Below are 72,089 nucleotides of genomic sequence, written 5' to 3'. Positions count from 1 at the left end.
GTTACTTCCCCTACATGCAAGCGTCTGTTCACAGGGACATACAATGATTAATATCCGCGTCATGGTGAATGGGGGAATTTTCATTGGTTGAACTATATAGAGAGTATGTAACAAATTAAGAGTTATGCCTCACCTACATGTTTACATACATGACATTGACCTTCATTGCCAATATCGAAAAATGACAGAACTGAGAAGTGAAACTGAAAGTAGACAACTGGGTGAAATGACCAAGTATTTATTTATTACAATGATGGTGTATTTACTTTTTGATGAATGCCGAAGCAAACGTGTTGATAAAATTTTACGAAATGGATTCATTTGTATTTTTGTTCAATTCCATATAAGTATGACTATTTGGTAATTGGAATAAATTAAAAATATTAATATATTCATTCCATTCTCTCTATGAGTCTGAAAGTCATAATTTTTAATTGGCAACAGATTTTGTATCCAATTTAAAAGGAAAGAGGAAGATAAGCCCATTAAATTGTCTCTGAATTTTTTAAGGACTTGTTATTAAATCAAACAATTGACTATTTCAAAGAGTTAATTTCAAGGGATTAAACAATGTAAGATGTCAATGGAGTCAGTGCATATTATGTTATAAATACCAATGTTATTCATTACAGTATTATATAAATTATATCCTTTGTAATTAGTTATGAAGAATTTCCCAATCTTGCCAAAATTGACGCGAAAATTCCCAATCTCACGGGTATAGATCATATTCCCAAATTACCAAAAAAAAACCTGTATATAAAATTCAGAATTTTAACAAGCCTGGAAGACATTTTACCAGTGCAGGGCTTGTGTTAATTTCAACCACTGTTGTTTTTGAAGGTACTTGATACTGTTTAGGTGAATTAAAGTATATATATATATATATATATATATATATATATATATATATATATATATATATATATATATATATATATATATATATGTAGACAATAAAAAGGCATGGTCTTAGTGATACATATGGCAATTGTCTCTGACAATGTGTGTACGGAGATTCATTTTGAAATTTCTTCAACAGTTTTTGAGTTATGGCCTTGGTTAAAAGTGTTTGGACTACAACCACACCAAGGCAATGACAATGCCTCAACTTTTTCTTCAAAAAGCGGACAAGTTAACAAGGATACTTTTTAACAATGTCTAGACAACAGTTTCTTAAGTAAAGAATCAGTCAAGAAAATAGGAATTCAGGGATGCCAATTTTCCTCTTTTCAGAAGATTTCCTCTTTTTTTGCAAATTTGCGTTGGCATCCCTATAGGAAACAATCCAAATGTTCAGAAGTGATCCCAGATGTTTAGGACCTACTTTTTATAAAGAAGAGTATATCCTATTTTACTATAGATAGCATGCTGTTATTCTCCTCAAAATATGATTAAAATTATTGCCCTTGTGAAGTTTACTACATAATGTATTAATTATTTCCAAGTCAATGTCAGTCTGATCTTAAAATTCATATTTTGAAATGAAATCAGACGTTACCCAATTTTTCTCACCATTTTACCCCTGCCTATAATATACTTGTACCCTAGGATATTATCTATCGTAAAATTTAGTTATCATGACTTCATCATTCTGTGCTACTTGTCCAGGACACACCAGGTAGCAGTGGATGTAGGACCAGCCCTGCACCCAGCAATGAACTGCTACGTCACCAGCTCTTCTCATCCGCAGCAAGGTCACAGGTATGGTAGATGATTAGTTGTAGACATTTTCTTGGCACATCAAAGATCTCAGGCTGTATTCCACATAGGATTTTACCATAAATAACCAAGTTTATCCAAATTCAATAATAAAGGCTATCGGTCTCAATTTTTAGCTCTACTGGCCAAAGGCCAGAAGAGCTTATGCGATGGTAATGTGTACGTAGTATGTGCATCCATGCGTTCATGCGTCTGTAAACATTTGCTTGTGAACACGATACAGTCTTCAGTTTTGATTGTATCTCAATGAAACTTGTACAGTATCTAGATATCCATTAGAGCTCGGTTCCGAAAACCACCCAGATCCGCCCATGAATGCCTAGATTATGGGCCATGAAAATTTTAAAGAAATGCTTTCTATTTTTAGCCAGGTCTGCATGAGCGAATTCTATTTTTAGCCAAGTTTACATGTACATGTAAATTCAAGTCTAGAGTTAAGGGAGACAATTTGCAAGTCTAGGATTTTGAGAGACAATTTGCTTTTTGCTTCTGCAGTTGATTTTGTGAATTACTCTGCCTTGTTCTTGTTGAAAGCCCAAAGGCCATTTTTTAGCTTTAAGTTCTGTGGTTTGTGCATTCATCTTAACAAAATTGGTTGTGAATGTTTAAGTTATGCACCTGGTGTCATTACTGGCCACACCCAGGGTTCACAGGTTTGGTAAACATAAATCTGGAAAGGTTTGAAAATCTATTTGTGTGTTTGTGCATCCATCTCAGCACAATTGATTGTGAACGTTTGTTCAAATTGATCAATGTTGTCCTAGGATGCCCTTGACTTTGATCTTTTGACCAACTTTTTTTAACTTTTAAAACTACAGAAATTTTTACTATGAGTACAGTTTTGAAAGCATTTTTTTTTTTGGTTAGATGACTTTTACTTGGCACATATTGAAATAGTTCATGCAACTAATCTGCTTACAATACTTTCTGGGCTCAGATGTTGAACGTGCTACGTTTTCAGGTAATCCAAACACAAAACATAAACTATATGTCTGTTGCCTTTAACCCATACATACATGCTCTGGATTGAGATGACCACAAAAGCCATGCCAGTAGAGCATAGGCCCTTTTGGGCCTCTTGTTTAAAGCAAAGACCAGCTGCAAGACATTCTGTGTTTTAATTGAAATTTCAGACCCCTGTGGACCCAAACAGTTCCTCTACCTCACACAGTGGTCCTCTGCCAGGCCCGGATACAGTTGCTAAGGACAAAACCTGATCTCTCTGTGAGGCACCATAGGGGTTCTGTGATGTCTCAGTGGCTTACTAGTGGTCTTTAACTGAATGCTCCTTTTTTGTGAAGATTATAAATTGTAATTGTATATAAATGAAATAATTCAATGTCTTTCATTGTCTTGCTTTTTTTCCCATAATTAGTCGCATAGTTATGACTGAGAAACAAAGTATTGCTATTCAATCTATATTATTCATCATTGGGCTACATAGATAGTGACCTTGACCTTTGAAATGAGAGCGAACTTGACGCATGGCACAATATGATGGTACTCTACTACAATAGTTTTTTGAAAAGTTGGATATTGAAATCCCATTAATGGTTACAAAGTCAAGGCTTTGACATAAAATATTGCTATAAATTATAAATAAGACAAATGTGACCTTGACCTTTGACATAAAGCATTAATTTTATGTGTGACACATCTTCCAATTGTGATTTACCATTTAAGGAATGAATTGCGGGGTTTATGTCATTATCGGGGTATGAACGCAAAATTTTGGGCTGGTCAAAGTGTGTGGAGTCCAATCATATCCCCGATAATGACATCAACCACTCAATTCATTACTTATATTTACACTATTAGTTCATTATTTCAATTAATAATTGTTAAAAAAATACTTCATTTCATTTAAGAAAAAGTTTCAGTAATCCTTTCTTACCCATTCGGTAAATAGAACGACCTGACTGTAACCTGAAACATTTTTTCAAATGACGTCACAACAACGCGGGAAAAGATCAACCACTTTATATCACTTTTAAATGTAAAATTGAAACACTTATGTCAACAATACAAACAATAAAAAGATAAATAGTTTTCATGTATATTGTTAAGCAATGAATTGCGTTCCTAACATATCCGAAGATGTTGCGTTCATCGATTGATAAATGCAATTGCCTAAAGGCAGTTCATTTAAGGAGTGGAAGTTGAGGTGTAAATATACTGTGATAAGTTCTGGCTGAGACAGCCATATTTACTATGAACTCTCCGACTCATATCAGACTCAATTTCCCACCAAGTTTGATCTTCATCTATGTGCAACACACCTTCTGCTGGTCTACAGTTCTGTGAAGTTTGATTCAAGTAACAAAGTTTAGACAGAGACACTGATGAGACAGATATTGTGACTTGTATTTGCCTTCAATTGGGGTCATGAATATATAAACGTTCTTTGACTTTAATGTCTAAAGAAAATAAAGGCAATGAAATATTCTTGATTGCCGGAGTTTGATAAGGAGATTAGTTTCATCAAACACTTCGACAAACCTGTTTCCAAAATACAGTTTTGACAGTGCTCAGACGGCCATATTTTGAAAAGGTTTGTTGAAGTGTTTTAAGAAACTAAACTCTCAATCAAACTCTGGTAAAAGACTTGAGGTGGAGCCCCGTAAGGGGCATAGACTGCGCTATGTTTCATTAAAAATGTAAAGAAATAGTGGTTATCTTTGTTTAAAGTCTTCATTTGAAACAAAATGTTGCCTTCCGCAGTTGCATTTATGAAGCAATTGATCACGTGGTATACTCACACTGGGGAAATATGGAATGGATTGTGAATGATTTGTTGATGAAGTGAACTTGGAAAACTATCTCCACCATGCTTGTCTTAATCTGTTCCACAACATTTTATAACGTTGGGAGACATGGAATGGATTGTGAATGTTTGTTGATGAAGTGAACATTGGGCACAAGTGTTATGAAAATCATTGAAGGCTCTTAACAGAAACACTAATAGATCTGAAAGTGAACTTTATGGATTTAGGAGATTTAGAGCAGGCATCGAGTGTGTGACAGAGAGATGGAGATCTGCGCTATAATCAATTTTGCATCGGAAGAGACACTTAATGGTATATATTTGACAGTAACTCGAGAACCATGTAAATGGGAAGGAAAATTGGAAATTGGAAACCAGTTTATGTCAATGTTAGTGTTGTATCTGTTTCCAATTCAGTATTTCCAAATGTCTACTAACTAACACACTTTTTTTTTTATTATTGCGTTTACATTTTTAATGTCCAAAAATTGCCAAATTTTGGCTGAAAAAGCCCTGGGGCAGTGATTACGAACAGTTTTGAGTCTGAGTTCAGACTCAATACTCATTATTTCAAAACTTCATTTCATTGTTATATTCCTTTTTTTCAGAGCATTGATGGTAAAACTTACTGAAACATATTGCTATTTGAATATTTTACTAATATATACCTCCGTTTTGTAAAAGAAATGAAATAAATATGATTTTTTCTTCCTTGATGAAAATGCTTTTTCTGAGTCTGAGTCTAGGCTTGGACTTGAGACTGTTTGTAATCACAGCCCCTTGGTCTATACTGACTTCCTGTGAGTCACCATTTCAGACTCAAAAATTGAATTCTTAAGTTTCAAAATATCTACCGTACATCAAAACTGATATTGACAAAAGTATGTGGCAGATTGTAGAGCAGATTATGTGTAAAATATACATCATTTTTCATCATCTTGACTCCATTTTTAAAGCATTTTACAACAATATTAAAAAAAGTCTCAAATTCAGAGTCAGTACGTGAGAGAATAATGGTCCAGGTGTACCGGATGAACAAAAGCTCTTGGATTTCAATTTAGTAAAATTCTATTATTCACTTAAACTTTCAACCCCAACTTCTCAAAATATCTTGAGCATAACAGGTTTAAGTATCATTAAGTCAAAGGAATTGTTTTCATTTTATAAACCAATTCATAGTTCATTATGTTTATCTTTTAAGGGACTTGATCACATTTGAAAAATGCATTTTTTATGATGAAATAAAGTGTGGCAAATCATTAAGAGTGTTGAAACTCAAGTTAGACAACAGCTACCTCCAGCCGGCCAATCATAGGCCTGCAAAAGTGTTTGATAAATCTCACACACAACTGTTTTTCTGTCGGATATTTCAACTGGTAAATCTCGTGCAAATCGTGCACCTACTTATGTTACAAGGACGTTCTTTATACTACAGAAATGTTTGTATCGTGTGCTTTCTTGACATTTTTCTCATACAAATGTATGGTATCGGACTGAGAAACAAGCAATACACTTTCTGTTGTCTAAGTGGGATAGATCATGAGTAGCCGTTTGATATGGAATTATCAACTCGCTATGCTTGCTCATAAATTCCATATCAAACGGCTACTCGTGATCTATCCTATACATACTGGCGGGTGGAACCCTTCAACAAAGGTTGATAAAATTATGCTCAAATATTATCTTTGTAGTCCACCATTTTGAATAGAGTTAGTAATGCTGTTCAAAAAGAGGCTTAAAGGTTAAATTATCTCCCAGTTTATGTAAGAGTCCTTGTGGGAGAGCAGTTTCGTTGTCAGTTATCTGTTTTTTTCTTGACTGTACGGGCGTGGGTTCACTCCCCACTAAAACCAGGTTTTTTTTTATAATTTAATTGTATTTTTTTCTACAATTTTGGTATTGAAGAGTAAAATAGTTATACCCCCGGTAATATAAGTGTTTTCAGATGCATTACGGTGAGAAAAAAATGGTCCCAAAAGATGGTACGAGTCACATCAAAATATATCCTTTGAAAGTCTCAAAACACTTTAAAAGGAGAAATTGCCCTGGTACACAATTTATACTGAAACACTGTAGTGATCTTAGCTTCAGCCTGTTAGAAGGTAATAAAAAATTTTTTTTGGAAATTTGAGCTTGCTTGCTTTGGTGCAAGTTACATTGCCTAATATGGGCTGAAATTAGAAGAACATATTTTACCCGTTTTCTTGCTTTATTTCTTAATTCACGATATTAATTTCTGGAAATAACTTATGAATGTAACACAATTACATGACAAATTAACAAATTAACAATACTTTCAAACAAGTAAAGGTAACAATCCATGTTTCTGAACAATGTAAGGGTAGTAACTCTGTTACCAAAATTATAATTTAATAGTCCAATGTCTAACTACGGGAAATAAAGTATAACAGTACCTTTACCCAATTCCCATGGGCTTTTTAAAAAAGATTAAAAAAACAAGGAACAAGAACATGGTTTGGATAAACAAGCTATCCCTTTAAGGTAACTTACCTTTTAAGTGCACCAATTGTATGAATTAATCTCGCCATGAACATTTCTATGAGCTCGTACCGATTCTTATGAGCTCTAACAATTCTAATGAGCTCATACAATTCTTGTGAGCTCTTATGAGCTCTAACAATTCTTATGTATTCTTAGAAATCTAATGTGCTCCAACAATTCTTATGAGCGCCAACGATTCTTGGAAGCTCTAACAATTTGAATGAGCTCTAATGTTCTTATGAGCTCTAACAAATCTTATGTGCTCTAACAAATCTTATGTGCTCTAACAAATCTTATCTAACAAATCTTATGTGTTCTAACAAATCTTATGAGCTCTTACAATTATCATGTATTCTTACAACTCTTATGAGCTCTTACTAATCTTATGAGCTCTTACAATTCTTATGTATTTCAACAAATCTATGAGCTCTTACAATTTGTATGTATTCTTATTATATTATTATTTCTAACAATACTTAGAGCTCTAACAATTCTTATAAATTCTTACATTACTTTGAGACAGATGGACGGCTCCATGATTATGCTCAAAATAAAATAGTGAATAATAATTTTTTTCATAATTTTATACACATCAACTCCTTTTTAGTGCAATATCAAATTTGCAAAGCTGATATGTCAAGAACTTAAAAAAGTATATTCTGAAAGCTGTAGAATGTTTAAACAATTATTCAAATCATGGCAAAAAGGTCATGCTCGTTTTTCAAAATGTCTATAATAATCACACAATATAATATTATGAAGTGTAGTAATGTGTAGTTATGTGATCACAGTTACCGTAATATAAATATGAACATGTATCCAAATATTGTTAATCCTAAACCCGTAAATATTTTATTACTATTACACGGCAGACAAGCGGCTATAGAAAACTAAATATATTGGACAAAAACAAATGAGTAAAACAATAAAATATGAGTCCGTTTCTTTATGCTTTGAGGTGAAATATCTTGTTATTTTCACTGCAGTGAAAATTATATCATGACATTTTGTTTGTCATACGATTTTCCAAATAACAAATGAAATTGGCATTTTTCTTTAAAGCTGTACTTTCACAGATTGAACATTTTTACAATTTTTTTATGTTTTGTCTTTAGACAAGCCATTTTTTTGAAAAATGCATAAAGAGCAGTGATGTTCTGCTGACAAAAATCAGATTGGAGGTTTCATATTTTGGTTCACAAATGATGATTTATGCATTTTTTCTGAAGCAATTATAAGTACCGCTGTTAGCCATACATCCATTTTCGAATGTAAATATGAAAAACTGTGCTGTGATATTTTGTCAGCAGTCATATATCACTGGTTATCAGATATTTACGCAAAATATGGCTCATTCAAAGACCAAAAAAAAAGTTGTCAAAATGGTAAATCTGTAAGACTGCAGCTTTAAATTAAGTGGAAAAGAAACTTTGTCGTAATATAATGTATGATATAATTGATTGAAATTATTACACTTATCAATGTTCTTTGTAACTAAATATGAATCGGACATGTACAAAAATAATGAGCATATTATAAGAAATCAGGGGTGTCAATCTTTTCCTTTGTTTTTTATTAGTCTATGAACCTAATGATTTATTTTTGTTAAACTTAAAATTTGGGAATTTATTTTTTAACACTGAACAAGTAGAAGAGATAAATTTTGATACAATTTTTAGTTTTTAAAATTCTTTAAATATGGGAGTGTTACCCCCCAGTGAAGTTTAGGGATTTTGCTTAAAGCATTTCTCACCCCTAAAGAAATGCACATTAAAGCTGCACTCTCACAGATTGACCGTTTTGACAACTTTTTTTCTTGAAATGAGCCAGATTTTTGTGTAAATGTCTGAAAACCTGTCATATAAGACTGCTGATAAAAGACCAGATCGCAGTTAGAAATATTCATGTTCGAAATTTTTTGTTTTATAACTAAACCCATTACTAACTCTTTAAGGAAAAAAGCCAAGAAATTGAGACTTGTTCTATTGTGAGCTAGCCGTTATATGACTAAATTGATAGCATTGATGCCAAAATCAGCTGATACTGAGATTATACATAATTACCGGATGGTTATAATAAAAAAAGTTGTAACATCAGTCAATCTGTAAGAGTGCAGCTTTAAACAAAGATGGACACACAATGTTATTGCAACTGATTAGTGAACTGAGCAAGAACTAAAACTGAATACTGGTGACATCTAAAACAAAATAAAACAAGAGCACCGCGAAACGGAGCATTATACGCCCGAAGAAGATTCGGCTTGAGGTCCTTTTAATGTAGTGATGATTTGTATAAAGTTATTTGAAAATCGCTTTATTAGTTACCAAGTTATGGCCCGGACACGGAATTGCTGACGGACGAGTAACAAAGATGTGGCCCGGAAACAGAATTGCTAACGCCCCCCCATGGTGATTCTAGTCTTTGAGGTATGGACCTGGAAATTGCGCGCGACACATCCTTTTAATGTAGTGATGATTTGTATAAAGTTATTTGAAAATCGCTTTATTAGTTACCAAGTTATGGCCCGGACACGGAATTGCTAACGGACGAGTAACAAAGATGTGGCCCGGACACAGAATTGCTAACGCCCCCCATTGGTGATTCTAGTCTTTGAGTTATGGCCTGGACATGGAATTGCTAACGTCCCCCCCCCCATGGTGATTCTAGACTTTGAGGTATGGACTGGAAATTCCATGTGACACATCCTTTTAATGTAGTGATGATTTGTATAAAGTTATTTGAAAATCACTTTATTAGTAACAAAGATGTGGCCCGGAAACAGAATTGCTAACGCCCCCCCATGGTGATTCTAGTGTTTGAGGTATGGACCTGGAAATTGCGCGCGACACATCCTTTTAATGTAATGATGCTTTGTATAAAGTTATTTGAAAATGACTTTATTAGTGACCAAGTTGTGGCCTGGACACGGATTTGCTAACGCACCCCCATGGTGATTCTAGTCTTTGAGGTATGGACCTGGAAATTGCGCGCGACACTTCCTTTTAATGTAGTGATGATTTGTCTAAAGTTATTTGAAAATCGCTTTATTAGTTACCAAGTTATGGCCCGGAAACAGAATTGCTAATGCCTCCCCATGGTGATTCTAGTCTTTGAGGTATGGACCTGGATATTGCGCGCGACACATCCTTTTAATGTAATGATGCTTTGTATAAAGTTATTTGAAAATGACTTTATTAGTGACAAAGTTGTAACGCCCCCCCATGGTGATTCTAGTTTTTGAGGTATGGACCTGGAAATTGTGCGTGACACATCCTTTTAATGTAATGATGCTTTGTATAAAGTTATTTGAAAATGACTTTTATTAGTGACAATGGTGATTCTAGTCTTTGAGGTATGGACCTGGAAATTGCGCGCGACACATCCTTTTAATGTAGTGATGATTTGTATAAAGTTATTTGAAAATCGCTTTATTAGTTACCAAGTTATGGCCCGGACACGGAATTGCTAACAGACGGACAGACAGACGATAGAGGCCATAACATAATACGACCCTTCGGGCGTATAAAAACAATTACTGGTGACATCTAAAACAAAATCAAGCAATCACAGATTGACATTTTGACACCTTTTTTATTTTTTGTCTTTGAACGAGCAGATTTTTGCAGAAAAGCATGGACACCAGTAATATGAGACTGCTGACAAAAAATTGGATAGCAGATTTTCAAATTCAAGTTAAAAAATTGATGTTTTATGCAATTTTTTTTAAACCGGCTCATTCCAAGACAAACAAGAGGGCCAAATGGCCCTGAATCGCTCACCTGTCATATATTGCACATTCTTCCATTATATACAAATATTGAAAACCTAAGCCTATGAACACGGGGCGTGGCCAATTTTGACCCCAGGGCTAAAGTTTGAACAATCTTAATAGTGGTCCGATAAACGATGCTTCATACCAAATATCTAAGGCCTTCGCCTTTTGGTTTCGGAGAAGAAGATTACTTAAGTTTTCATCATATACATATATAAGGAAACCCATGACCGCCCGGGTGGGGCCATTTTTTGACCCCAGAGCCAAAGATTGAACAATATTGGTACAAGTCAACTAGATGGTATATCATACCAAATATCTAAGCTCTTGTCACTACTTGATTTTACGTGTGTATCTATATATGTATATTTGTAATTAATTGTTGTATGTGGCCCATATTGAAAATTGGTATGTGTACTAAATATGTTATCCAGTTTAAATTAAGACGTTATTTGTCTTTGTGAGTTCGGAGAAGATTTTTTAAGTTTTCACTATAACCCATATAGAGAAAAACCATCAGCCCCGGGGTATGGCCAATGTTGACCCCAGGGCCATAATTTGAACAAACTTTGTAGAGGTCCACTAGACGATGAATCATGCCAAATATCTAAGCTCTAAGCCACGTAAGTTCAGAGGAGATGATTTTTGAAGTTTTCACTATAAACATATAGAGAAAACCCATGACCCCCCAAGGGGGCGGGGCCAATTTTGACCCCAAGGCCATAATTTGAACAATCTTTGTAGAGGTCCACTAGATGATGAATCATGCCAAATATCTAAGCTCTAGTCCAAGTAAGTTCAGAGGAGAAGATTTTTGAAGTTTTAACTATAAACATATAGAGAAAACCCATGACCCCCCGGGGCAGGGCCAATTTTGAACAATCTTTGTAGAGGTCCACTAGACGATGAATCATGCCAAATATCTAAGCTCTAAGCAACGTAAGTTCAGAAGAGATTTTTGATTTTATTTACTATAAACATATAGAGAAAACCCATGACCCCCCGGGGCGGGGCCAATTTTGACCCAAAGGCCATAATTTGAACAATCTTTGTAGAGGTCCACTAGACGATGAATCATGCCAAATATCTAAGCTCTAGTCCAAGTAAGTTAAGAGGAGAAGATTTTTGAAGTTTTAACTATAAACATATCAAGTATACCCATGACCCCCCAGGGCGGGGTCAATTTTGACCCCAAGGCCATAATTTGAACAATCTTTGTAGAGGTCAACTAGACGATGAACCATGCCAAATATCTAAGCTCTAGTCCAAGTAAGTTCAAAGGAGAAGATTTTTGAAGTTTTCACTATAAACATATAGAGAAAACCCATTACCCCCGGGGCGGGGCCAATTTTGAATCCAAGGCCATAATTTGAACAATCTTTGTAAAGGTCCACTAGACGATGAATCATGCCAAATATCTAAGCTCTAGTCCAAGTAAGTTCAGAGGAGAAGATTTTTGAAGTTTTAACTATAAACATATAGAGAATACCCATGACCCCCGGGGCGGGGCCAATTTTGACCCCAGGGCCATAATTTGAACAAACTTTGTAGAGGTCCACTAGACGATGAATCATGCCAAATATCTAAGCTCTAGGCCAAGTAAGTTCAGAGGAGAAGATTTTTTAAGTTTTCACTATAAACATATAGAGAAAATCCATGACCCCCGGGGCGGGGCCAATTTTGACCCAAGGGCCATAATTTGAACAAACTTTGTAGAGGTCCAGACGATGAATCATGCCAAATATCTAAGCTCTAGGCCAATTAAGTTCAGAGGAGAAGATTTTTTAAGGTTTTCACTATAAACATATAGAGAAAACCCATGACCCCTCGGGGCAGCGCCAATTTTGACCCAAAGGCCAAAATTTGAACAAACTTTGTAGAGGTCCACTAGACGATGAATCATGCCAAATATCTAAGCTCTAGTCCAAGTAAGTTAAGAGGAGAAGATTTTTGAAGTTTTAACTATAAACATATCAAGTATACCCATGACCCCCGGGGCGGGGCCAATTTTGACCCAAAGGCCATAATTTGAACAATCTTTGTAAAGGTCCACCAGACGATGAACCATGCCAAATATCTAAGCTCTAGTCCAAGTAAGTTCAGAGGAGAAGATTTTTGAAGTTTTAACTATAAACTTATAGAGAATACCCATGACCCCCCGGGGCGGGGCCAATTTTGACCCCAGGGCCATAATTTGAACAAACTTTGTAGAGGTCCACTAGACGATGAATCATGCCAAATATCTAAGCTCTAGGCCAAGTAAGTTAAGAGGAGAAGATTTTTGAAGTTTTAACTATAAACATATAGAGAAAACCCATGACCCCCCGGGACGGGGCCAACTTTGACCCCAGGGCCATAATTTGAACAAACTTTGTAGAGGTCCACTAGACGATGAACCATGCCAAATATCTAAGCTCTAGGCCAAGTAAGTTCAGAGGAGAAGATTTTTTAAGGTTTTCACTATAAACATATAGAGAAAACCCATGACCCCCCGGGTCGGGGCCAATTTTGACCCCAGGGCCATAATTTGAACAAACTTTGTAGAGGTCCACTAGACGATGAACCATGCCAAATATCTAAGCTCTAGGCCAAGTAAGTTCAGAGGAGAAGATTTTTTAAGTTTTCACTATAAACATATAGAGAAAACCCATGACCCCCCGGGGCGGGGCCAATTTTGACCCCAGGGCCATAATTTGAACAAACTTTGTAGAGGTCCACCAGACGATGAATCATGCCAAATATCTAAGCTCTAGGCCAAGTAAGTTCAGAGGAGAAGATTTTTTAAGTTTTCACTATAAACATATAGAGAAAACCCATGACCCCCGGGACGTGGCCAATTTTGACCCCAGGGCCATAATTTGAACAATCTTGGTAGAGGACCATTTGGTGATCCTACCTACCATATATCAACGGCCTAAGCCTTGTGGTTTGGGAGAAGAAGATTTTTAAAGTTTTTCCTTTTGGTTGCCATGGCAACCAGAGTTCTGTATGGAATTGAATTCTTTGAACAACTTTGATAGAAGACAACCCAAGGAACCTATGAAGTTTTATTAATATTGGCCTAGCGGTTAAGGAGGAGATGTCTTTTAAGTAAATTGTTGACGGACGACGCACGCCGCACGACGGACAAAAGGCGATCACAAAAGCTCACCATGTCACAAAGTGACAGGTGAGCTAAAAAGGCAATTTCATAAAAAAAAATCTAAAAAGATATTATTATAAATTGGAAATAAAATTTAGTAGAATTACGTATGGTTATGTAAATCAATAATAAATCCAAAAATATTTATATAATGTGATTGTAAGTCTTAATAAGAACAATTAATATCTGCCATAAATAGAATGATACAAGAAAATCCAAATAGACATTATTTAAGAGTCGGTAGTTGCACTTGCAAAATGATAATCATATTTATCAGAAATATGAAACAGCTGAAAGTTCTCAAACATAGACATTTATGTTCAAATATCACCGGTAAATAAAAATAATTGACCTAGTGACCTAGTTTTTGACCTGGGTTGACCCAATATGGAACTTGACCTAGCTTATGTTAAGATGATCATTCTGACCAAGTTTCATTAAGATAAGGCTAAAATTGTGACCTCTATTTTGTTCACAAGGTTTTTCTAATAATTGACCTAGTGACCTAGTTATTGACTGCGTATGACCCAATATCGATCTTGACCCAGATTTTATAGAGATGATCATTCTGACCAAGTTGCATTAAGATTAGCCTAAAATTGTGACCTCTATTGTGTTCACAAGGTTTTTGTACTAATTGACCTAGTGACCTAGTTATTGACCGCGGATGACCCAATATCGAACTTGACCTAGATTTTATAGAGATGATCATTCTGACCAAGTTGCATTGAGATTAGGCTAAAATTGTGACCTCTATTGTGTTCACAAGGTTTTTGTACTAATTGACCTAGTGACCTAGTTATTGACCGTGAATGACCCAATATCAAACTTGACCTACATTTTACAGCGATGATCATTCTGACCAATTTGCATTGAGATTAGGCTAAAATTGTGACCTCTATTGTGTTCACAAGGTTTTTCTACTTATTGACCTAGTGACCTAGTTATTGACCGCGGATGACCCAATATCGAACTTGACCTAGATTTTATAGAGATGATCATTCTGACCAAGTTGCATTGAGATTAGGCTAAAATTGTGACCTCTAATGTGTTCAAAAGGTATTTCTACTAATTGACCTACTGACCTAGTTTTTGACCCCATATGACCCAATATCGAACTTGACCTAGATTTCATAGAGATGATCAGTCTGACCAAGTTTCATAAATATTAGGTCAAAATTGTGACCTCTGTTGTGTTCACAAGGTTTTTCTAATAATTGACCTAGTGACCTAGTTATTGACTGCGGATGACCCAATATCGAACTTGACCTAGATTTTATAGAGATGATTATTCTGACCAAGTTGCATTGAGATTAGGCTAAAATTGTGACCTCTATTGTGTTCACAAGGTTTTTGTACTAATTGACCTAGTGACCTAGTTGTTGACCGCGGATGACCCAATATCGAACTTGACCTACATTTTATAGAGATGATCATTCTGACCAAGTTGCATTGAGATTAGGCTAAAATTGTGACCTCTATTGTGTTCACAAGGTTTTTCTACTAATTGACCTAGTGACCTAATTATTGACCGCGGATGACCCAATATCGAACTTGACCTAGATTTTATAGAGATGACCATTCTGACCAAGTTGCATTGAGATTAGGCTAAAATTGTGACCTCTATTGTGTTCTCAAGGTTTTTCTACTAATTGACCTAGTGACCTAGTTTTTTACCCCAGATGACCCAATATCGAACTTGACCTAGATTTAATAAAGATGATCAGTCTGACCAAGTTTCATAAAGATTAGGTCAAAATTGTGACCTCTATTGTGTTCACAAGCAATTGTGAACGGACGGACGGACGGACGGACGGACGACGGACGAAGAGTGATCACAAAAGCTCACCTTGTCACTACGTGACAGGTGAGCTAAAACTAAAAAAAGTTGTCAAAACGGTATATCTGTGAGAGTGCAACTTTATAACATCTAAGTATCATTACAATATATTCGATGCTTAGCAAATTTTATTTAAGTATTTGGATATATTTTCATTTGAAAAAGAAAATTTTATCCACTGTATACAACTATATATAACTTGATATTTATAAATTTGAACAAACAGCGCAACATTCTGCAACATTTACAAATCAAGCTAGCAAGCATTTTAGACTACATTCACCAGTCCTATAATTAGCACAAACAAATATAAAAAAGAATTTGTTCAAGCGGAAATGGGGAAGTACATGAATTGTAGATCTATACAGGTAGGTATATTTATAACAGGTCTGGAAAAATCAAACACAAAAAACATTCCTAATGGACTGACACTGAATCCATAATACTTTTGTTCGATCCATGAAAAAAAACTACCGTGTACTTGTAAATTACCATATTAAAGGTATAAAAAATAAATGCATGTTGATTGTTGTTAATCGTTTGTGTGTAAAAAAATCTATGATTATAATAACAGTTGCAGTTATTTCCCTAAATTTCTGCTTTCAACATTAAAATGTCATTTCTGACATGTTTTATTGAACTATAACTATTTTCTTAAAATGTTCAGCAGGGATTTATTTTAACCTCATGCTGGGCAAGAAAAAAAGGAGGTCTTTGGTCATAATATGGGTCCAAACACTTGATTTTCAATCAATGAATGTTTATTTTTGGGGTCCCATGTCAAGTTCAAAATGTGAGTCGAAAGGTTGAAAAAAGAATTCGGGACCCAGGTTTTCTGTGTCAGGGAAAACCCTGTTACTAACATTTATCTCAATCTGAGTCATGATATTCATTTAGAGATTTTTTGCACTTTTACAAGTTTCCTTAAACACAGCGATAGATATTTCCAAAATATTGTTTTATTTAATAAAATATCATAACGGCAGAGAAAAACAAATATTACACTACATGTAAACATCACTTTACAAAGTCATATCATTAAACATCCTTAAAGCATACATAGTCTATTGGTGTTGTCAGCACATAAAGGTGAAAATCTATGGTTTAAATCGGCTGTCAATCGTTGATGGACAACTGAGCGAAGCCTATCAAAGACTTATCACATGGCGCTTCGTTTGGGGCACAACCAGAATTCTGAAAGGAAAAGCAAAGACTTAATCTTAGGCAATACATTCCTGTTTTATTAAAACATGTTGATTTCATGGTTTTCGGTGGTTTATTGAAAAACTAGAAATTGTTTTCTAAGGAAAGCATACATGTTCCGCCCAGCAGAACATGCCGATCTTAATGCACACCTACTACTAAGCTCAGTACTTATCATTTATGTGTAGACTTGTCAAAACCTATTCAACAGATTGGAAATTTATTGCGTACAAACTAATCTTTGTAAGCACTAAAAAATCAAAGGGCCATAACTCTTTGAAAAATTACCCGAGCAGAACATGCAAATATAAATGAACGGCTTGGTATTTACCATTCCTGTGAAATTTCATCAAAATCCCACATGCAGTTTCAGAGAATACGCACAAACCAACTTTGTGGCATCCATACAGACAGATGGCCAACGACAGTATGTGGGGATTGGGGAGGGGGAGACATTATGACAGTGGATTATATCATAATGTCATTTGGCGTTATTTTCCAATTGAGATTGATTTTTATGAATTATAAGCATGAATTTAAATGAAAAATGTTTGTTTCAGTGTAAGATTGCAATATATTTAACATCATGATCTCAAAAATTGGATTATTTCTAATGCATAATGTCATTTTTCGTGATTTTCCTATTTAGATTGATTTTTATGAATTATAATAACATTATTGAAGTAAAAATGAATTTTTTTTGTTTCAGTGTAAGATCGCAATATATTTAACCTTGTTAACACAAAAGGTAGATAACTGCTGATGCTCATTTGGTGAATTTTTTATATAGTGCTTTTTTACACTTAAATTTACAATTACCCTTGACACGTAGTAGCACAAATAATTCCAATTGTGCATGACAATTGGAGAAGATTTGAACTTTGAGATTTTAATCAACTTCAATGAAATAATAAATAGCCATACTTTGTCATACATATACTATAGTACATAATTTATTACTTGAAATGCTTAAATCTCAATCTCATTAGATAGATTTATCTCAAGGTTTTTGGGTTACCTTAAATATTAGGCATCATATACACAATGGAATGAACTGTAACATATAAGTATATATCAATTGAATTTAGCTTGATTGTAACGACAACAGTTAGCTGACATGAAAAACTCTTAAGTCAATTTTTCAGGGTAAAAACCAATACTTTGTCCTTTTTTAGAGGTTAAAGCAGCTGCTGCACTCTCACAGACTGAACATTTTGACAACTGTATTATTTATTGTCTTCAAACAAGACATTTTTTGCGAAAATGCATGGAAACCAGTTATATAAGACTGCTGACAAAAAATTAGATCGCAAATTTTTATATATAAGTTCAAAATTTGATTTTTATGCATTTTTCTTAAACTGTCAGTAATGGTTTAAGCCATAAAACATTAATTTTTAAACGGAAATATGAAAATCTGCCATCTGATCTTTAGTCAGCAATCTTTTATCATTAGTTTGCAGATATTTACGCAAAAATTTGCTCTTTCCAAGACAAAAAATAAAAAAGTCGTAAAAATGGTAAATCTGTGAGATTGCAGCTTAAAGAGAATGTTTCCCTACTAAGGGTCGAATCTACAACATCTTTGGCGAAAGATAGACACCATTACCTCGACACCACTCTCACCTTCAAACACAAATTGCCGTATATCACGCCTTCAACATGAATGACGCAACACAATTGGTCCATGATTGGTCATGTTGTGACCCATATTCTTTCTTTTTATGTCATAACCTAAATGGCGTCTATTTTCCTGATTCCAATGAATAGTTAATACTAGTGATAAAACAATTATCGAGTACAATCGATAAATCGTCGCTGACAATGCTATGTCGGCGACAATCGACAGTGGTTGTCCAAAATCTATGTCGCTAATGTTACTTTCGGTAACTACGTATTTTTTTGTTTTGTGGTAAAAGTTGAGTAAATGTAAACATTTTTTTCAGGTAAATTCTCGAGTTCTTTTAAACAAGGGAGATGTAGTGGGTCCGGTCTTAATCTGTCTCTATGGTGTTGTGCCCCGGTCTTACCTGCAAATACCCGGGATCCCGGCTCAATGCATTCTGTTTTTGAAACCGTTTTGGTTTCGTTTGTAATTAACCAATTTTTGTTGTTGAAAGTTTTATGAAATTAAGATGTTCTACTGAAATGTTAAATTAAACAGGTTAACAAATATTTAAAATGCTTTTACATGGATAAAATGCTAAGATAACTTTACATGATCCAGTGTGCATCATTCTGCAATTAATGTGCAATTATTAAGTATGTGTTGTGTTGAAATGTTTTTTTCGTTTAGTTGTTAAAAGACAGAAAGGGGTTATGGAAATTTACTTTCTGTTGCAAAAAGCATGTCTATAGCATCACACATGCTGAATCCTGGTTAAACCTTTTAAATACTCATGATACTATGTATAAATTATGTATTCCTTACTGGTATTATTGTCCGATAGTATATCGAAATGCTTGGTCCGATTCAATTTGATTATCGATAGCAAATGGAGTCCGATTTTCAAACACTAGTTAATACATATTTCTTTTAGCTCGATAGTGAAGAAAGCTGAAGCTTATAGAATCACTCTCGACTCTGTTTCCTGGGTAGAGACCAGTACAGGGGCGGTGTTCATAAAACTTCTAAAGTTATTTCCTAAGTAAAGTCACTTTCCTAATTTTTGTATCTCTTTAGTCATGTGAAATAAAAAATCAAAAAGTTTCCAAATACATTATTTTCATTGACCTTATTGAAAAAAAATCATTCTTTAATGTTAAAAACACTAATATCAATTTCTTATAATTTGACTATGATAATTTTAAGAAATGAAGTTAATGGTTAAGAAAGAAATAAAATGCTTTATGAACACGATCCCTAGGGTCCATTTTGAGTGGCCTTGAGAAAGTACCCCTGGTGGGGATCGAACCCACAGCGTCTTGGGCGAGAGGCGGAGAGCTACACCACTAGATCACTCCCTTTCGATGAATAAATAAAACATTTCCCAGATAGTGATGAAGTAAAGGTTGTCAATGTGATATATACATTACAGAGTTAGAAGATGACCGGATATGGGATATACGGTGCGCTGGAAACCATACATGATTTATGATATATCCCATATCGGGTCACTACTGACACTCTTACTTATAATATTTACTATTTTGTATGTAAGTAATGACAACTGTTTACTCACCAAACCAAAAGTTAGACTTTTCACCATCCTGTTGTCCAAGATCTTCTGAAGATTAGCTGCCACTGAAATGAAACCACATCAAACTTGGGCTTAACATTAAAATGCATGTGTTTGTGCAATTTCTATTTATTTCAGCTGAAAAAAAGGATTTCAGAGAAGTTACCCACCCGATACTGCTTAACATAGGAATGTAATTGTTTAGTACATAAATAACAATAGAATCTATAACTAGGGTTTGAGATGGGTGATACACTCTGTCTTTTTTGTTGGCACTCTCCTGCCTTCATTGAGATCAGCATCGGCACTCTTCCGCCTTAAAATAATTCAATGCTTAAGACTGTCAAAAAATTATTTTTTTGATTGAAATTCATAATATGACCATAAATTAATACCCACTTTACATATTTGGCAGTGAAAACCTAATATTACTTCAATTAAACACAATTCCTAACATTTTCTGTCAAGTTATACACTGCCGTATACACTGTGCCCTTTCCTACCCGAGCACTGACCCTATTCCTTTTCTGCAGCACCATGTCCCTTTTTAAAACCTGGGTAAATCCCTACTACAACAATCACTTTTCAGTCAACATGCCATGTTTCTTGTAGGCTTCCCAGAGGACTTTCAGGGGCGTAGCCAGGCTTTACTGAATGTTGTGCACGAAAGGGTGAGGGTGTGGGAGTGGAATATCCCTGTAGCCGTAGGGGGGGGGGGGGGGGGACATGCGTAAGTGCGTAACGCTGGCTACGCTCCTGACTTTGCTCAGAAAACCATAGCTTTTGCACTCAACTAAGGGGATTTTTTTTTTATAGATTGCTATAAATACCTCCAGTATGGCTATCTTTTACTTAATGAATCATTTTACTTAAAATGGCATCTTTTTTAAACTCACAAAATGTATTGTACATTATAAGTCAGGGGCTCTGATGTAAGAGAGGGTGTAACCTTTTGAATTGCGCGCCTTCCCAATGACCATAATTTAATCAGTTTAAAGTGTTGGAAGGAGGGTTTGGGGTTTCCCCAATTCAAATTATAGTCTGAAATCAGGTGCAATTTGTTCTCCTATATAGAAATATAAAGTCAACTTTTAAATTTAAGGGGGGGGGGGGGGGGGGGGGGGGGGGGGGCTGCCGGGTGCGCCCTCCCAGGATCCGCTAGTGAAAGTGATCTTGCCTACACACACTTACATGGCATGTCTGATTCAATACAGGTCACAAAACACTCTTATCAACTCCCATATAATTTGTTAGACACATCTGTCTGCATTACAAGTGACCTTGTTTGTTATTCGGCTTAAAGGGGCACCTTACAGTTTGATGCAATTTTTTGTTCTAACGCATTATAATGTTTAACTCATTTGACATTAAAGATCAAAACATAAAAAGCATATAATTTGAGTACCATTAAAAAAAGATCATTCAAGTAAAATAAGTTAATCATCATAAGTTAAGAATGCATTAAAATTAAAAACAACAACTATTTTTGCATCAACCTATATTGTGTCCCTTTAGGCCTAAAAAAAATAATTGTTTGGTTAGGGTTACATCCTTCTCAAAAATAGGTAGGGCAGGTAGGCTTTTTTTTTTTTTTTTGTTTATTTATTAGGCTTTATTTAAGATATATCATTTTCATCATTGGAGAATGGTGTTAAAGCTATCTTCTGTATAAGCATTTAAGGTTTAAACTACATATTGAAAATCAATTTTTTTTTTTTTAGTTTTTCAATTTTTTTTTCAAACTGACTATAAAAACAGTCGGCGCCTATTCCGTAGGTAGGGTCGGGTAACCCGAACCAAATGTAATTTTTTTTAGGCCTTATCTTACCCTTTCCTTTTATAAATTACTGACAACCAACTAGACTTGGATTGTTTTCATGTAGGAATTACATGTTACACTAGACGATCAGCTGCTGATAGTATGGTTATTCTACACGTACCAACAATCATGTCTTTTCCATCCACCAGTCCCGCTTCCACCAACTCACGAGATACACTGTCAGATGAATCTGGAATAGTGAAATACAGAAATCTTTATATGTCTGTTCATTAGGGCTATTCCATTTAAACATATAACCCCTGGGGGGAAGGCACTTTTAAAAATATACCACCTCCCCTTTCATGGTCCAAATTAGCAAAAAAAAGACACCCACCCATATAATATTTAAATAATTGCCTTCCCCCAATGGGTTATATGTTTTACTGGAATAGCCCTTAGGAAAAGACACAGAAATAATGATATTTTTGTTCATTGGGTTTAAACAGTTCTAAGAATCATTTTATTTTTGTTTATACAGTAAAAACTGGTTTTCATATTTAAAATTTTAATATCGGAAAATCTGGGGTTAGTTCATCTAAAGTTATAAATCACAGTAAAATGCTACCTACAAATTCATGTTTAAAAAATGTTGCTGTCATTTTTCTTTCAAAACTGACAGAATTTTTTTTTTGTCGAATTCCTTCTTAATTAACTTATTTTTCGTTACACAACCGAAATTTAGGGAAACAAGATAAAACAAGAATTTAACTACCGGTAAATAAGATTTTAGTCACTTTAACAATAATTTCCATCATTAAATATTCAAAAAATGTCGAAACAATCGGGCCGTTGTCAATAACATGTAATGCTAATCTCAGAGAGTGAGAGTGGGGTTAGAGTGGTCTAGTGGTATAGGTGTCCGCCTCTCACCCAAGAGGTCGTGGGTTCGATCCCTTCTAGGGGTACTTTCTCATGACCGCTACAAAAGGGACACAGTACTGGTTTCTGCCCAGGAAACTGACTCGAGAGTGATTCTATAAGCTATCAGTTTTCGTCACAATCAAGCTTAAATAAATTAGTATAATCTCACCTGAGCCGGGGGTGAAGTCAAACTTGATATCGTTCAGCTCTCTCTTCTCATTCCTGCAAAATCAAAAACAGTTACAGCAAGGGTCAAAACTAACTAAATTTCCCAGAGATCCCGAAGGGACTACAAAAGTTGGAATCAAGACAGTATCCCTTTCTGAAATCATGAGTCCATTTAACCACCTGTGCTAAAAATCCATAAATAGAATAGTTTGTTTGTTTTAAATTATTTTCTGCTTCAATTTAACATATATTTTGGGTTCCTTATTAACTTTCTGCAATAAAAAGATGGGCTCCTAAAGGGACGCCTGACGTGGCCACCTGACTTGGGAGATTCTAGAGGCCCTACATGATATGTGGTGTCCTTGGGAACCCAGGACACTGTTAGTGTCGAACGCTGGTTACAGGAACATGTTTCAGAATGTTTGCACAGGAAAATGACTGTCCATCCTCATGCATGGAAGTAATATTGATTATCATGCAACAAGTAAGAAATAAACTTAATTTTGCCAATGCATGTCAGACGTAATAATGGTTATTATTAGTTCAAACTGCACATATCTTACCTCAGTCTCAGCACCAGATTAATTTGAACGGGGTTATCCACAGACGAGCCGCCTTCTGATTGTTCTTCAGCAGGTTGGCTGACAGGTAGGCCCTGGTCTGTGGTTGGGGGTGGGTCGGGGCCTGTAGACCCCAGGGGAAGCTTTGTGATGTCCTCTGCTAGGTTCTTCACAGCCTCATCATCTTCATCTTCCCCGGGCCGAACACGGGGCGACTGGAACACGAAATAATTATTTTTCGTTTTGTCATTCAGTTTTCAACAAAGAATGCTTAGTACATACTCATGTTCAATGATAACCTACATTACTTGATAATGTCATAAAAAAATACAATGCCATCTTTTTATACATAAAGTATATCTACACTCACACATTTACACTTTATTTTTATGGAAAATTGAGACAAAAACAACTCTTTGGCTTTGAGAACTATTATTAGGCCAAAAAAATACATTTGGTTTGGGTTACCCAACGCTACCTACAAAATAGGCGCCGACCCTACCATTTTTATAGTTGTATTTTTTTTTTATAAAAACCTACTTACCCTACCTGTTTTATAAAAGGATGTAACCCTAACCAACCATTTTTTTTTGGCCTTACTAAAAAAGTCTATCTAATGCAGCATTGGTTTGATTATATCTGTTATTTTGTTAATGCTCTTTTCTTATTTATTTTTTAATTTGACAGTGCTTCTCAATATCAATACCGTGTAATTTCGTGTCAAACTAAAAGTATGTTAATGAAAATCTTGATTGAAAACGTACAAGACTTAGCAGACAATTAACACACAATAAGTAACAGAAATAATACATTCTCATTACATTTACTGATATCTTATCAAAATTAGTTGGGTATTTTTGTCCTAAGAAAATCTTGTACATATTTGGAGCTTTCCTTTTAAAGCTGCACTTTCACAGATTGAAATTTGACAACATTTTTAGTTTTTGTCTCAGAATCAGCTGATATAGGCAGCAATGCTTTCAATTCAGTCATATAAGGTACTCCCAATAGAACAGATCTCAATTGTTTGGAAAACTGTCAAAAAAAATATTTTTCTGAGAGCGTTTGTAATGCTTTTAGCCATAAAATATATTTTTTCAAACATAAATATTAAAAATTGCCATCTGATCTTTAATTAGCAGTCTTATATCACAGGTTTTCAGACATTAACGCTTAATTTGGCTAATTCCAAGACAAACAAGAGGGCCATGATGGCCCTAAACGCTCACATAAGCAAAGGGCCACAACTCTGTGATAAAGCATTAATAAAAATGTTGTAATTTAAACATACCTTTGCTGATGATACTGCCTTGTTTTATATTTGTAAAGGGTCATGCAATGAAGCTACCTGTAAAGTTTCATTGAATTGGGCCATGTAGTTTCAGAGATTTTTTTTAAAGCAAATTAGTAAGTCAGCCATTTTGGTAGTTTCAGAGGAGATGTTTTTTAAAGCAAAACAGGAAGTTGGCCAGATTGTTGTTGTTGTTGATCAATCGTGACCCCTCATATTTTTTGTAGAAGGCTACCTAAGGAAGCTTCCTGTGAAGTTTCATTGAATCTTGGCCTGATCACAATAGCTCACCATGAGCACTTTGTGCTCTGGTGAGCTAAAAATTAAAAAGTTGTCAAAACAGTCAATCAGTGAAAGTGCAGCTTTAAGTATACATTTCAGTTTTATTATATATATATACTTTTAAGTGTATCAATGAAGCAATAAGTTAAAAAGGAAAAGAGTAAAAAAAGAAAAGCTATCAGTCCATAAGAGAGGTCAGAGTAACTAAATGTACAAAAGCCACATCCATAAAATAGCTGAAAATATTGAAATTAAATAAATATGATACACCATTCAACTAAATAATAAAAAAAACTAAGATGAATAGAAGATATCAGGCTTATAACTTCCTATTGGCTTATTTTTAGTTTGGCTGTTTTGTCATAGCTTTGTTGTGTAGTGAGAAAAACATTAACCTCAACCATAACTCATAAGCCATTCAAGATATTGAAATGAAACTTGGAACACTTGGGAGACGTGCCAGTCTCACAACATGCACAATGTCATTTGCAGCAAGGCCAATAAATCTGCTTCCTAAATAATTATTGATTATTTTTGTCCCTCTCTTTACTAAAAAAGAACAACAACAGACAGACATCGGTATCCATAATACTGAACTATTTTTCTTATGTAGTAATTACATGACATGAAGTAAATTCTTAATGATTAAGAATGGGTGGAGTGAGCATAGCAAACGAGGCCTTCTTAATCATTAAAATATTACTTCAGGTCATATTACTGACTTAAAATAAAACTTTATTGGCTGATACATTGTGAACGCTGAAAATGTAGGTTGTATTCTTACTCTTTATGGTTATTTTGTTACAGTATCAACCAAACCAGAATAGATTATTAGTGCTTATAACAGAAGCAAGAAAAGTACATGCAAGCATTTATTAAAAGTGACTTTTCTTTAAAACTATTTGAAACCTTACCCCATTAAGGTTTACAATTTTAATCCTAGCAAACTTGATAGATGCAAGTCTGAATCATGAAAATATCCAAAGGCATCAATATAATACCCCAATTTTAAAAATGAAGAATGAAGTATGGTTCTTGAATTTATCTTTACACATAACGAAACAGACAATAATTCTTATGTTAGATAAATCTATTAACAACAGACTACCTTAACAAGTGTGTGGGGGGCATACACTACCGGCAGGTAAGTTAAACACATAACAAAATAGCATATCACTATTGTCCTTTCGGATAACTCATTCATCTACCCTTGAAATACACTTCAACTGGGAGATTTAGTCCCCAGAAGCAGAAAATTTATATTCAAAATGCCATGCTTTAATTTTGGCTTGTTTGGGTGTTGCCAGAGTTTCTTGTATAATTGTTTGTATTTTAATAAAGAAGTATGCAAGGAACATATTAAGCTAAAACCAAACAAGCCAAAAAATTTAAGCATGGCATTTGAAATGTAACTTTTCTGCTTTCAGGGAACTAAATCTCCTGTATGAAGTGTATTTCAAGGGCAGATGAATGTGTTATCGGACAGGACAATATCAGGGATGTGATTGACCGGGAAGTTGAATTTCTAGGGCCGAAACCATTTTGGCGATAGTTTGGTCAGCGCTTTAGGCCCCCAATGGGATTACAAGGGGTTGAAGCACCCTTCAGCAGAAGCAAAACTGGCCTTTTAGAAACCATTTTAAGGGCTCTCTCACTGACTTTAAATTTGAATAAACTTGAAAAGTCAATACTAACATCAAATAAAGTAACAAACAAAAGGCAACCAGTCATTTTTTTAAATCTTTATATTAAAAAAACCCATTGGGAGTCAGCATTAGGAGTCAGAGTCAGAGTCGCTAGAGCCATGCGATACGTGAAAATCTGCGAATCTGAGGTCAAATCACATCGCTGTATATGAAGCTACTTACGGATACACGTTACATGCATATGATGGGTGGAGCATACACTACCTCGGAATCTTCCGCGATGTCCCCGAGCTCGCCGTGAGGTAGTCTCTAAAACAGGCATGCAAACACAGTAGAGTAACACACTCACAAATGCATAATGAAGCCAGCTGTCTTCATGATATACTTTGGTGATTTATGAATTTTCATACCCAAACAATTGTATACAAAACTTAATGAATGTACGTTATTTTATGAAGTTTTCCGAGCCATATGCCTGTTCAATTAATATTTGGGTCAATTTTAGTAGTAATTACTTAGATTAACTTCATATTTTTTTTCCAATATTAACGTCGTAAAGTCAATATCATGAAGTTGCAAAAAAAGGACCTTACAAAATATAAAATAATCTTTCTTTTGTTTTTAATATGTACAGGTCACTTTGTGGTATAGTTATGATTTATCAAAACTGTCTTTCAAATTTTCAAAATCTTTGAACTTAAATAATCTTAGATTTAACTTGTCAAATTTTCTAAATCTTTGAAATTAGATACCTTAAGAAATAACATAAGGCAGTCAATTGCTTAAAGACACAACTGACTTCACAGAAATGGTATAATCAAACAAACATGGGGACAATTGTTCAGAATTTTGTTAAAGTTAACAACATCGTTGACAGCATCGTTGTTAACTATAAAAGAGAAAATGAATTGTGATCTATCATATGTTTAAATAAAACCGGTACAGCTGAACATCTGTTTCAAATCTTGTAAGAACAGCAGATCACGAGTATGTGTGTTCATGAACGGTCCAGAGCAATTACTATTTAAAATTTAACAATGTTGTTCACTTAAATGAGGTCCTGTACAATTGGCCCATTGTCATATAATTATGAACATAGGATAAAACCTGTAAAATCTTGGGAGCCTTTTCATCAATAACCTTGTACCTTGGAAAGGATTTGAAATAGTTCATTAATAATGCTCAACATCTCTCGAAGCTACGACATTCAGTGTGTGTGTACCACGTGATAAATTATGTTATATATGCTACGTTGGAAGGCAACAATTCACTTAAAATGATGACTTCAACCAAAGAAATTTTTCTTTTACTAAACTATTTTAAATGAAACAAAGGGCAGTCTATGCCGCTTAAAGAGCCCGGCCCTTGTTTTATTACCGGAGTGTGATAAGGTGACTAGTTTCATCAAACACTCCAACAAACATGTTTTCAAGTCTTTGATAGTGCTCCGTCAGACGGCCGCTTTGTAAAATGGTTGTCAAAGTGTTTTAAGAAACTAAACTCTTAATCAAACTCTGGTAAAAGACTGAAGGCGGGGCTCCGTAAGGTGTAGACTGCGCTTTGTTGCCTATAAAATGGTGAAGAAATAGTAAAATTAACTAAGTTTAAAGTCTTCATTCGAAGCAAAATGTTGCCTTCCGACTTAGCATTTATGACGCAATTTATCACATGGTATACCCACACTGACATTGATTCTCTGATAATTGATGAAATGATCCCCAAGCATAAGAATGTACACTTTCTGAAAAACGACATGTATTCACTTCTCTAACGTTGTATACTCAAAATAACACTTTATACTAAAGAATCGATTATTCCCAACAAAAAGAAGCACTTCTGTTTTTGTACTCAGTCTTCTGAATTCTATAGAAAGTATGTGGTTATTTCTCCCAAAAATATTATTAAAATTATTGCCTGTATTCTATAGGTCTTAACTAATAAGTTTAAGTTTTGCTGAATTGACAAACACAGCGAATCTTCCAGCTAAAAAAACACTTTTCATTTCATTTTTTCACCCTGCATATATTCTTATTATACTTGTTAACTTAGCATAGATGTTGATTAACATACCTGTTAACTTAGCATACTTGTTAACGTAGCATAAATGTTAATTAGCATAGTTATTAACTTAGAATAATTATTAACATAGAATACTTGTTAACTTATCATACACGTACATTAGCATACTTTTGAACTAAGTATACTTGTTAATTAGCAAACATGTTAACTTAGCAAACATGTTCTTAAGCATACTCGTTGTCTGAGCATAAATGTTAATTAGCATACTTGTTAACATAGCAAACATGTTCGTTAGCATACTTGTAAACTTAGGATACTTGTTTGTTAACTTAGCAACTTAGCATAGTTGTTAACTTAGGATATTTGTAAACTTAGCATTGTAGTTAACTTAGCATACTTGTAAACTTAGAATAGTTGTTAACTTAGCATAGTTGTTAATTTAGCATACATGTTAATTAGCAAACTTGTTAACTTAGCATACTTATTAACTTAGCATACTTGATTACTCAGCATACCTGTTAACTTAGCATACTTACTAACATAGCATACCCTTTTTTTTACCTGATTTTTCTCAGACACCATTTTTCCCTTAGGCATTATCTATCCCAGCATATTATATACAGTAAAATTTTGCATTTATTAAATTTCATCAATGGTGTTTGGAATTTTTAGATCAAAGAAAACACCTCACATAAATCTTGTTTATTATTCAAATAAATTAATGAAGTCTGAATGCATACAAATATCTATCATATTAATAATTAAACCATTTATACATTTAGCATTTTTAGCATATAAAATTCAAGGGAGTTATGTGCGTAACTACAAAACAATTATAAAAAATCTTTCAGTTGACTGAATAAGCAAAAAACGGCATATTCTTAACAGGTTAAAGAAATTCATACTACACTTTATATGTACTGGGGTACACATGGAAATTAGAAAAGTACTAAAATATTTCAATAAACAATTTTATGTTAGACTATTAAAATGAAATGCTAAATGTTTCATAAGTTTCACAGACATTTTTAAAAGCTGCACTCTCACAGATTTCCCATTTTGACAACAATTTCATTTTTTGTCAAAGAATGAGCAAATTTCTGCTTAAATATCTGCAAACCAGTGATATTAGACTCCTGACAAAAGATCAGATTGCATATTTTCAAATTTCCCTTCAAAAAGTAATGTTTTACAGCTGAAAACGTTACTAGTAAGAAAAATGCATAAAACATCAATTTTGACTGAAATATGAATATCTGCAATCTGATTTTTTGCCAGCAGTCTTATATCACTGGTTTCCATGCACTTTCGCATAAATTGGCTCTTTAAAAGACAACAAAAAAGTTGTCAAAACCTTCAATCTGTGAGAGTGCAGCTTTAATGTTGTTACTTTCTAGTATTTTACTACAGCTACATGTACATTTAATTATCTAGTAGAACAAATAAACAAGTAGTGCAAACATCCAAAACCTTATCATGCAAAAAACCAACACTGTTATGAATTGTTCAACTTAACTTTGAAAACCTTGCCCAAACTTATTAGCAGGAAGCGTATTCAATAACTGAATTGGATGTTACTTAAAGGCCTAGTTTAATCCTTCTATAATTGCCCCCCCCCAAAAAAAAATCAAACAAAAAAACTGTGTATAGTACACAACCTCTGTGTATAGATCTTATTCTAATTGCCTAATTTTCTTATCAGATCTCTGATCTGAGTATCCTGCTGTGCAGTTTTGGATATATAGAAATGGTCCCGAAATGGCCCTGATCCAATACACAAATACACAGGAAATTGGCCCCTACTGTGACAACAGTACAATTAGCAGGAGATGCACAACAGGGGATTGTCATGCCAAACATTCCTTTAACTAGGCCTTTAAGTTTAAGAATAGAATCTGAGTGATTTGATTGGACTGTAAAAATAACTGACCAATAGACTGAATGGAATCAGTGATGCATATTTAAGGATAAGAATAATATTGAATACTAACCAAGATTACTTAAGGTGACTATAAACTAATTGCTAGATTTTCATCCAAGCCCTTCCCACTTTGTCCACCGCCCCTTAAATTTCATTTAGTTGAACAAAAATGTTGAGCAAGTGACTGTATTTGCGTATCAGTACAGGAACTGCTTTTATTCACACCTACATTGATGATGTATAACATTCACATGTAAAAAAAATGTCTTAGATATTTATGACGATCATGTTTGTGGTTCGTCTAGAAATATGTTTATGGATCCTTATGCAATAAATCAAAGCATGAACACATATTCAAAGGTGAAACAGAAGTCTAAGAAATAAAAAAATAAAATGTCACCCCCCCCCCCCCCCCCTCCCCCAGCCCTGTCTCCATTTAAAAAAAAACAAATGGATGAAAATGTACTCTAGCAATTGAATTCCCCATGACCCCCCCCTCTCACCCCCCCACCCCAAACCTATCAAACTTTCAAACCCTTCCACAGTAACTAATTCCACTATCCCTGTGTAATGTATGCTCCAATTTTGTTTTTGCCTTACTCTAGAGTTACCTTCATACTTCATATCCATCTTATCTGGATCCACCCTAACCCACAGTTCCCCATCCTTCTACCATAACAATTTCTTCTATCCCTGTGTTATGTAAGCTCCAACCTTTTATTATTATTGATTTACCTTACTCCAGAGTCACCTTCATATCCAGCTTACCTGCATCCCTTCCCCCCTAACCCACAGTTCCCCACCCTTCTATCAACCACATAAACAACTTCCTCCATTGATGTGTAATGTAAGCTCCAACCCTTTTTTTAAAAACAGTTTACCTTACTGGAGAGTTCCCTGGCTTTTGAGCTTTTCTGAAGAGCATGTATGAAAGTTGGCAAATTGAAAAACCTGATAGATTTACTAGGGCCCCTGGTGAGTCTAGGACAAAGTGTGTGTAGGGTACCAGGGGTGCCAAGCCCCCCTGAAGCTCCTAGAAATTTAACCCTTTGCATGCTGGGTAAATTGTCGTCTGCTCAAAAATGTCGTCTGGTTTATTCTAAATTTCTTTCAATTTACTTAAAACTTTGGGCATATATTGACTGAGTGGCAAACAGCTTGGAACCTGACCAAGCGCCGAGTTACTGGTCTGGTCTGGTTCCAAGCTGTTTGCAAAGCCTTTAAAATCGCCATCAGCAGCCTAAGGGTTAATTAAGGTTTTGGACAGTATCATCCAAACTTCATCTATACATTTAGAAGAGTCCAGAAGTTATTGTTAACAATCTGGCCCAAAGCAACAACAACATCTAATAACTTCAAACAAACACACAACATAAGAATTGTTAAGGATTACAAGTTATTGTACAAAAATAAAACTATAATTATGGTGCATTTCATGTATCGTCAAAAACCGATTGTACTAGCGATAATCGGTTACTTGAGTGGAACCAATTATCGCTAGTCAAACTGAATCTGATTTCCAACACTAATACTCTCCCAAACCATCTCAACAATTTCCTCCCCTGCCCACGAGGTTACCTACCCTGCCATGCTCCGAGGCAGCTGCCATCCCCTCTTCAGACTCAGCATCCATCTCATCATCCGACCACTCCCACGTACCGTCCTCTGTCTTGTGGAGCCGTCCACTGGAACCCGGCACACGCTTCACCTGATATGCAGCAATAAAAGTTTTATTTGGTCTTTTAAAATAAAAAATATTTCATCTCATGTTGAATACAATGACAAATCTACCTGAAACAAAGGCTAGAATTTATCATGGTTTGTTTAGCATTACAAGGCCAACTCATAAAAATACAACCAGATTTTTTTAGCATCTCCTGCGGTCATATTTTATATAAAAAAAAAATGTTTGACATTACAATATTAAGAAGTTCGAGTATGCACTTTTCAAAAAAACATAACATTTAAGATTTCGAATCCTTCTTTGTTTTTAGGTGATAAATTGAGTTGAGATTGAGATTTTACCTAAAATGCTTGAGAAATATTCCAGCCAGTGGATGCTTCAGCATATATCTTATGGAGATATTTTTACCATCGCTTCTTGATTTGTTTAAGAAACGCTGCCCTGGCCCCGATTTCTCAAAACTTTTTAAGTCCCTTGTAACAGGATTAAGCTAAGCTTTCTACTTTTGGTTTTCAATAAATTGCGTAATGTTAACTTCTTAAGAGTTTTTATACTTGAGATAGGAATTATCATTATGATTATTAGAATAAACAATTTATTATTTATCAAAATTTTATTTAAGTATGTATTTTGGCTTATTAAAATAAGCTACTTAAGCCTGTTAAGCTTAAGAAGTTTCGAGAAATTCGGGCCTGATGTTGTCATACACGATACTTACTTTCTGTGGCTTTACCGGGGATCCTTCGGACAGCAGAGTCTTTATCAGGTAAGCCCTGTCCTTAGCTTTCTTGATAAACTCATGCTTCAGAAGCTGTTTGGCTGTAGGTCTGAAATGAGACCAACACTGGGACTGCAATGGTGAGGCAGTGTTAGATGTACATATGCAAGAACAGATATCACACCAAAGCTACACAGAACTAAAGATGTCACCTGAGTGACAAATATCCCATACGCTGCCTGAACACGGAAATGAACTCCATCAAACATAGGTAGGTCAAACATACCTGAACTTGACCTGTTTTCCATAATTTAAATAAGTTTACAAAATATAATTTAAATCCTTTGCATCTGTCATAAGGCATTATCCGGACACCAAATTTTGGCATATTCTTTAAAGTTAAAAAGGGTCTATTAGTCTCACAAAAAATGGTTATTTGTTAAGATAGTATCTGTATCTTATGGTGTTGAATGTGTATATTACTTAACACATCGACCCTGTTATAAGATATCGTGCGGACACCATTTAGTTTTTTAATAATAGAGGATATAATGCAGTTAATGAATAGTAGTTTGATACCATCATCAAATTTAACCTGTTTTTCACAGTTTCAAACATGTGTACCAAATAATAAATCCTTCAAATGTTCATGAGTTACTGTCCGGACATCATATTTAAAAAAAAAAAATATGTTGAAAAGGGCCATAACTCTGTAAAAAAATAGTGTTTTTTAACCCAAGTGTTACTTATTCTTTTTTATGGTGTAAATATGTGTATCAAGAATAATATGAATCCGACAAACTTTTCATGAGTTATCGCTCGGACAAGACTGATTGACCATCCAACAATTGCACTTATATTTACCCATTAAACTTTGTTTGGTTGGCGTATAATCAAACAAATTTGAAACAATATATAAATTCATGAATACTCGTTATATATTGTATTGTAACGACTATCGAGCATATTTGAATATTCATTCACTGACAGCGTCATGTCAGTGACAATTAATGCTGTGGGTACCTTTTCTCAGGTTCTTTCTTCAGACAGTCAGAGATAAATTTGCGGAAGACTTTGCTGTAGTTCTTGTACTGGTCTTTGTCCTCAGCCCCAGCATCCAGGGATGGGGGATCATTCTGTAGGGTCAGCATCAATACCTGAAAACAGCACAGATGTTACACATTTCAGTTACACCATATAAGAAACCAAAGAACACATTTTTTGAACACCAGACAAGTACTGTGCATTAAATAACTGATATTATTTTCTTTTTATCAACAGATTTCAAATCAAGAGCACTGAAATTGGAAACTAACACTTGCCTATTTTTACAGTGACTATATCTACATCTCAATAGTTATTAAATCTAGAGTTATGGGACTTGCTACACATGTGGGGATCTCTGAAAACATATGTAATAAGTTTCATGTAAAAATCTTGAATGTTTTATCTAGTTCTAGTCCAAGTTAAAAATTGTACAAGCCAACACCGAAATGAAGGCTGACACAATACATGGACTCTTCTTTGGTTAAAAAGATGAGCCAAAAAATGAATCTGATCAAATTTCCTAGATCTCAAACCCACGATCTCAATACTCTGTACTCTGACAGTCAAGAGGGTTTTCAACTAGTTTTACATAATCCAAAAGTTGCTTTCAAATTCATCCAAACCATATTTGGCCTATAGATGCATATGAAGCAGTACATAATTAATATGACACTTACATCAAGCGACAGTTCCTATAAATACCTTCTTTGTTCAACTAAAGAATATATTGAACCTAAGTTAAGTCCATTAACCAAGGATATCAAGTATCCACAAAATCTTTCCATTGGTTTAAACAGTAATAAATATTCATATGAGCAAGCTGTCAAGAGACCAATAACAAACAAGAAGGGATTAAAGTAGAAGTAGGAGTGGTTACTAAAGAGTATCTTATTGACTTTTGGTTCAGACTTGCAAGTAAAAGGGAAAGTCCTATTCTAGCTTGTTTCTCCTCTCTCAAAAGACAGTATGCAATCCTTCACATTTGTTTCCATTTTTTTAGGGAACTTTTTAGGGCTATTCCATTTTAACATATAACCCCTGGGAGGGGGGGAGGCACTTTATATCATGCCAACCCCCTATAAAAACAAATTTACCCTTTTAGGCTCCAAATTAGCGAAAAAAGACACCCTACCATATATACTATTCAAATAGATAGCTTCCCCCCAAGATTATATGTTTTTCTGGCATAGCCCGAAGATGGAGCACTTCATATCCTACAATTAGAGTCACCGTGGGTGTATTTTAGAACATTTTATTTTTTCTCAAACTATTTTTCAGGCAAAAGAAACCAAGAAACAGTATGAAGCAGTAAAAGTATAACAAAAGGGTATAAAAAAGTAGGACCACTTAAAATCCTGTATCAGGATGGTCAAGAGTCAGTGGTGGTTTCAAGCGACTACGTGGGTATCTGATGATACCCCATACACTCCAAGAACAGGAGTCCAGCTTCATACCTTCATTGGAGGGAACCTGTGGTAAGGTGCAGTGCCGGTGGCCAGCTCAATAGCAGTGATACCAAGACTCCAGATGTCGGCCTTGAAGTCGTACCCTGTCACCTGGGGTGGAAAAAACAAGATTGGTTATAATTGTAGTTATAACAAATCAGCATTTAATTTTTTCATTAAATTAAACTTATTTATTTTACAAGAATTGTTAAACAATTTATTAATACATTATATTCATCACTCTCATTGGCACGTTGTGAATGTAAACTTTTTTGCTTAAAAACTTACAAACTCTCCCAAAATTACAAATTGTTTTTAATTGTTTATAAATTTCATAAAATTTTCTTCAATAACCTGTCTCTTAGGTCATTCTTACCTGCAAATACCGGGGATCCCGGCTCGATGGATTGTTTTTAAAACTTTTTTGGTATCGTTTGTAATTAACTAATTTACTCTTTTTGTAAAAGTTTGAAGAAATTAAGATATTCTTATGAAATGTTCATTATAACAGGTAATTGAGTGTTAAGCTGGTTCACAAATATTTAAGTATTTGAATATAAGTTTGTGCAATTATAACGTACATGTTGTGTTATGTTTTTTCGTTAAGTTATGAAAGACAGAAAACAGTTATGGAAATTTACTTACTGTTGCAAAAAACATAACCATTGCATCACAAGTACTGATTCCAGGTTTAACCATTTAAATGGTTATAATGATACTATGTATAAAGAATGTATTCCTTACTGATATGAACTTTCGTGTATGTCCGATAGTTAATCAAAATGCTTGATCTGATTCGATTCTCGATAGCAAATGGAGTCCTATTTTCAAACAGCCTAGTTTAAGGAATGTTTAGCATGATAATCCCCTGCTGTGTATCTCCTGCTAATTGCACTGCTTGACAGCAAGGGCCAATTTCCTGTGTATTCGTTTATTGGCTCAGGGCCATTTAGGGTCTATTTCTATAATTAAACCTTGAAAACTGCACAGCAGGATAACAGATCAGAGATCTGATAAGAGGGATCAAGGCAAGTAGATTAAAGACCTAGTTTAAGCCTTCTATAAGTGTGGGGGGGGGGTCACTTATAGAAGGCTTAAACTAGGCCTTAAAGAGTGACCCGTAAACAGTTGTTGAGCATCTTTGATCATAAAATTGGTAAGCATTATATAACCCAGTGTTCCTAACCTGTTCCATGACTTCAGGTGCCATCCAGCATGGTGTGCCGACAAATGTGTGTCTCACAGTGTCCCGGGTCTGATCCTTGCCAGTGGCCAACCATGCCGACACACCAAAGTCTGTGATGGAACATTAAAATGTTAAAATAGACAGGGCTAACACAGGCAATGCATTATATAATACACAAAAAAATATTGATACGAATTTCCTTGCCTTTCAGTACATGACACTCCTGTCCCTTATCGTAATTAATGGGTGTATCAATTATATCGCACCTCCCATATAATAAACCTTTTCTTCATATAGAAGTAGCCACATTAGTTGATCCCTGTGAATCCCTTCTTTATATAACTTTGGAGTAAAAAGGTGTATCTATGAGGCAATAATAGAGGAGTAGAAGGACTTAAAGCTGCACTCTCACAGATTGAATGTTTTGACAACTTTTTATTTTTTGTCTTGGAACGAGCCAATTTTTGCGAAAATCCATGGAAGCCAGTTATATAAGACTGCTGACAAAAAAAGCAGATCGCAGAGTTTTATAAACAAGTTAAAAAATTGATGTTTTATGCATTTTTCTTAAACCGTTAGTAATGGTTTAAGCCATGAAACATAAATTTTAGAACGGAAATATGAAAATCTACAATCTGATTTTTTGTCAGCAATCTTATATCATTGGTTTGCAGATATTCATGCAAAAAATTGCACTTTCCAAGACAAAAAATAAAAAAGTTGTAAAAATAGTATATCTTTGAGAGTGCAGCTTTAATATAAATCTATAGTATAACACTGGTTAAATTATTGGTCAATGGTAATTAATGGATAAATATTATTAAACCAATAAAAAACATTTTGGCTAACTTTAACCAAAATCAAACAATTAACCAGTTTTATTCAATAGGCTGTAGACCTTTATTTAAAAAGAAAACATCCATCATTTTTGTCTATGAGGCAGATAGGAGATATGATGTGGCCACTTCTATATGAAGAAAAGGATTATTATTGGGGATATGCGATATTACGTCGAAAGGCAACATTTTGGTTAAAATGAAGACTTAAAACAAAGATTACTTTTCTTTTACTACACCATTTTAAATGAAACAACCGGGCACTCTATGCCGCTTAAAGGCCCTGCCTTTGTTTTATTACCAGAGTTTGATAAGGTGATTAGTTTCATCAAACACTTCAACAAACCTCAAAATAATGTTTAGGCAGTTCTCCGTCAGACGGCTGTTTTGTAAAAAGGTTTGTTGAAGTGTTTTAAGAAACTAAACTCTCAATCAAACTCTGGAAAAGACCGAAGGATGGGCTCTGTAAGCGAGACTGCACAATGGTTCATATAAAACAGTTAAGAAATAGTGAGGTTATCTTTGTTTTATTGTCTTCATTCTAAGCAAAATGTTGCCTTCATACGTAGCATTTACGACGCAATTTATCACATGGTATACACACACTGAAAATGGGAGAAGTACTAACCAGCAATATACACATTTCCATCCTTCCCCAACAGAATGTTCCCAGCCTTAATGTCCCTGAAACAAGAACAAAGAAGGATATAATGTTTGGCATAAAATGATTGGTCAAATTTCTACATATACATGTTTGGCATAAAATGATTGGTCAAATTTCTACATATAAATGTTTGGCATAAAATGATTGGTCAAATTTATACATGTAAGGGGTCAGATTATTGGTCAAAGGTATGCATGTACATGTAAAATGACTGGTCAAATCTTTACATGTACATGTATGGCATAAAATAGTTGGTGAAATTTATACATATACATGTTTGGCATAAAATGATTGGTCCAATTTACACATGTGGTTAAAATGATTGGTCCGACTTCTACATGTATATGTAATGCATAAAATGATTGGTCAAATTTATACAATTACATGTATGGCATAAAATGATTGGTCAAATTTATACATGTACTGCATAACATGTATGGTTTAATCATCAAAGACACAAACACAACAAGTTCAAGTTCAATGAATCTTTATCACAAACAGGCTTTCATATTCTTCTCAGTAATCTTATAATCCATTTAGACATGTACACGTATACTCTATTTATATGAATGAATAATCTTCGGGGGGGGAAAATATGGATGTTACATGCGTATGGAGTATTAAGCTTGGACTGTTTAGGAGTAAGTCATAAATAGAAGCTTTGATTTATTGAAACAATAAATATAGTACTTATATAAAATCAGTCATCAAGACATCTGATTCATGTAGTTAAATATAGTTAAATATAGAAAACAATCATGGACTCATCATATACTCAAATCTTAGGGAAAAGTAACTTCTTGGTAGTCAGAAAGAATGAGATAAACCTACCAAGGAGGGAGAAGTCTTCCATAACTGTTATGAATTACATAAATTATCAAACTTGTTATCCTAAAGTTGAATAACTAAGCTCTACAAACATCTCAAAAAGTCTCTCTGCATTAAACTGAAGCGTATGGATACTAATTTTCTAAAAAAAGAAAATAAGAAAGGAGGATTTTATTTTTTTACATTTTCTGCAAAATGCACTACTCTTTCAACTTTGTAAAAACCATAAACCCTTCCAACAAAAAGCGAAAACTTCAACCATGTCACCCTGTAGGATGAGCCCGTCAATCTAGTACCTGTGAATTTGCCCGTTGCTATGGAAGTATTCCAGGCCTTTCAGCACTTCTTTCAGAATGGTTGCGATGGTGGATTCGTCGAACACACCGTTAGTACAATGGCCAGTGCGCATCTTTGACTTTATTATGTCGAGCATGGAACCTGGAAAATGAAACTATACTCTTAAACAGAATGTTTAGTAACAGTTTCCCTCAAAAACTATAATGACATATACTGGTAGTTTATTCATGCATAAACATTGTTATACATTCATGTATGTAAACAGCACTGCCTTGCTACATGTATGCATTTTGCAAAGATGTATTTATAAACCAGATATACTAAAACAATCTCAGGGTTCTTGCTTCAAAACAAAACTTTGGAAGTCCCTGAACTCACTCTTTTGCTTTAATGCTCCTACTTTTGTATTTGGGATACACACGTTTGCCTTTGGAACTCCTATTCGTCTCAGGAACTAACATTTTTGGTATTTGAGTGAGAACTCTGAATCAGTCATTACATTTGGGGCTCAGTGTACATGCACTTGACCACATGATAGAAGAAACAGCATTTAGAACGTCTTCAATGAAAAAATCTTGATTTTCTTTCCAAAGTTACAAATCTATTCCGAAAAGTTACAAATCTATTCCAAGAAATGCCAAATGTATTTAAACAGCTTAAGTTAAAGTCTGACCTCCTCCACACAGCTTCATGATGACCCAGAGTTCATCCTTGACCACAAACGATGTATGGTAGCTGACTACGTTCTCATGCTTGCACTGGCTCATAGCCTGAATCTCTTTCTGAAATTATAAAGAATCCTTTTTTTCTCTATTAAACCATGAAACACAGAGTTACTCTGAGGTTTAAATACTCTTAATTTAATAATGGTCACAAATAAAACATTGTGGGTTGTTGGAAGACCAAAGTTATCACTATTTGTTGTAAGGTAGTTTGGTAGCTTCAGGCCTAATTCAACCCGTTATTTTCTATTCCTAATTATAACAAATTAACTCAAACAAGCTGAAAATGTAACATTTAAAGCTGCACTCGCACAGATTGATATTTTTGACATTTTTCTTAGTTTTTGTCTCATAATCAGCTGGTTTTGGTATCAAAGCCCTCGATGCAGTCATTTAAGATCATTCACAATAGAACATATCTGAATTGCATGGAAAACTGCAAAAAAAATTCTCTTAAAGCGTTTATAGTAACGCTTTTAGCCATAAAACATCTATTTTCAACGTAAATTTGAAAAACTGTGAAACAATATTTTGTCAAAAAAGTTAATCTGTGAGAGTGCAACTTTTTGAAGCAGAAATACTAAAAACACTTATTTACCAGGAGTTCTTCCACAGTGGTGTTGCATTTTTCCAGGTTGATTCTCTTCACAGCCACATTCTCATTCCTTGGCTTGCAGAACGCAGCCTGCACCACTGCAGTGGCCCCCGCACCTAAAATACAAGTATATCATATATATCATTTGATGGCAAAGACATGAGCTATTCGGCTATGGATTGTTTAATAAGAGTGCCTGCCATGTTACAACAGCAAACCTGTTCAGCTAACTTTTCTGTGACATTGCCATGTTACAACAGCAAACCTGTTCAGCAAACTTTTCTGTGACATCATGTCGGCTGGCCCCAGTAGCAGAAATAGACTTGTTGGATAATATATCAATTCAGACCAATATATGTTTTAAACTATAAAGCATAATTTTGTCCATTTGTTTTGTAAATAGCTTGGGTTTTATTGTATAATTTAATCCTTCATAGACATGTAAATGTGAAATACTAAACTTATGTGCTAGAATTTACACAAGGTTTTCTAAAAGTTCAAAAAAAATCTGTGTCAGTTCAATACAGTATATATAAGATAGCAAATGATTTTTTTCAAAAATTATTTATTCTTTTTTTTTTTTGGAAACCAAACAGATATGTAAAAATGGCCGAGCCTATGATTTGTCACTGGGATAAATTAGACCAGACTGAAATGGTAAGAGGGACGAAAAGATCTAAATTTGTGTAACCATCTTGTCCTGTATTGAGTGCATTCCCAAGATACAAACTTTAAAAAAATAGAAAAGGTAAAAATGTGCAAAAATCCCTCACATTTAAATGGCCTTATTCAACTGTTTCAGGGGTGACAACTACGCCTAAATGCTGCCTGAACACAGAATTGGTAAACTATATCTTTGAAATTGGGCCATACATGTAGCTCCATTAAACTTTGACAGGTTGTAAATGTAGTCAATGATGACCTGTATTTTCTTGTGCTCCAAATGTATACCCAAAATGATTTAAATCTGCCAATCCTTTCAAGAGTTAATGTAAAGACACTTTATGTTCAACAAATTCAATGTTGAAAATGGGCCATGGGCCCGTAAAAGATTTCAGGATTGATACCAAAGTCATTGACTTCACCTTGAGTTTATCATTAACCGTTTCATGTGGGATCATCCTGGCAAAACCCCCAGACCGACAAGCTCAATCCTATTTACCTCCTCAAAGTTTGTTTTGTTGGGATATAAAAAAAGTGATTGACACCTTTGGTGTAGGCGCCAGGCCAAAACTGAGAACACACTCAATAATTCATTCTGCTGCATCCAGAGGTCTATACTCATTGTTTTGCAGGAGGACCTACTTTTCTTAAATATCTGCATCAGCAGGATTCATCCTATTCAAACGAATGTGTGCAAAAAAATGTACCTGGGACCGACTCATAGTTTTGCTCCGGGACCATGGTTCTGGAATATGTGAGTCAAACAGACCCATTCATTTAGCACTGTGCTTTACTTTTTTTACTTTAGGTTTATTTAAAATATGGTGTCAGGAGTTAATGTCAGGAGTTTCTTGGCTGTTATAATAGGTTAATATGGGGAGGTGTGTAGTGTGCTTGTATTAACCAGCCGTCTGCTCATTTCATAAGGTAGGCTGCCGTGGTAGTCAACGTTTGTGTGGTCCTGCACAAAGCACACTTTCCTTGGAAGTTGATTAAAATAATCATAACACTTAGAATGATAATAAAATATCTTGAATTATGCATGTTTACAACAGAACTATTTTTAACCTTACTGAACCTCAAAAGCAGTTGAATCAACCAGATACCGATTGTTGTTGGTTTAATAAACTCGGTCAGTTGGTGAAAATAGTGGGTGGGGTAAAACACACGTGTATGAATTTACAGCTACCAAAAATTGCCACGACTTAAAATGTCCAAATCATTTAATAAAATATAAATGGCTTGCCAATAACATCTTTTAACTCGTATTCCTCGCGTTTATTTGACCAGGCGATTTCCGTCATTTCGGACAAGAACACGGAAGTAATTTATTTTGACCCTACGAAATTTCATTAGACATAACGTCCCAGTTCAAAATTGGGCCGCGATTTCCGAACATTTCTCAAAATGTTTTTATAACTTCCTCAATTTTTGGTAAATTTCATTAAACTTTGAAATATAAAGCCTTTATGAAACATGTTTCAATATATGAACAATAAAAAGATAGTTGTCAAAAAATATTGAGTTATGAGTGGCTTTAACTTTTTACTTTAACTGGATTGAATTCCACCAGATTCCTGAATTGCCACGCACTCTGGTACGGTGACAGTTTATCTGGTGTTTTTCTTTATAAAAATAAAAAAAAACGACAATCTGATGTTTTTAAAATGATAAAAACTTGAGCTCTTGCTATTCTCTGCATGTTAACGTTCACGGTTTTGTATATACTCATGCCACTGCAAGTGCAACTGCTTACTAGTTAGCCACCAGCCTTTTTGACACAAAGATAATTCAATGCCACGTACCTGTTTAATTTAATTGTTGAAATCAGGGGAGATTCAGGATTTCGCGTTAGATGGGGTGCACTTTGGCAGTGCAACATGAAACGTACGTTCCTTTCCCAAAGAATACGTACAATACATGATTTTAATTGGTTAATTGGGGTTTATTGCTGTTTACAAGGAGAGATGTAGAAATTTAGAATGAAATGGTGCATTCAAGTGCATTATTTTTATATTGTTCGACGAATATTGATATGAAAAAGTAAACTTTAACAATTTTAGAGGCGCTAGTGAAAGGTACTGTTACCAATACAGAGGTTGAGAAGGTCGGTGTAGGCGGCCCGGTAGCGAAGTCGGTAGAGCACTCGCCTTGTTAGCGATGGGCCCTGTGTTCGAGCTCCGGTCTAGCTGCGCATTTTCTCACTTGATGACATTTGGCGTCCACATTGAGGCCGTGACTGTAAATGTACTCCAAATCCTACCCGTGGTTTCGTCGAGATCATCATCTAGAAACTCGGGCTTGGCAGGGGAGTATGTTACTGTACTCTTACATATACAGTTTCAAGTTGAGAAACTGTGTAACCGGCTCGTTAGCTTAGTCGGAAGAGCGGCACTTGCTCTTTTATTGAAGGGTGTCGGGTTCGAGCCACGGTCTAGCTGCATATTGTTATCACCCTGTGGTATTAAGATCACCATGCCACAGTTTTAGGAGATAAAAATGCAATGCCTTTTAGAACAGACAATGATAGTGTTTCCGGACTTCTCCAATTGCGAAAGGTGAAATTGACTTCCTCAGTTTACAGATAAAAAATAACGGTACGGAATCCTATTAAGGCCATCGCCAATCCACACATCGCCTTATCAATTTGCCCAAGAAAGAAACATACACTTTATTTGTTGGTTATATTTTCGAATATTTTTATCTTAAACATTTAGAGTCCTTTGATTGGAAAACTATTCAGTTTTCATTTGAAATTCGATAAAAAAAATGCAAGATTTCACATTTACTTCAGTTTATCTTTCTTAATAAGTCTGTTTGGAGAAATAATCGCGATATTTACCATCTTTGCTATTGTTGCATCGGCGCATCTATTTGCAGGGGCGTACCAAGGCATACTCCAGTACGCCCAGGCGAACAAATGAATTAAGGTTCCCGCGAAATGGCCAGTAAAAAGTCCCACGTCAGAGGGTATCGGTCCCGCTCCAACCCCATATATCATATTGGGACCAGAATATAGAAATACCTTTACTTTTTTCACTGCTCTCAAGTGTACGGGCGTACATTTTAAAATGCTTCAGGTACGCCCCTGATTTGCACGGGCTACCAAACGGTTTTATTATATATTATTTAAATACGGTGCAAACTAAAAAAAGATGCGAGATTTGACATTTTCTGTGGTGCATCTTTTTAACAAGCCTGTCTTGAGAGAGAAAAAAAACGCGATTTTTTATTGTTACTTGAGCGCATCTTTTTTCATTGACTACATAGAGGTTTAACTATTTATTAAAAGTACTGTACAAATTGGGGAAAAAAATGTGTGACATTTTGGATGGCAGTAATTTTCAAATTTGCCATACATTTATTACAGGCAAATCACCCTACATATCGTATATTTATACTAATCAGTGCTGTGGGTTACACGTAAGTCGAGTATGTTTGTTTTAAATGAGGCCCTATGAAATTATATCCGAAACACCACTACCACCACCATCATCATCATCATCATCATCATCATCATCATCATCATCATCATCATTGTCGTCGTCATCATCATCATCATCGTCATCATCATCATCATCATCATCATCATCATCATCATCATCATCATCATCATCATCATCATCATCATCATTGTCGTCGTCATCATCATCGTCATCGTCATCATCATCATCATCATCATCATCATCATCATCATCATCATTATTGTCGTCGTCATCATCATCGTCATCGTCATCGTCATCGTCATCATCATCGTCATCATCATCACCACATCATCATAAGTGTGTTGTTAGATATGTATCCCCGCCCGCTCTACTCCTTCTTTCGCCGCCTCTTAAATTTGGTTGCCTCAAATATGAATTTTGAACTAGGGTCCGTATTAACGTATATGTACGGTACATTCCGGGAACGGCGTTTATTCATACATAAGGTGTCGCTATATATTCACATATAAAAAGGAGAATTGTAACGATGGTGTTCGGCTAAAAAGAGTTGCCGATGTTACATGCATCATTGATTTCTGCAGTTATACAACTATACCCCCAGAAGAGCTATTGAATATGTGTCTTCTTACGCTTGTAAGCGGATCGTGCACGAGAATTTCGAGTAATCCCACTAGCCGATATATTTTATTAAGATAGGCTATAATAATAATCTCATGTTTATATTTTGGGAAAATATTTCTATTTATCAATTTAAAAATCTGTATTTATTCATTAATGCATTTATTTCTTCACTAATATATGCAATACACTTATCCGGTTGTCCGGTTAGCGCAGTGGTTAGCGCACTCGCTTCTCACCTAGGCGACCCGGGTTCGATTCCCCGCTTGGGCGCATGTGAGTTTGGTTTGTGGTCACCAAGCCGGACAAGTGGGTTTTCTCCGGGTTCTCCGGTTTCCCCCACAACACAAGACCACACTCTCGCGTAAAATCGTGCCAACGAGAGTGATTAATATAATGTTGTAATAACTTGTTTCACAATCGTTGTAAAATAAATATGTTTAAACTAAATTAATACACTTATCGTCGGAGAAGTCAGATACAGTTACTCGTTATTTCGTGGAGAAAAACTCCTACCGTATCTATTAGTTAGACCTCTCTCGAGACGAGGTAGATCACAAGTCTTCATCAAAACTATGATAAGGACAGAACGTAAATGTAAATTATGTCCACATAATTCTTTTAAGTCAGTATTTAAGTTTCGACTACTAGTATGTTGTTCTACTTAGAGTGATATACGAAGAAAACAAGGAACTAAATCAAACTCGCAAAGCTTATAATTTAGTTAAATTTAATAATTTATATCAGACGCTATGAAGTTGTTTGCTCAGGCCAAAAAAAAAAATTGTTTGTTTAGGGTAACCTTCCCAAAATTTCTAGGTAGGGTAGGTAGGGATTTTTTTTTTCAAAATCTGTCGTAAGTTCAGAGTGTTTTTTTGCACGTGGCAGTCTTTCCTACATAACTGTCATTGCCTGACTTTGTTGTATCATATAAACAATAATTCTGATTAAAATCTGCATTTATCCGCCCTTCGTAACTCTCTATTCGCTAACGAATATTTTTTTTGCTCAGAAACGGAAAAAAATAGTTAGGGTCGGCGCATTTTTATAGGTAGGGTCGGGTTACCCGAAACAGACATATTTGTTTTAGGCCTCATGAAAGTTTGTTTCTTGGCCATATCAATATTTATTTCGTCTAATCGGCCAAAGGCAAAATACTGATTGGCCAATAAAAGCTTGTGACCTGTTTTAAACAAAATGAATGCATACTTCGCACCACCAGAACAGTAAACGCTATATATTAATTAACATAATTCATCTAATCAGTGCCAGGACAGCAACCACTCCTAATTTTTAATTATCCAAACAAGAGAGACGATGGAAGGATTATATTGTATTCAAACAATGTATTCTAGCCCCTGGACATGTGTACAATTAGGTTTGAGTGAACGGAGTCATATTTGTGTTAGCTACACTTTGGTCAGTTGAAGCGGGAAATCAAACAAAAGGGAAAATCTTATAGTGGCTGCCATTAGGGAAATCTTGTTTGTTTCCAGGTATTTCTTCTGGGTTGTGCTTATATTTAATATTGTGTTGGACTATGCAGAACTGTTTCCATTGAGCTTTCGCTTTTTTCCCACTTGTTATTATAATTGCTGGTTGTAAAACAAATCGTTCAGGACATTGGATCATTCAAAAGTTACCAGCTAAACAGTTAAATAGCGAAATATTTACAAGAAAGACAGCTTTATCTTCATTTTTTGTCGACCAATTTTATATATGCTCTTATGTTCATGAGAAAGAAATAGTCTTCGTATTAATAATGAATAAAAATATAGAATTCTGGAACTACAAGAATTGCAAACGGGCTTTTTCTCTTGGTTAAGAAATGCATCAAGATTTTTTTCCATTATACCATTTGTTGTAGTTAACTTTTTTTGAATAAGTGACTGCATCAGTTTAATGGATCAGCACTTTCAGCGTCTATGGTACCGGAATTGTCCCATCATCCAACCGGAAGTGATGCCCCTTGCAGTGGAGTTGGCTAGGTGACCAGATGGCTATGGGCGACTACTCACTGATGACGACTGGGCTGTAACGGGTGAGCAGTGTATCATCGATGACGTTTAAAAATCGTTTAAAATATTCACATATTTGCACAACGTTTTATACCTTTTTTGTATTTTGAACATTCATTATGGTCTGTACATTTGCAATGTTATTTTAAGAAAAGCATTAAGTAGGTCACTTTATATTTCATAGCCTTATGATGAATTAATTAAAATATATGGACAACGTGTTTAAAGTTTCTTATTTAATCATTTTTTATTAAACATATCAATCATTCTTCGAATTAATGATTGTTTTTTTCTAAAAACACGAACATTTAAAAATGGCATTTTCTGTTGGTTTAAGAAATCTTTCAGTGAAAATGCTAAAAAATGCTAGCATCCTTTCCCAAGACTTTCTTAACGGAAAACAAGTAGCAGAAAATGTATTTCATTTTCGTGTATGTCAAAAAGTTATATTTTTAAATAAAATATTTCACATTGGAGGGGGTTATGACACCTGTTATTTGTATTTATAAACTACCTATTGAAATAACTTACTGCATTGGTTTTTTATATAAATATTAATGTTACAGCGTCCACGGTACCTGAAGCGGCCAACCATCCAACCGGAAGAGATGCCCTTTGCAGTGGAGTTGGCGAAGAGGCGTAATGCGGCTACAGTTGCAGTCAGGTTTGCGTAAGGTTATGTGGACAACTTCATCAACAAAGATATGTATTATTTTGCTCACTTTTTTGTTTAAGTTTTTGTTTGCACAATTTGGCTCAGCATTGTTTGTTTTTGAAACAATTTATCTTGAAAGAATGCTTTCACTAAGTAGGCCACTTCATATTGCAAAGCCTTATGATTAATTAATTAAAATGTATTAACGATTCTTTTTTTCCTAATACACGAAAATTGGAAAGGCATTTTCTGTTGGTTTTAGAAATCTTACAGTGAAAATGCTAAAAGGTACCAGCATCCTTTCCCAAGATTTCTTTAACCGAACCCAAGTAACAGAAAATGTTTATTTCATTTTCGTGTAAGTCAAAATACAACATCTTCAAATAAAATGTTTCACATTGGAGGGGCTTCATCTGTATAAGTCTAAACGTGGTTTATAATTAAACTGGTAGGGAAGGCTCATGAAATGAGAGTGCAAAACAATATAAAACTGATTTAATTCATATGAAAACATTTGTTTAATAAACCTAATTTAATTGAATTCGAATGATATTTGCTTATAGCTACTTCAATTCACACGTTTAACAATTTTTTATTTAATTATGACCCTTGCTTAATTGATACATAAAATACTTATTGAAATAAGTTACTGTCTCGTTTATTTATATAAATATCAATGTTACAGCGTTCACGTTTCCTGAGGCGGCCATCCATCCAGCCGGAAGAGACGCCCTCTGCAGTGGAGTTGGCGAAGAGACGAAATGCTGCTACAGTTGCGGTCAGGTTTGCGTTAGGTTATGTGGACAACTTCATCAACAAAGATATGTATTATTTTGCTCACTTTTTTGTTTAAGTCTTTTTTGCACTATTTGGCTCAGTATTGAATTTTGTTTTTAAACAATTCATCTTGAAAGAATGTTTTCACTAAGTAGGCCACTTTATATTTCATAGCCTAATGATAAATTAATTAAAACATATGGACAAGGTTTTTAAAGATTCTTATTTAGTCAATTATTTTATTAAAAATATCAATGATTCTTCGAATTAATGATTCTTTTTTTCCAAATACACGAAAATTGAAAAGGCATTTTCTGTTGGTTTTAGAAATCTTACAGTGAAAATGCCTAAAGGTGCCAGCATCCTTTCCCAAGATTTCTTTAACCGAACCCAAGTAGCAGAAAATGTTTATTTCATTTTCGTGTATGTCAAAATATAACACTTCAAATAAAATGTTTCACATTGGAGGGGCTTTATTTGTATAAGACTTAACGTGGTTTATAATTAAACTGGTAGGGAAGGCTCATGAAATGAGAGTGAAAACAATATAAAACTGATTTCATTCTAATTTAATTGAACTCGAATGATATTTGTTTATATCTACTTCAATTCACATATATGTTTAACAATTGTTGATTTAATCATAACGCTTGCTTATTTGATATATATACTACTTATTGAAATAAGTTATTGCATCGGTTTTTGATATAAATATTAATGTTACAGCGTCCACGTTTCCTGAAGCGGCCATCCATCCAGCCGGAAGAGACGCCCTCTGCAGTGGAGTTGGCGAAGAGACGAAATGCTGCTACAGTTGCGGTCAGGTTTGCGTTAGGTTATGTGGACAACTTCATCAACAAAGATATGTATTATTTTGCTCACTTTTTTGTTTAAGTCTTTTTTGCACTATTTGGCTCAGTATTGAATTTTGTTTTTAAACAATTCATCTTGAAAGAATGTTTTCACTAAGTATGCCACTTTATATTTCATAGCCTAATGATAAATTAATTAAAACATATGGACAAGGTTTTTAAAGATTCTTATTTAGTCAATTATTTTATTAAAAATATCAATGATTCTTCGAATTAATGATTCTTTTTTTCCAAATACACGAAAATTGAAAAGGCATTTTCTGTTGGTTTTAGAAATCTTACAGTGAAAATGCTAAAAGGTGCCAGCATCCTTTCCCAAGATTTCTTTAACCGAAACCAAGTAACAGAAAATGTTTATTTCATTTTCGTGTAAGTCAAAATACAACATCTTCAAATAAAATGTTTCACATTGGAGGGGCTTTATTTGTATAAGTCTAAACGTAGTTTATAATTAAACTGGTAGGGAAGGCTCATGAAATGAGAGTGCAAAACAGTATAAAACTGATTAAATTAATATTAACGATTTCTTTTATGAACCTAATTTAATTGAATTCGAATGATATTTGTTTATAGCTACTTCAATTCACATGTTTAACAATTGTTGATTTAATCATGACGCTTGCTTATTTGATATATATATTACTTATTGAAATAAGTTATTGCATCGGTTTTTGATATAAATATTAATGTTACAGCGTCCACGTTTCCTGAAGCGGCCATCCATCCAGCCGGAAGAGACGCCCTCTGCAGTGGAGTTGGCGAAGAGACGAAATGCTGCTACAGTTGCGGTCAGGTTTGCGTTAGGTTATGTGGACAACTTCATCAACAAAGATATGTATTATTTTGCTCACTTTTTTGTTTAAGTCTTTTTTGCACTATTTGGCTCAGTATTGAATTTTGTTTTTAAACAATTCATCTTGAAAGAATGTTTTCACTAAGTAGGCCACTTTATATTTCATAGCCTAATGATAAATTAATTAAAACATATGGACAAGGTTTTTAAAGATTCTTATTTAATCAATTATTTTATTAAAAATATCAATGATTCTTCGAATTAATGATTCTTTTTTTTCCAAATACACGAAAATTGAAAAGGCATTTTCTGTTGGTTTTAGAAATCTTACAGTGAAATGCTAAAAGGTGCCAGCATCCTTTCCCAATATTTCTTTAACCGAAACCAAGTAACAGGAAATGTTTATTTCATTTTCGTGTAAGTCAAAATACAACATCTTCAAATAAAATGTTTCACATTGGAGGGGCTTCATTTGTATAAGTCTAAACGTGGTTTATAATTAAACTGGTAGGGAAGGCTCATGAAATGAGAGTGCAAAACAGTATAAAACTGATTAAATTAATATTAACGATTTCTTTTATGAACCTAATTTAATTGAATTCGAATGATATTTGTTTATAGCTACTTCAATTCACATGTTTAACAATTGTTGATTTAATCATGACGCTTGCTTATTTGATATATATATTACTGATTGAAATAAGTTATTGCATCGGTTTTTGATATAAATATTATGTTACAGCGTCCACGTTTCCTGAAGCGGCCATCCATCCAGCCGGAAGAGACGCCCTCTGCAGTGGAGTTGGCGAAGAGACGAAATGCTGCTACAGTTGCGGTCAGGTTTGCGTTAGGTTATGTGGACAACTTCATCAACAAAGATATGTATTATTTTGCTCACTTTTTTGTATAAGTTTTTTTTGCACTATTTGGCTCAGTATTGGATTTTGTTTTTAAACAATTAATCTTGAAAGAATGTTTTCACTAAGTATGCCACTTTATATTTCATAGCCTTATGATAAATTAATTAAAACATATGGACAAGGTTTTTAAAGATTCTTATTTAATCAATTATTTTATTAAAAATATCAATGATTCTTCGAATTAACGATTCTTTTTTTTCCAAATACACGAACATTGAAAAGGCATTTTCTGTTGGTTTTAGAAATCTTACAGTGAAAATGCTAAAAGGTGCCAGCATCCTTTCCCAAGATTTCTTTAACCGAACCTAAGTAGCAGAAAATGTTTATTTCATTTTTGTGTATGTCAAAATATAACACTTCAAATAAAATGTTTCACATTGGAGGGGCTTCATTTGTATAAGTCTAAACTTGGTATATAATTAAACTGGTAGGGAAGGCTCATGAAATGAGAGTGTAAAACAGTATAAAACTGATTAAATTAATATTAACGATTTCTTTAATGAACCTAATTGAATTGAATTCGAATGATATTTGTTTATAGCTACTTCAATTCACATGTTTAACAATTGTTGATTTAATTATGACGCTTGCTTATTTGATATATAAACTACTTATTGAGATAAGTTATTGCATCGTTTATTGATATAAATATCAATGTTACAGCGTTCACGTTTCCTGAAGCGGTCAACCATCCAACCGGAAGAGATGCCCTTTGCAGTGGAGTTGGCGAAGAGACGAAATGCGGCTACAGTTGCAGTCAGGTTTGCGTAAGGTTATGTGGACAAATTCATCAACAAAGATATGTATTATTTTGCTCACTTTTTCGTATAAGTTTTTGTTTGCACTATTTGGCTCAGTATTGAATTTTGTTTTTAAACAATTTGTCATGAAAGAATGTTTCACTAAGTAGGCCACTTAATATTTCATAGCCTTATGATGAATTAATTAAAACATATGGACAAGGTTTTTAAAGATTCTTATTTAATCAATTATTTTATTAAAAATATAAATGATTCTTCGAATTAATGATTCTTATTTTTCAAATACACGAAAATTGGAAAGGCATTTTCTGTTGGTTTTAGAAATCTTACAGTGAAAATGCTAAAAGGTGCCAGCATCCTTTCCCAAGATTTCTTTAACCGAACCCAAGTAACAGAAAATGTTTATTTCATTTTCGTGTATGTCAAAATAAAACATCTTCAAATAAAATGTTTCACAGTTGAGGGGCTTCATTTGTATAAGTCTAAACGTGGTTTATAATTAAACTGGTAGGGAAGGCTCGTGAAATGAGAGTGCAAAACAATATAAAACTGATTTAATTCATATGAAAATATTTCTTTAATGAACCTAATGTAATTGAATTCAAATGATATTTGTTTATAGCTACTTCAATTCACATTTTTAACAATTGTTGATTTATTGATGACCCTTGCTTATTTGATATATAAACTACTTATTGAGGTAAGTTATTGCATCGGTTTTTGATATAAATATCAATGTTACAGCGTTCACGTTTCCTGAAGCGGCCAACCATCCAACCGGAAGAGATGCCCTTTGCAGTGGAGTCGGCGAAGAGACGTAATGCGACTACAGTTGTAGTCAGGTTTGCGTAAGGTTATGTGGACAACTTCATCAACAAAGAGATGTATTATTTTGCTCACTTTTTTGTTTAAGTTTTTGTTTGCACTATTTGGCTCAGTATTGAATTTTGTTTTTAAACAATTTGTCATGAAAGAATGTTTCACTAAGTAGGCCACTTAATATTTCATAGCCTTATGATGAATTAATTAAAACATATGGACAAGGTTTTTAAAGATTCTTATTTAATCAATTATTTCATTAAAAATATCAATGATTCTTCTAATGAATGATTCTTTTTTTCCAAACACACGAAAATTGGAAAGGCATTTTCTGTTGGTTTTAGAAATCTTACAGTGAAAATGCTAAAAGGTGCCAGCATCCTTTCCCAAGATTTCTTTAACTTAACTCGAGTAGCAGAAAATGCCTATTTCATATTCTCGTGTTTATATATATATATATATGTTTAATATTGCACATTGGAGGTGCTTAGTTTGATATTTGTTTAATAGCTCTTTAATTCATATGGTTAACATTTGTTTTTTTTAATGATGAAACTTGAATTAATTATATATTTAACGTTGTGGTTTTTTTTTAATAAAAGTGACTGCGTTCGTTCTATGTTTCAGCGTGTGTCCCACCATCCGTTTTGGAATCGATGCTCCATCCATTAAGCCTTGGATGACATATCACGTATGGTACTTGGGCCGGAGCAGGTGAGCATTGTGTATAAAACTTTAGTTTGAAATAAATTATATAAGAATGATTCGGTTATACATGGTCAATTGTAATATTGATGAAAAATGCTTACAGTCACTGTACAGGGGATACTATGTTATTGTCAATTCGGTCTTGCAAAATGGTCGCATTTTTTCTAGATTGACCTTTCGTAGAATAAGGAGGGCTATACTTATCGTTTATGCATTGTTGTCAGTGTTCATACTTTACAGCTTTGTTCAGAACCATCACACAATTAGATTACATACCTCCATATCATACTAAATACAAATTGTGACCCCTGATAGACTATAGATAAACCTTGGGTTTATGTTTTGGGTACAGTGTTTTCTTGTTAATTTTTATGGGGAGTTGGGATTTTCACAAATAACTTATATACTCTTCATTCAGTCGACTTGATACAACAATTTACGGCCATCAAATAATAACATAACATACCTCTATGTTATTAGAACTTTTGGTTTGTTAATAAGATATAAAATGACGGCCATCTAACAATAAGATCACATAATTCCATATTATCTAATGCCATTTATTACTCTTGATCGACTTAATTTTTAATCATGATGATGATATTTAACTTAAGTCTCATTTGACACATATGTGGTTCAATATTTCAGTGTCCAGGGAACCGGTAGTGTCACACCTTGCAACTCGAAGTGATACCTCTTGCAACCTGAACGATGCTCCATAAGTGGCATTTGCAATGGTACGAATGGATCAAAACATTGCCAGATTATACAACAAAGATATAACCTTTACTTGATATTAAAGTTAATGATTAAAACTATAATGAAGATGGTTAAAACGATGATTGTGGCGCTATTGGTGATGATGCTTATCTTTTTATGTTAAAGGATAATGGTTATGTCATAAAGATACTTAAACATGATTAAAAGTTTGTTGTTTAATACAATTTCAGCCTGAAGGCCGCATATACCTGTCTTCCAATTAGGCACTTTTGGCCCTGTGTGACAACGTAATGATGAGACAATCGGTAACACCTCGCTGATGACACAATGACTTGATTGCTTAACTGGTTCAGGCCTTTTCACGGGAAACACAATGGAAAAATAAATATTCAATACATTGACGCTCTATTTTACGGCTTTGTGTTGATCATTAAGACTTAAACATTTATGTGACAATATTTTATTGATGTGACATTATAATAGTTATGTTACATTCTTATATCGATGTGACGTTTTTATATTGATGTGACATTCTTATATCGAAGTGACATTCTTATAATGATGTGGCATTCTTAAGTTTTGTTTAAAGGCTAAGGCAGTTTCTTCTATTATGTATTATTGTTGTCATTATTAATATATACACCCATTTTGTACCTTACTAACCCAAAAGCTTTTTATTGCTTTATATGCTTGTGTAAAAGTACTTGTGGTATAAGCTAATGCACTTTATTTTTATATCACAGGGTGTTTTTAAATTTGCACACTGCTAATATTAGAGCATTGTAATGTCATGTATGAGCTTGATTTATATGTTTATGTTTCTCTTAATTCATTCCTAAGTATTAGTGTATTTAATAGCTTTTACTGAAATGACCTTAGAGGTTAATTTATATTATTATTATTTGTACAAGTTTGGTGTTGAATCCATCTAAAAAAACATAGAGGAAAAAAATACAATTAAGGGCAGGGGATTTGTTTTCTTAATTTGATTGTTTGTCTTGTATTATACTACCAGTAGATACAAACATTTCATTGGCTGTTTTTTTACAATACTAATTGAATCTATGTGATAATTTGTTTAGATAATACTTAGGATGAAGAGGGAGAAACATAACATTGACTGAAATAGTACAAGGAGGTAAGGGTTTGGCTATGGGGAAGGAAGGAGGCCATCATCTTAAGTACATTTCATCCTCATATATGACCTATATGTGACTTTCTTATATCGATGTGACATTTTTATATCGATGTGACGTTCTTTTGTTGATGGTTCAACCATACATTAATGTAAGTTTCTTATTGCGATGTGACATTCTTCCATTGTCAGTTCAACAGTTTTTTTAGATATAGATGTAAATTGTTATGTTGTCATTCAACTTCATGCTGTATACACACTTATTTTTGATATTGTACAGTGTTTATATTATGTCTGTATACGTGTTTGATATTTGTTTATACATGCATGCATGTCCGGATGGATTCCGTAGTTCCTATATTCTGAGGAATGAATTAGGGGTTATCTGTTTAAGTTAAAGGGGCTGTACTCCGTATGATAAAATTGCGAAAAAAGAAGACATTTTTCGAAAACTGCCATAATCTTGGTATTAATGTGTACAATACATTGAAACTTACTTACTGAAGTACCACATAGTTTACACTTTGTTTAAGTTTAACAATTATTTCGTATTTTTTTACATTTTGGTACATTTTTACAGTTATGATATGAAAGCGAAACACATTCTAATAAATAGTTGTTCTGAGATTCGTTACAGAAAAAAATAATCTGGTGTACAGTCCCTTTAAGCCCCGCGTGCATCGCTACGGTTAACACGTTTCATCCACCGGGTGTTTTTCGCGGGCGGCTGTCATTCCTATGAAGGATATATGATCAAATCTGTATCACCGTTAGTAAGAGTTAAGAGGCGCAATTAAGACTTTTTGAAACTTTGTAATTATTTATTGTTGACGACTGGTAGTATACAGGTTTGATCAGGGCATGTGCCGGAGGGGCCGGCAACATTTAGACAGAATGGAACGGTATGTTCGAGCTTTTCAGTGTTGTTAAAGTATTTATGTACATAATTTGCTGTAAAAGAAAAAAAAATGTATGCGTTTATGTGTGCTCGAACATGTTCCAAAATAAATATCGAAGTCTTGCTCCATGCAATTATCTTTTATGTCATCTTGACAGTATTGTATCAAACTATATTGATTTTGTTTGAACTTAATAAATATTAAAAATATTTTTTGTTCTGATTAGTTCTTTGATGAACTTATATTTCCAGTTTTTGGGAATACCCAGTAAAGCTATTGAGTAAGGTCCAAATGCGAATTGGTTACCCTACAGGAGAGGTATTTGCGTGCAACCACTATCTGGCATCGAAAGCTACCTCATTTTAAGAAGGCCGACATGGACCTTGTTGTGGCCCTCTTATTCAAAATACACATGTATAACCACCATAAAATTTGACTGATCAACCAACCTTAAACTACTTACTAAATAATGCATTTATGGAAACTATTAATAACTGATAACAAGATTGTAACCGTGCATTTAATAGGCAAAAACGCCAAAAATTGATTGGTGAGCGCTAATATATTTACTGTTATCTTCTGTGGTCTCATAAAGTAGAAGTTTTCTGCATCTTCCTTTCAAATTAAACTCGGTATTCATCATAAGAACCATTCTTTTCGACATTTATTCATCGTTTTTGGTATATTAAAACAATTCTATTAATTGTGATAAATCTTATTTGGGAGTAAGAGTAAATCTTTAAAGTAATTGTGTCTGCAAAAGCATGGAGAAAACATACAAGAGATTACACTTATCAACGTTCAACCCAATGCGAGAAGCGTGGACATATGGGGGACTTAAGACAGCACATGAATCCTGACAGGTGGGATTTTGAAATATAATAATCATATGACGCAGAAAAATCATTTAAAGAATTCTCACTACACCATTCTTGAAACTATAAGTTATTGGTATGATTTTAGCGAATCTAATTGAAGTCTTTCAAATATCCTTGATATATGCAATTAGCCAAATTACCTTAAAGAGCACTGTATAATCAGTGTGGAGTCATTTTGTTTACTTCTTTGGATATAGTTACCGGGGAACATTCTGAAGATGAATTAACGTCTTTTCTTCACGATATCAACAAAGTCCAAAATAATAAATTTACAATAAATGTCTCTAAAACATGTGTTTCATTCTTGGATGTCCATATCGAAAAAAATACTTAAAGGGTGGTTTGGAAACAAACGTTTTTGAAAAATCAACAAATTGCCACCAATACATAGAATACTCTTCGTGTCATCCCAAAAAGTGCAAGGTCGGCATCCCCTACAGCCAGGCCAAACGCTACAGAAGAATAACATCAAGTGATGACCGTTTCCAGAAGGAATGTGATAAACTAAAAACCTATTTTGAAGAGCGAAACTATCCAATTTCTGTTATAGATGAAGCTGATTCGAAAACATTTTCCATCAGTGCAGAGAACGCCTTGCAGCCAAATGTAAAATCATCGGAAAAAAAACATTATTCCTTTTGTGTGTACTTTTAATCCATCATTACCAAACATTGGAAATATTATAAACCAATATTGGGGACTACTCAGATATTCAAGAAGTTAAACTGTCCAAGATCTCATTAACTACAAACCAATTGTTGCATATAAGCGGCCTAAAAATATTCAAGATATACTTGTGAATTCTAAACTTACAAATGTTGTCACTAACAGGTTCGTTACTAAGTGTAATAGATCCAGATGTTTACATGGTTGTACTCTTTTTGAAAATGGCAAATTTTCAAGTACATATTTTTGCAAAGAATTTAAGATAAATCATGAATTGTCCTGTTCTTCTACAGGTGTTATATGTGTTATCAATTGCAAAAGATATAAAAGCAATGTGTTGGTCAGACACAACAAAAATGTTGTCGGAGAATGAAGAGTCATAAGTTTGATATAAAGCATTTTCCAGAGTCATATACAAATGTGTCTGAACATTTTAATGCTCCTGACCACAGTATCAATGATTTTTCTTTTATGTCAATTGATAAAATTGAGAACAATTGGAAATGATTATTAAAGGAAAGTAAATGGATGCACATTCTTGGCACAGTCATTCCTAATGGTATGAATTCAAAAATATTATTTTAATTCTTCTTGCAGAAGTTAAAAACAAATTACAAAATTAATCTGATCTGGTTTATAACTGTTTTTTTTTAACCTATTTAATGTTGCATAGTTTATACTTTATTGATGGTTGTTTTATATTGTCAGTCAAATTAATTAGGCAGAAGTCAGTGTGTGTATATACCAAGTGATAAATGACGTCATACATGCTACGTCGGAAGGCAAAAATTTGCTCAAAATGAAGACTTAAATCAAAGATAACTTTTCATTTACAACACCATTTTAAATGAAACAAAGGGCAGTCTATGCAGCTCAAAGAGCCCCGCATTTGTTTTATTACCAAAATTTGATGAGGTGATTAGTTTCATCAAACACCTCGACAAACCTGTTTCCAAAATCATGTTTTGACAGTGCTCCGTCAGACGGCCGTATTGTGAAAAGGTTTGTCGAAGTGTCTTAAGAAACTAAACTCTCGATCAAATTCTGGTGAAAGACCGAAGGTGGGGCTCCGTGAGCAGCGTTGACTGCGCTATGTCTCATTTAAAATGGTGAAGAAATAGTGAAGTTATCTTTGTTTAAAGTCTTTTTTCAAATTAAAATATTGCCTTCCGACGAAGCCTTTATGACGCAATTTATCACGTGGTATACACACAGTGTGAATAGTAACATCTAAAACCACTCGGAAGTTCGTATAAGAATCCCTGTTTAAGAAGAAAAGATTCTAGTTGGTTGTATACAACTCTTTAAGATCTTTGAAACTATACATAGTATACTTACAGGTCAATAGTCTGAAACATCAGATCTGTTGTTTTTCTTAAACAATGGTTTAACTTTAGCATTTCTTAGTTCAGATGGTACAATGTTTCTTGTGATAGAGCTGTTTATCAGAAAAGTTACTGGTATCTTTAAAAATGGTGCAGCATCTTTTAAAAATCTTGTAGGAATGTTATCTAACATTTCTCTGAAAACGCTATGACTGCAAATCTATACTTTGACATTAAATGTCTCACTTCAGGCAATTTTGGTAATAGAGATCATATGTTGAAATGAATGAATTCAAGTCCTTTCAGTTAAAATTACTACACGATTCAGTAAAACTCTCTCTATTGTCATGTACATGTACATGTGGCAGAATTATATCATGAATACCGTTTAAGTCAACACATACAGTAGATAAAAAGATAATAATTTAGAGTACATATCCGGCAAGTGAAATAGAAAGAGCCATTGGATTTGCGTACATTTGCAGTATATGGTCCCTTATCTTATAAGAAAGAGCATAAACACATATCCAGGGGTGAAACACAGTCATCTAAGAAAAAAATGTCACCCCCCGCCCCAGTTGAAAAAAATGGCTGAAAATCTAGTTATTAATTTATATTGGCCTATGTCTTAAATTGATAAAAAACACATGTATTTACACAGTTGTATAGTTTATTTATCATGTCAGTAATTAAATGAGAATAAAGGCATACGTATATATACATCATATAAAATAATGCACGTTTGTGGGAATTGCACATTTGGTATATTGTTTTTCATAACATTACATTTATTCAATGTAACGAACACATACAAAAACATATAAAATGACCAGAGCAGAAAAGGGAAATGTATAAAATGTTTTAAAGAGATACAGAGGCATGTTATTATCATATAACAAAACACATACGAAATTTGTGATTATAATTGCACTTTGTCCCAAGGCCGGCATGTATTTTACAAAAAAATATATACTAGCGGAATAAATTAAGCATGCAAAAATATACCAGGCCCAAATTTCTCGATACACATGACCTCTCTTGTAACAGGATTAAGCTATTTTTAGTACAATTTATGAGGTATTTACATTCTTAAGAGTCTTTGGACTATATTAGGAAATTCGACAATCACGATATAGAATTTTTTTTATATTTTTTTAAATCAAAATTAAGTTGGAAATTTGGCTAAATAAAATGAGCTACTTAAATTCGTTATTCTAAATAACTTTTGAGAAATAGAGGCCTGTTCTGAATTAACCCCAGTAAAAGCTATTTTAAAGATGACTCAATTCTGATTTGAGGATGCATCTCGATTTGCACGTGCAGTAAAAGATTGACATACAATAAAGGTTTTGCACTCTTACTCCCAAATATGATTTACCGCAAAAAATAAAATTGTTTGAATATTCCAAAAAGTATGAATAAATGCTGAAAACAATGGTTCTTATGAAGGATACAGAACTTAATTTGAAAGAAATGAGCATAAAACACGGTATTTCTACCTTATGAGACTATAGAGTAGACCACAGTAAATCTTTTAGCATTCACCAATCATTTAATATTTTTGCGCTTTCTGCTATTAAATGCATGGTTACAATATTCTTATCAGTTATTAGTATTTTTCATAAATGCATTATTAAGTAAGTAGTAAAAGGTTAGTCAGTCAAAGTTTATGTTTGTTATACATGTGTTTGTATTGATTATGAATAAGAGTGTCACTTTAAAAGATGCAAACAATAAAATAAAACAAATAATGCATTTTTAAATTTAGCTCATTTGACTTAATTGATAATATATATATATATATATATATATATATATATATATATATATATATATATATATATAAACTTTTGTGTACAGATAAAACTTAGACTTTCTAAATAGGCTTTCAATTAATAGCTACGTGGCCACAAACTCCCAGTTAAAAGGCACCAGAATATCTCTAATATTTCTTTATCTGTAAATAAATTATATGCGTTTTCTTCTTTTGATCATAAAGCACTCGTACCAGTCATTCTTAACGTGTACATAGTACGCATACTTGGATGACGTAGTGCACAAAAAGTAGTCCACATGTAAACGTAACCGTCAAGTAGTGGCTCGTAACCTGTCTGTTAATTCTACCGTATAAAGCAAACATACATGCTAAAGTAAGTTCAAGAACAGGTGAACGATAAGAAAAAAACTTCAAAAAAAATGAAATATCATTACAAGAGTTCTATAAATAATGATAATTATTGGTAACGTTCTTATACTACAGGCTAACGGCATTCTAACAATTGGCACACAGTCAAATGAACTCATTTTTTTTGAAAATTATCTAGTCTAAGATATCCTAATCCAGAGAAATAAAAATAAAGTCATTGTGTCATTGTATTTACAGAAAAAGATGTCTGTATCAAACGATGAAAAACTGAACAAAAATACATGAAATATCATCAGTCGACATCAAATAAATTGCACAGTGCATCCGGCTATATATCATTTACCATCATAAGGTACAGTTGATATTATTCATTGGGTGATTGAGTCAAAGAGATTAGCTTGTCCTGTAAGGAAAGGCAGTCCGTGTTCAATGAGTTGATCCGAGGGGGCGTTCATAATACCATACGGTTGTGGGCACGTCTGCTGAAGGCCTCCATGTTGTTGCATACCGGATATACCAAAACTGGTAACCGGATATGATTCCATTACATTATCACAGCGCATGAAATTTGATGATGTCATAGCTTCGACTTGGAGACTATTGTCTGGCGTAAATCCGTGGAGGGGACTTGTTATACGAGGTGATATGTATCCGCTCACCGTCACGGGCACGTTTGATTGATGATTAAAGTTAATTGAAGGCACGGAATAGCACGTGTTGCCACGTGAAGGCGAAAAACTCTCGTAAGAAGTGAAAGACGGACTCCCGGCCGTGAACTCCGGAGACCGTATCATAGGTGAAGTGTAGTCTACTGTGTTATCGTACAGGAATTGATAGGACTTTGAATAACCCGATGATTCCGGAAGTAGCGTCCGAGGATTGAGCTGCAGACTTCCGGCTACAAGATTCATGGTGTTTTGAGAAAGCCCCTTGGATAGGGATTTGGCAAACGAAACACCGTCTGGGCGAACTCCGGTTTTAAGGATATTGGCCAAGGCACCGATGTAATTGCAAGCCAATCGCAATGTTTCAATTTTCGAAAGCTTTTGTGTTTTAGAATAACAAGGCACATATTTCCTTAAAATATCTAAGGAATCGTTGAGTCCATGCATTCTGTTTCTCTCGCGAGTGTTTGCCTTCACTCGCCGCATTCTCAGTCTCATCAAGCGAGCTTTCGTCATCTTTTTCTTCTTTGGTCCGCGTTTTTTTGGTACTTTCGGTTCGTCCGCGTCTTTCTCCTTCACCTTGACCTTCGGCTGTTTTTCCGCACCGCTTTGTGACCCCGACGATCTCCCAAGGTCATCAAGGTCAGAAAGGTCAAGGTCATCGTCTAGCGGGAAGTCTGAGTCATCCTCACACTCGATGTCGTCATGGAGAACCGAGCGCGTGGGCATTCTGGAAACAGATAAAAGGTGTTTTTAAAGGTACTCGCTCATGTTTTGTAGAATGCATTTTTTAAGACGAAATTATTTGTGGCAAATCATAAGGAGTGTTAAAACTAAGATACTGACGACTGGAAGTTCGAACCCGTCAACAAATGTTTATATATGCTCAAATATTGTCTTCGAAGTCCACGATTTTAAATACGAAAATCTGCGATCTGATCTTTTGTCAGCAGTCTTATATCACTGGTTTGCAGATATTTACGCACAAATTTGATCATTCCAAGACAAAAAAATAAAAAAGCTGTCAAAATCTGTGAGAGTGCAGCTTTAAACAAAAAAAGAAGAAATACATTTAGACATAAATATTAGGCTCACTATGGCGTTGTTTAAATAAAGGATATTCATATCTAAACTGAGTTACTCGATAACACTCTTTTTCAAGTAGAACTTCGTAAATGAAATTAATTCGGATCGTTTGTCCCCGATAGTTAATTTAGTTTATTTTTTTTCGAAATTGCAGAGTAGACACGGTGCATTTGAATCACAATGTATTACATTTCATTCCAGTGCCGTAGCCAGACTTAAAAATAAAACACCGAGGCAGAACTGTCTATGGGGGTCGGGGGGGATGCCCCCCCCCCTCCCCGGAAGTATTATTTGCAAGAAGGGATTTCCTGCATTCTGGAGTATCTTTGGTCGATGGTTTGTGTACATTGAGGCAAATGAAGTAAGTCGAAAAAAGTTATTTTTAGAGCTATAGAAATATGCCCCCAAAAAACTTTGAGGCAGGTTACTCGGTGTTCCTCAGTGTAGCTACGGCACAGCATTCAGATCGTTATGTTCCTAAGCAAATTTGATTAAACTAGATTGGTTTTTGGGATTTGCATTGTAAATACTGGTAGTACTGGTACTCTTAAAAACAAATATTTTAAAACAAGACAAAGTGTTTAATACGAATATTTCCAGATATTACAGATGTGAACATGTCTTTTTTTGGGACAATTCTGACACTGAAATTAATGACCTCAAAGCACGAATGAAATTTACTTGATAAAGACACAAATATCTCTCAGAAAATCTGTTCATTTTCTTGTAGCAAGAAGTGTTAAAATCAAATCATTTACTTCCGTCAAGAAATCAGACGAGCCATTATTTATTAATGTGCTTCGATGGAGTTCGCTAATAAAATATCGCATTTCACGAACCGTAAAGCACCCTTTTATGGGACGAAATTTGATTCGCTGATGGCGACCACCAAATGTGCAATATACGCATGCGCACAGCGCTTACTTTCGGTTTTAAACGAGGCTTAATCAGAATTATCATGATCAAAGGCACTTGAGATGTGTATTGATTTGGATTGTTTGTCGATAATGGGGGAAAATATTGTCACGAAAAGAAGAAACACTTCTGTCAAGTTTGATGTCAGAGATAATTCCGCAATCTGTTCAAAACTAGATACGGCAGAACTTCAAGTAACCAGCACCTTTTGTAACGGTTTCGGACCTCTATGATTGATGGGTAAAAGGGGCTGTGATCCTTCAAATGGCCATTGTCCACTTTCAAGTAGGGACAGCAATTAAACGAGGGAACCAAAAGGTCTTAATTGTGATTTATTTTGATCGAAAGATACGCACAAATGTCCCAAATTGTAGAATTTGATACTGGCACGCTAAAATGTAGTATATATTTGAGAAATGTTGACAATACATTCACGCGATTAAAATTCAATTCTGTGAACATTTTTGTGAAAACTGTTTTACGGTCAATCAAACGATTATTTAAATAATCTATTTATTTTTTTAATTTCCTACAAAAATAAAGGGGCGTAGCTTCCTATAGGCCATTTGGGCCTATAAAATATTTAAACATGCGAGTCTTATAAAACAAACATACAAATATATTTACACCCCAAAAAACTTTTTTTTATATAATCATATATACGCAATAATATGCCTATGATAAACATGGGGAAGTGCGTCCCCTATAGCGACAAACACTCGACCCGCCCCTCACCTATGTATGACATTTATATTCTTTGAGGGATGGGGTTTGGTCAGGTTCGATAAGGGTGATTTAGGGTTGGGTAAGGGATGGTTAGGGTTAAGTTACGTCTTTAAGCATAACAATAGTGGCTATAAGGCCAATATAAATTAATTGCTAGATTTTCACCCATTTTTTTAAATGGAGGCGGGTTGTGACATTTATTTATATTTACATTTTAGTTAGATGACTTGTTCACCGCATAATATATGTGTTCATGCTCTTTCTTATTGTATACATGTGTTTCTAGGGGAACCACGAACATGATCGTAACATTTTCCTTTTTTACATGTAAATGTTATACATCGACACCGTAAGTATAAATATAGATCCTATTTTCGACATTTCGACATTTATACTTGAGTCAATAAAATAAGGGGGGGGCGGTAAATGAGGGGGCGGGCGGGGATGACAATCTAACAATCGATTTAAAGTCGCCTAGCCATTTCTCTCCTATATTCGGCAGCACCAGGTTCGTAATTTTAAAGCACTGTTCTGATATTATATTGAACGAGATACTTAAAGTGTCGCCAGCCTTAATCTTGTCTACAGAATAAACCATTCTATAAACAGGCAATGTCGTTTAGTTTATCAGCGATTCCATCGATTTATTTTCAGGAATAAATATCCGGAATCGGGTTTATTTGCAACATGAAGTGTTCCACATACAAACAAAACTTTAGCTGGCATTATTCACGTCAAATTTAATGATCAATTCCACTTCGTTCCTGTGGCAACTAAGTACGAGGGTCTTACAAACGCACGCGGAGAAGTTGTCAGAGATACGAGAAGTAGTCCGGAGTATGTAGAAGTCTTGTTTCCAGAAACGGTAACATTGTAATCACTGTCCCAATCGTAACAACTCGGCTCTCTCCGGCAAGCTTTTGGATAATGGCCGATGTGTTCTGATTGTCCCTGTCCACAATATTAGTTCTTTCCAAAGGGATTTGCAAACGAAACAAATCGTCCCCCCCCCATCCCCCAAACCCAAAGAAAATGTTGAAAACCCACGTTACATATTGGTATGCAATGATAATCTAGATACATGCATTTTTATTTTTTAAAAGTTTTAAAAATATGTGATAACCCTGCGTTTCATCCCCCCCATTCCAACCCCGCCGACGGACTCCTCCCCCCCCCCCGCAACCCCGCAAAAATATACCAGATATATTCATAATAAAGGCGACACTAGAAAAACCAAACGTTATTGTATACACTTTAACATTATTCTTTGCAATCGTCGTCTAACTGATACAAAAATTAGTATTCCGGTGTTTCAGTCTTTAAAATTATTTTATTTTCATATATGACAACTTTGTTAGTTTCAGGGTTTATATATATTTTAGAAGGAACCCAACAAAGGGGCTGTTCTTTACTCGGGTCGCATTTCCAACCAGTTACTAATGCCCGTAGCTAAAGGGCGTACACCATTAAAGGCCATCTCGGCGGCCCCTTTCCAAACAGAATGACATTTAGTTTGTCTTTGAAAATCACCAGGGCACGATAAATATGCGATAGTTTTGCTTCTTAATTTATCCCTCGTTGATTCAGCCATAGAAATAACGTTTCATAATTGCCTTGGCTATTATGAATTCAAAAAATACTTAATTCATTTAACGGTTGTAAATTCAAAAAATACTTAATTCATTTAACGGTTGTAAATTCGATTAATGATATTACAAAATTTCTGCCATTTGGTAACATTTCGGTATGAAAAGCTCGCCATATGCCCAAAAGTTTCTGTCCTCAGCAGAAGACAGTAAAATACTGTAGAATCTCGCGATATCTCGCCGAGTTGTGACCCAAGTCCCGAGAAATTGCGTCACTAATTACGGTTCCATAATAGCAGACGACAAATTCAAGTTTCTGGAACAATGGCGCGCTATCTACACATCTGTCATGGTCTGAAAATAACCGATATTGCTGGTAAAATAGATCCAGAAAAAAGTAATAGATTGCCTGCGATTTGTTTCATCCCGGAAGTACCAGCAATGCTTTGTTTTAATATTGCAAGAAAATTTCAATAAAAATCAATTTATTTTGGTTTTAGGTCATCAAAGATCAGATATCATGCAAACGCTTGGCCGGGAACCCTAGACGCTTTTTAACAAGTGCGGAGACAAGCACTCTGAGACAGCAAATTAAGGGTCATTATTAGCTTATAAATGGTTCGACGTTGCAATACCCTGTTATTAGTCAATTCTAATAATGATCGAATTTCCGTTTATTGTTGTCTTTTGTAACGTTAGCGTTCCCATCAAATACTTTGGCGAAATTCATTCGGACGTTTTGACATTATGGAGTTGCCTTTATAACAACTTCAAAAATCATGTCAAGTTTTGTTTTTCGTATGAATATGAGGATTTGATTTTAAAGTGCGCAAACATATAATATATACTATGTTTATTTTGAATCATTAATAAAACTGTATAAAATATTGTAATGTCTTTTGCTGAATAATACAGTACCCTACAGTACCCTGTTAATAATGCAAAAATGGTGTTAGACAAGGGGAAACTGTATCTCCGCTTTTGTTCGCATTATTTTGTATATTATATTTTTTTGCGATATGAAATCGCCGTTATACCAAGTAAAGGTCAGTGTTGTTGTTTTAATGTTTTAGAATTTGGAACATTGCGGAACACCATGGTCGCCAACCGTCAATGGTTTCGGCGCAGGAAAAGAAAAAGAAGCTCGCTTAAATAAGTATTTACATGTCATTCTTGATTGGTTCGAAATTAAATTGTACGGCAATTATTTTTAGCAGATATTTCAGGTTATATTGTTATTGATACGTTTCTCTGTAGATTAAAACGTGTTGGTGAATGTTCTCGGTTCCTCATCCTGTTTATGTCGGTACGCTAATTTAAGACGCATTCATGAGACGTTAATCACGTGTGACACAATAGGACGCAACCCGGTAAATGAGGCCACGTGCTAGTCACGCGCAAAGGTTCGTCTGCTCTTTAAAGGCCACGTGTATTTCTCGCGGGAATGTGGAAATAATGCACGGTTTCGGGGTAAAATTGGGGACTGCATTAAGTTAATTTGTCAGTTAAAACGTTATGTTTTGGCAAATCTTTGCGCAACACCATTTTTTTGTGTAACTGAAACATTTTACCTCAAGGGGTACAATATAGGTTTAAATTTGATAGTGGCATTTATGTTATTAAATATCAATGCTCTACCATGTTAAACTTAACTTTAAGATGAAAAACATGACTTCCAGGGTCCGTATTACAGAAGCATCTTAATTTTTTTTTTAAATATTTTAACTTAAGTGTAATATTTGGAATTGTTATATTTCTTCGAAAAACTAATTCTTTAAAATGAAATTCTCATTTTTAAAAACTTAAGTGTCCATATTTTAATTGCAGAATCAACACTAAGCGTAACACTTTCTACCTGTGTAATAAAACAGTGTTGAATAGGAAAATGTTGAATTTCAGGAAAAGGTAAAATTTTAACTTAATATGCTTCTGTAATATGGTCACTGTTCACTTAGACCAATTAGCCTTTTTAAATGAGATTTTCTATTAATGGCTACGTGGCCACAAAATCCCCGGTTTTAAAAAAAAAACGACGAATTATCGTTAATATTGTTTTATCTGTACACAAATTATGTGCTTTTTTGTTTTGATCATTAAAGTCAAAGGAGTTAAATAATATAATGCAGAAAACTTTAAGACAAATATATGTTGCTTATTTTCAAGTGTACATTAAAATGTTTCCCTTCAAATGCAAAGTTCTCACAGATAGAACGTTTTGGGCAACTATTTTGTCTTGAAACGAGCGAAAATCCGTGGAAACCAGTTTAAAATACAAGACTGCTGACAAAAAACAAGATCGCAGATTTTAATATTTAAGTTCAAAAATTGATGTTTTATGTATTTTTTTAAACCGTTAGTAACAGTATACGCTGAAAATGCAACATTTCGGTCTAGATTATTATTTTCTTCAAGGGGGAGTACCCCAAACCCCCTTGCTAAAATTCTAAGCTAATTAAATTTCGATTCTGAATGAGGGGCAACTGTCAAAAGGTTGTGCCTTACGTTACGCCCCCACCCCCATCCTCTAGTGCCATTTACTGAATCCGCTCCTGTATATATAGAGACACATCAGCGCCTTGTTTTATAGTTGTATATTTTGTCATATAGTAAAAGGCTGAATATTCAGCAGATTTGTTGATGGACGGCCACCAAGATTTATTTCCTATATAATACATAAACATGTACATCAAAGTTTACTCAGTAAGGGGATCCGGCGAATTTTAATACATATTCTGTGAAATAAAAGTTCTGTACGTATGCCAGTTTGTTGACACATGGCACGTATTAAAAAAACAACTTCTTAGTTAAAATTTTCTATTAAGTGTTTTTTTCCAGAATATTTCACATCAAATAATACAAATATTCTCTATTTTTCAATGCAATGATTATTATGACATTTTTTTGCTTATTTTAAAACGTTGTTGTTAAGAAACAGTGTTACTTTCTTTGTGGAACGAAAGAAATTTTACTTTCAGTTGAAAAGATTCACTGAGATGCTTTAGAAAAAACGGCCCTGAGCCTACAATATTTGTTCCATTTCCTTGTATGGTTCAAAATTATATAACGTAACATTTTTCTAACGCTGATCTTTGGAAAGATTAAAGATGCACTCTTACTCCCAAACACGATTTACCAAAATTAATAATATTGTTTAAAAATTAAAAAAAAGATGAATAAATGTCGGAAACAATGATTCTTATGAAGGATACCGTGTTTAATTTGAAAGAAATGAGCATAAAACACGGTATTTCTACCTTATTATGAGACTATAGTAGACCACAGTAAATATTTTAGCACTCACCAGTCATTTAATATTTTTGCGCTTTCTGCTATTAAATACATGGTTACAAGCTTGTTAATAGAAATTAATATGTTTGTTCCATTAATGCATTATTTAATAAGTAGTCAAAAGTTTATCAGTCAAAATTGATGTTTGTTATAGATGCGTATGCATTGATTTTGAATACGAGTGTCATTTTAATATCATTTTATTATCAGGGCTGACATCGCCCTCTCTTGATGAAATTAGAGACCAAGTATATTATTTTAAAAAAACACAACCTTTAGATTTATAACATCTAAAACGTCGGCAGATGTTCAAATGTAAAATTAAATCGCGCCCTGCACCTTTCAATGCCCACTTGATTATCAAGTGTTAGCACAAATTGCCCAGTGGTCAGTGATAAAACGACACGCGAGCGGTACTTAATTTATGGCCTTCTAGATCTTTGTTTTGAAGATTTTATCGGCCTTAAGATGGCTATTGACACTTATTAATGTACTAATATTTGGGGTTTTATTTACTTTAAAACTTAATGAAGTGGATTAGTAAACATGTCAACATAAAGTGAAATTATCTCGAGTTTTGACACCGATTTAATGGATACAGTAGCATGATTTGTTTCTGAAATCATTTTATCTTGAATGCAATTGGAACTCCTCGACCATTTTCCATGGAAAACAACCTCGGGTGTATGCCGGTACATCAGTAGAAGTAGTACGTAAAAAATAAATAATGGTATTGATTAATTGTACAGTTTTAACGCGTGTTTTGTATATCTAAGTTTAAAATAATTGCCAGTGAACTGATTTTTTGTTCATGAATAATTAAGATTCCTAAGAGACAGGTCATTAAGATTAACTGTTAAATTGAAATTACTACGCGATCTACTTACGGCGTAGTTAATATGTCAATATTTCTGACATTGTAAGCCGTCCATATTACATCCGATGTTGTTTTTGATGGAAAATGACCGATGAGTTTCTAATGCCTTGACCGATGACTCGTTGAAGATCACTACAAATTGTTAATTTCTCTTTGCAAGCTTTGGATGGACTAATTTGGCGACCGAATAATCTCATTACTTCCTATAACTTTTTGATACCTTAATTTTTTGTTCTTCAATTTAACACATTTATACTTTTCTCCTTTCTTTGTATTTAGGCCATGAATCGTTGTGACCATACTGTATATTTATATATGTGTTCATAATTTCTATATTTTGTCAAGAAACTGTTAAATAACATGTTTACGACAATAAACATTTCTGTCTGTCTGTCTGTCTGACTGTTCATTTCAGAGGGTCGGAACGTCTAGTATTTTGCTGGCTTTCTTATTCTGTTCTATATTTTTATCTTCTGATAGAAATGCAAGTTAAGCATAACATGCAAAATTAAGATGTTCCTATCATGATTTGAAAATTGAACTTGCAGTGCACCAGCTAGGCTGAAATAGCAGGGTGGGGAACCCCGCTGACCCTTTACAGCAACCTACTGCCTTTTTACTACACCCTGCGCCCTTTTGTTTGACAGAGTATTCTTTAGAAATAAGTATAAAAAAATAAATATACATAATTTTGACACTTAAGTAAAGATAATAGCTAAGGTATTCATAGCAAACTGTACTGCATGGACAATTGTGTTATTTTTGGTCTATTGAACATCACAATGCATTACCGTGTTTGAGTTGTGAGTATCAAGTCTATTTTCATTGTAAAAAGTATACAAATATAAGGCACCACTATTTTTAAACTGGTGATGATTTGAATAAATTTCATGAACCGTAAGTTTATTCATACTTTCATTCGGACAAGGCCGATTCTGCGAGTGCTCCGACCACATTGTTAGTAATATGAAGTTATGGAGCATTATGCACAGCACTGTCACACGGGACCTCAATTTAACTCCGATCCCGGACACGATTAGTAGTTTTAGTTGTGCGTCGGGAAATCAAACCTGCGACCCCTGGACTGACAGTAAAGTGTGGTACCAATTGACCACGGATCCGCCATTATGGTTGACTCATTTTTCTGTAGTTTTTTATGTAAATCTTAATCACCAATGCCAAGCTGTTAGAAGCGTTATACTTTGTTTGTAGTTAGTTTTTTTTCGTATATACATTAACTCACTATCTGAACAGTAACACTAAGGCGGAGCTTAGTCGTGATATAAATATCGTGCGGATAACATAGAACGCTATTCACTTACACCGCACGCTAATTATTGCACGTTGTCTTTGACTACGTGGTATAAAACAGCTACGGCACCCACTTCCCTCGGGATTAAAAGTATACACTTAC

General features: G+C 34.3%; 3 protein-coding genes and 1 long non-coding RNA gene across 5 annotated transcripts in view; 2 read left to right on the top strand and 2 right to left on the bottom strand.

Annotated features, from left to right (window-relative positions):
* LOC128227047 (protein AF-10-like) overlaps positions 1–3,061 on the top strand; it is a 32,224-nt gene extending 29,163 nt beyond the window's left edge. Inside the window, exons 18-19 of the mRNA XM_052937235.1 lie at positions 1,612–1,704; positions 2,856–3,061. Of these exons, the coding sequence (XP_052793195.1) occupies positions 1,612–1,704; positions 2,856–2,939 (177 nt within the window). The 3' untranslated portion in view covers positions 2,940–3,061. The remainder of the gene's footprint in view (positions 1–1,611; positions 1,705–2,855) is intronic.
* Positions 3,062–13,118: 10,057 nt separating this feature from the next.
* LOC128233468 (serine/threonine-protein kinase OSR1-like) lies at positions 13,119–42,746 on the bottom strand. 2 transcript variants are annotated; one of them, XM_052947155.1, is made up of 17 exons: positions 42,623–42,746; positions 40,717–40,829; positions 40,070–40,178; positions 39,396–39,537; positions 38,236–38,291; positions 36,772–36,881; positions 35,595–35,696; positions 34,117–34,250; positions 33,094–33,202; positions 32,274–32,399; positions 29,332–29,370; positions 27,016–27,060; positions 23,536–23,747; positions 22,974–23,026; positions 22,065–22,133; positions 20,128–20,189; positions 13,119–16,936 (listed from the first exon to the last, which is right to left on the bottom strand). In XM_052947155.1, the coding sequence occupies exons 1-17, from the start codon at positions 42,678–42,680 to the stop codon at positions 16,859–16,861; spliced, it is 1,617 nt and encodes a 538-aa protein (XP_052803115.1). In that variant the 5' UTR covers positions 42,681–42,746; the 3' UTR covers positions 13,119–16,858. The 2 variants fall into 2 exon arrangements, with proteins under 2 accessions (XP_052803115.1, XP_052803122.1); XM_052947162.1 differs by lacking the exon at positions 29,332–29,370 and having other exon boundaries at positions 13,120–16,936.
* A 10,823-nt stretch (positions 42,747–53,569) lies between these two features.
* On the top strand, positions 53,570–54,846 carry LOC128229951 (uncharacterized). Its single transcript, XR_008260148.1, has 3 exons — positions 53,570–53,769; positions 54,412–54,500; positions 54,714–54,846. It is a non-coding gene; the product is annotated as an uncharacterized LOC128229951 (long non-coding RNA).
* Positions 54,847–61,900: 7,054 nt separating this feature from the next.
* On the bottom strand, positions 61,901–62,926 carry LOC128240414 (neurogenic differentiation factor 1-like). The gene has a single exon (XM_052957087.1). The coding sequence runs from the start codon at positions 62,924–62,926 to the stop codon at positions 61,901–61,903; it is 1,026 nt and encodes a 341-aa protein (XP_052813047.1).
* Between the last annotated feature and the right edge of the window lie 9,163 nt (positions 62,927–72,089).

Source organism: Mya arenaria, chromosome 1, assembly GCF_026914265.1.
Source record: "Mya arenaria isolate MELC-2E11 chromosome 1, ASM2691426v1".
NCBI lineage: Eukaryota > Metazoa > Mollusca > Bivalvia > Myida > Myidae > Mya > Mya arenaria.
Note: the sequence above shows the minus strand (reverse complement) of the source record. Positions and strands in the feature narration are given on the sequence as shown.

What these genes read in the sequence shown, in the direction of transcription:
- LOC128233468 (XM_052947155.1), bottom strand. Translation starts at nt 42,680, where the DNA reads ATGACGGAAATCGCCTGGTCAAATAAACGCGAGGAATACGAGTTAAAA. An exon ending in AGCAACGGGCAAATTCACAG is followed by an intron (nt 38,292 to 39,395) that starts GTACTAGATTGA and finishes TTCTTGTTTCAG; the next exon opens with GGACATTAAGGCTGGGAACA. An exon ending in AAAGTCTAACTTTTGGTTTG is followed by an intron (nt 16,937 to 20,127) that starts GTGAGTAAACAG and finishes TTTTCCTTTCAG; the next exon opens with AATTCTGGTTGTGCCCCAAA.
- LOC128240414 (XM_052957087.1), bottom strand. Translation starts at nt 62,926, where the DNA reads ATGCCCACGCGCTCGGTTCTCCATGACGACATCGAGTGTGAGGATGAC.